The 60,778-nt window shown below is 47.2% G+C and overlaps 2 protein-coding genes across 4 annotated transcripts; both read right to left on the bottom strand.

Moving 5' to 3' along the window:
* Positions 1-6,072: 6,072 nt before the first annotated feature.
* SERPINA10 (serpin family A member 10) lies at positions 6,073-16,568 on the bottom strand. Of its 3 annotated transcripts, none has more exons than XM_090272135.1 (5): positions 16,510-16,568; positions 13,026-13,776; positions 11,266-11,497; positions 8,403-8,553; positions 6,073-6,431 (listed from the first exon to the last, which is right to left on the bottom strand). In XM_090272135.1, the coding sequence occupies exons 2-5, from the start codon at positions 13,726-13,728 to the stop codon at positions 6,240-6,242; spliced, it is 1,278 nt and encodes a 425-aa protein (XP_090128261.1). In that variant the 5' UTR covers positions 13,729-13,776; positions 16,510-16,568; the 3' UTR covers positions 6,073-6,239. The 3 variants fall into 3 exon arrangements, with proteins under 3 accessions (XP_090128261.1, XP_090128259.1, XP_090128260.1); XM_090272133.1 differs by having other exon boundaries at positions 11,266-11,539; XM_090272134.1 differs by having other exon boundaries at positions 11,266-11,539; positions 13,026-13,780.
* A 7,240-nt stretch (positions 16,569-23,808) lies between these two features.
* Positions 23,809-40,251, bottom strand: SERPINA6 (serpin family A member 6). Its single transcript, XM_090268374.1, is given in 4 exon segments — positions 23,809-24,126; positions 25,423-25,570; positions 32,255-32,525; positions 39,629-40,251. Coding segments are annotated over 4 exon segments (1,347 nt in total). The 5' UTR covers positions 40,239-40,251.
* Between the last annotated feature and the right edge of the window lie 20,527 nt (positions 40,252-60,778).

Genomic DNA, 60,778 nt, shown 5'->3' on the forward strand with positions numbered 1-60,778 from the left:
TTCTCCCTTCTCCTGCGCTTCCTTTTCATGGGCTATCAGTATCTTGTGTGAGTAGCTGAAGCCTTCTTTCTTTTAGTGTAGACTCTGAAGAGGTTAGTCCCATAAGAATCATCACGATGAGAGATCATACCATAGTTAGAATGACTCGGCCAGGCTGCCCAAACTATACGTACAGGTTTACTCTTTCGTATAGGACACCTGCATCTCCTGATTAAAACAATTTAAACAGGATTCAGATTTTCTTTTAGACATATGTCACTTAAATAATGAATATTTTCTAATAAAGTTTCTGACATGCATCTTTTAGTGGTGTCCCTCTGGGGAACTGAACCAAATTGTAACTTATTCTAAATTTTTAACTGGCCATGGGATGTACAAATATAGATGTATTTAAGATTCATTCAAAACTTAGAAACAAATTTATGGAAAGGAGCTCAAGGGGAGGGTAGGACTATATATCATAGAAAAAGTAATAGGAAATAGATGGAAATAATATTGATATTACAGATTAATAGTGTTAATACAGAGGATACTTTTATTGATAGAGAACGCTTTTTGATACAGTCGCGCTAATAATTATACTGTGGACGATCCATTTAAACGTCATGAGCGTAGAGCCAGGACAGGGTCATGGTCTATAGGGAGCACAGAGCTGGAGCCCTTTGTCCTGGCTCCGGCGGCAGCTCAGTAGCTGTGGGCGTTCCACTCAGCGCTCCGGGCCTCGCTGTCTCATCAGTAAAACGACAGGGCTGACTCCTGTCGATGCTCTGAGGCACCTTCCTGTTCTGGAATCCTGAGACCCATCCTGTCACTCTCGGCCCTCTTCCTCTCCAGTGATTGCCCTGGAATTCTTCTATTGAAGAACATACTTAATAACATCAGAATGTCATTCATTCTCCTCTCAATTTATTTTTCTAAATTCCATAGGCACTTTTTAAAAATAAAGACCATTGAAACTTCATATATTTATATCAACTCTTCTTTGTTTCAGATTACTATGTCTGTTTTCTCCTTGTTGAGCGTGTTTTTCCTATTTATAGACTGAATTTTCTCTTTCTCGATAGATATAATATATAATTATATTAATAATTGTATAATTATATTTTTCATTGATTGTTTAAAAAAATGAATCTAGAAACAAACCCTCTGCTAACAAGTCACATGGCTTGTTTCTTCTGAATATTCTGAAGGGGGAGGGATAGTGGTATAGCCGCTGCTTTTTTTAGCATGTGGCTGGGTCTCCAAGTCCACAGCTGGGTCTCCACGTACTGTGCTTCTCATCTGGGCTTCCTCGCAAATGCACACTGCACATAGCCAGAATAGGTGGTCATCGTGCTTCTGTTTCATTACTCTTCTGGGGAGTATTATCCACAGTTCGGTGCCATGCCATGTCCAAATGAAAATATATCATTTTTACTTCAAATAAGCCTAGGAAGCGATTTCAGAAAATATGATCTGTTTTTGTTGCTCAACAATGTTCTCTGCAGTACATTCTCCAACTTTTTGGTATCCTAGAGATGACACGCACATCTCGTATTTAGGAATGCTGGTGTCTTAAAGGAGGTGTGGGCATGCATCAGATCTTAAGTCTTTTAAAGCCAGACAATTGATATTTTTAAGCAGCATTAATTTGTTACGGTTGTGTACAAAGTAAAAAATGTAGGAAGAGTTGTATGAATTGAATTGAATGCCATGTTCACAGGATTTGGTAATTAAAGGTAATTCCAAGTAATATTTAATGTGTAATTTATTTTTTCACTTAATCAGAATTCTCATATGTTAGGTTTATTCAAAGTTGATTCTATCTATAGTTGTTTATTTACTTTGTAAGCATTATATGGATATAATTTTTCATGTTTTTTTCCTCTCTTCTTTCTTCTCTCTCTTTTTTCTCTTTCTTCTTCCCTCTCCCTTTCCTCTTCCCACCCTTTCCTCCCTTCCTTTCTCTCTTTCTTCCTCTCTCCCTTCCTCCTTCTCTCTCCTTCTTCCTTTTTGACAAAGAAAATCCAGAAAATCCAATCCTTAAGTCATCTGCTTGCTGAAGGAGGCAAAACAAAGACAACTGGCGATAATATAATTGGTGGACAAAAGCTAAAGCAATGGCTGGGGCTTCTTTTTTTAAATGAATGGAAAGAGATACGTTATGGCAGCTGATGTTGCTCAAAGTTCCATATTTGAAATTAGATTCCCTAGGAGGTATAATCTATATTTCTTAAATAATAATGTGGTTACAGAATTCCAATGTTATAGTGAGTGTAATGAAAAACAACTTTAGCATTGCTTTAACTACTGCTGCAGAAGAGACAAGTCTGCATTTATTTGTGCAGGATACCATCTATTTACTTGTTCTAGAGCTTCAGCATTTAAAAATTATATGAAAGTCTACATCAACTGAAATTGCCCTAGCTAGAGAATCGCTTGTTGGGGGGGGACTTGGGAGTAAGAAAGACAATGCACCTCTCAAGAATCTCCAAGCCCGATGGAAAAGTCACACCAAAAAGGGCACAAATAGCGGTCCACAGTTTTATCAGTCCGATAGTGGTGACACTATGTGGTAGGGTGTTCTGAAGTTTAAAGTTGGCAATGAAAATTCCACAAAGATTTCTGATAAATTTTAGCCACAACTACCTTAAAAATAATAGATCGATGATTTCTTTTATTTCCTAGACAAATTTATTTTATATGTACTTTGTTTACATTTTAGATTGTATTTGTCCTTAATTAAAAACAATGAATCGAGTTTGAATCAGCTCTTATTCCAAGCCATCATGCTTACGCTATGTCAACAGCATTTATTTGTACCAATGCTAATATTTCCATCAAAATTTGCCTGTGGAATATATATTAATTTTAAAATGTCAGTTCTTGAAATATACTGTATGAAGCTATTGTCAGCTTCTCTATTTCAAAATGCAATCAGCATATAACTATATTGATAATAGGAAATATTTGTTTTTAAAAATATATTGATGTATGATAAAGATGATCTAATTTGTGAATGCATATGTGTGTGTGGTTACTTTTTATAATGTAAAATAATGAATAGTGAATTTACTCCAAATAAAACATAGGTTAATGAGACACCTGTGTTTGCGAAAAAAGTTTTAAATACTTTTCTGCAGTTTTTATTCTATAAAGAGTAAGACAGTTCATTTTTAAGTAATGAGTAACAGAAGCACACTGACATCGACTATAAATTACTCAGGAACAGGAACTCAGTATGAAATTTTTATGCCGTTTCTTTTCCCCCTTTCCTCACAATTGGCCTTTTTTTCTTTTTTCTTTTGGCTATTTTTAGTGATTCTTAATATCTTTCACTTAAGGGTAGTCAGATTAATGAAACTGTTCCATTACCCACTTGTCCGCACATAAAAATTGAGTAGGTACGAGAAGCTTGACCAGATGGCTAATTGAGTGCATTCTTTGTGGGTCTCTCTTCACTATTTTAACAGTGTCTCCCAGCAGCATCACTAGCGTGGGCTTGAACACTTAGCCATCTGGGAGAGAGTATTTGTGGTGCGTACATGGGACATCAGAGTGACATCAGTTTTCCCGGCACTTTGATTCATAATCAGCATTGACTCTGCTATTTGAAGTAAAATGGAGAATTTCAGTTTTTTTGGTTCAATAACAAATTTAGCAGTGGTAGCAACTTTTACTTCCTTTATGCACGTGAGAGAAAAGGAGAGCGATGTGACAGAGAACCGTCACCACTGCTTACACAATTCAGGAACTTACTAGAAGTCAGCTGTAGTCTTACTCCAAGGCACAAAATTACCAATTAAGACCGTCAGTAAAAATTATGCTAAGAAGTTTTTTTTTTCTCTTCTTTTTTCTTTTTTGGAGAATATGATAATTTCTAAAATTGTTGAAATATTTGTTAAAATAATATATGTTCCCAAAACCAGATAGGTAAAAAGAGTAAAACATAAATCAGTGACAGTTCTGAATATCCACACCAGAAACAGTTTAACAACATATCAGATAGTCCCTCCAAACTAGCTGTATGACGAAACAAGATCTCCTCCATCTGTAATGCAGGGGAATAGGGAAGTCTCCTTCATTAGTTTGTTAATTATGGAAACCTGCATTTTTAAGGCTAGGTTCTGGAATTTCACAAGTTAGCATTACAAGCGAAAAACAGATCTGTAGAACTCAGGTTTACTGGCTGAAATGGAGAGAGCCGAAAAGGGTTTTACTTCATAGAGGTAAAATAAGGAGCATGTGGGAATTTTCTTCCACTGCCTCAGGCCTATTCGACTTCCTGAGCTCAGACACCTTCCTCGGGAAGGGACAGGTCCATTTTGCCTTGCCGGTAGTAGGCAAACAGGAGAAGTTTGGGTTGAAATGGACAGGAGTTCTACAGCGAGGATAAATGATTAGATTAATTCAATAATCTGTCCTCAGTTATTATAGCATGTGTGAGGGACAGTGTGTGTATGTGGGTGTCTGTCTGTGTAGAAACAGTTTTTAAAACCTGACACTTAAATATAGCAAACCCTTGTTATAATGTTCAGGTTTCCTCCATGAAACTTTGAATTATTTTTGTATCATTAATTACACTTTTCATTGATCTGCATTTCTTCACCATGCATATACAAGTATACTTGGAAAATATGAAACCTGGTGTCTTAAAAAGTTCTTACAGCATACATGGGGGATGTTAAATTTTTTTTTTTTTTTTAATATAGAATAGGGCCATTTTCTGCCCTAAAGAGCAATCCATGTGGTAGAACCGTGATGCTGTTACAGTGCATGTGGGGAGACGAGGGGAGAGTTTGCTTTGTATGTTATATGAATCCTTCAATAATAATGAACCTTCTCATAACTCAGTTTGGCCATGTTTATTTCAGAGGATATTTTGTTTTCATAGACTTTTTTTCCCCCTAAATTTCATCTCTTAAAAGTGGGGAATTTGATCGAACCCTCTTTTATTCTTCTCTCTGGTATGTTCCCACAAATAAACCTACTTAATGAAATACTAACAAGTCACCAAGGAGGAATGGCAGTTGGGGTTAGGCCTCCATGTTTGTGCCTCTCTAGGCCCTGGGATTGCCTCGCCCTTAGAGCTGTCGACCATCGCCCTAGGAATGAATCACTCTCCAGGTCTTAGAATGATGAAAAGCCAGTCTTTACACCGCTGCTTAGGACTATTACCTATTCACACTACTATGCCGCACATTATTCTGATTTATGTTAGTTAAGATGACTAATCAACAGACTAATTTCAGGTATAGAATTGGATATCAAACAGGTAGAAATCCTATTAGGCATTTAGTTGACACTCCCAAGATTAGTTAGCTCTATTCATGGGTCTCAGAATTTACTCCTAAGTATCTCCTTGTCTCTGTAACAGAAAGCGGCTGCTTAAGAAAGTTTCAGGGGGGCTCGCTATTTTCCTTTTAACCTTGGCACGGAGTCCGCGCTTCTGTTCTGTTTCACCACAGCGGGCAGCTGAGCGGTGAGCGTGTGCTGCCTGTTTAATTGGACCTCACCAGGTGGACTGTCATTATTATATCAATGCACTCATAAAATATAATTTTTAATATACATATATTTTTTTTTATGGAGGAAAGGTCCCAAAAGTGCCTGGGGCCCATGAAAGTCATAATGTGACCCTGTGTCTGGTTCCCCAGTTTGGTCCTTTGCAAAATGAAGGTATTGAATGAGGTGACCTGTGGCTCAGTTACCGCCTCTGTCCAATGACCGAACACACCATGGGGCAGAGTGGGCCGCATTGAGGCAGATGCTGGGATCAGCGCGGATGGCAGCCATGTTTTCCTAATATTAGTCAGCAAGAAGTGACTCTAGACTAGATTATAAGGAAGATTACTAGATTACTTATTTTGCACCGGAGGGAAGTGAAGACAGTGAAGCATGGGCCTTATGGGGAATGTGTTGGAGTCTTCCTCCCAGAGGCTTCCTCTGGAATGGTGTCCTGGTCTACCATTTTCCAAGTCTAGACACGCGAGTAACAGAGAAAGGTAAACATAGTCTCCCAGGCTCGTCCTCAGTCAACAACCAAGGCTCTTAGAACCAGGCTGAAAGTACCAAACAGATTGTACAAACATCTCCTTAAAATGAGTTGGAATTTAATACTCGGATTTATCTAAGAATGGCTCAGCCTCGCAGAGGACAGGAGTCCATCCCTTCTGCCACCCAGAGCTGGTGTCCTGCGTGGGTTCCCAGAGCTCAGATTCAGCATCTGCTGTGCACCAAGTCCTCATGCTTGTCACAGATCACAGGACAGTTGGGTTCACCACCCTGCCGAGAAACAGAAGCATTCTAGAGGTTTCTTCATAGATCATGAAGTGAAATGGCCGGTCCACTTTGATGATGGGAGGCATGGAATAAGCAATAATTTCTGACAGGGTTGCCGCCGCCGCCTCAGTTCCTTTCTCATCGACCTCAATCACCGCTCTTTGTAAAACCTAGGGAAGGAGACAGAGTGGAAGGCCATTTGGGTGCCAGTGCAGAGGAGGGAATTCACTGAGCTCCTTGACATTTTCTGCTGTGATCCTACCCACCGGGCCATGCTCCTGGGAAAGAGTGGTACAGGGCCCCTGTGCTGATAGGAGTGCTCTGTGATTACACCAGTGACTTGCCTTAACAGCCCCAAAACAATGCCAGGAGACCCCAGGAACCCGATACCGGTGTGGACCCAAGGACTCCGGCCAGTTCATTCATACAGACATCGGATCAGCAAATACTTCCTGAGCATGTACATGTACTGCGTGCTACTGATTCTTTTTTTTTTTTATTATTATTAATTATTTGTTTGTTCTTTTATTTATTTTCAGAGAGAGGGGAAAGGAGAAAGAGAGGGAGAGAAACATCACTGTGTGGTTGCCTCTCACTTGCACCCCCAACTGGGGACCTGACGTGCAACCTAGTCATGTGCGCTGACTGGGAATCGAACCAGTGACACTTGGTTCACAGCCGATGCTCAATCCACTGAGCCACAGCGGCCAGGTGTGCTACTGATTCTTGAGTGGAGCTAGTGCTCCTCCAGAAGGTTCTCAAGTGCCTGGAGCCCCTGAATACTTTGACCTTCCTTCTGGCAGACCAGGTGGGGTCAGAGGTGTGGCTAGTCTTCTATGGCAGCTTCGCAGCCCCTGGCTCTGCTCTGAGGAGTCCCTGGGGTCCCTGAAGGCTTCCTGTACTCAGGCCACCTGTCATGCATGGTTGGCAGGAACTTTTTTGTCCAGGAACCTTAGGTTATGTGGGTGGCAGAAGCATCAGAGTAATAACACCTGGAGACTCCCTCATTGCCTGGAGTGAAAATTTACTTCCCGGTGCAAACAGAGGGAGAATATTTAGCGGTTTGCAATTTAAACTATAAAACAGCACATGGCTTCCATTTTCCCCGTGTTCACAGCAGCTCTTCCAGCTGCTGGTCTGCAGGCCTGCCGTGGCTATTTGTCTCACCTTCCCTGACGTGGTAAGGCCTGACTGCAGGCCGTGGTCACCCTACTGAGTCCCACTTAGGTGGATGTCACCTTTCATCGCTCTTGGAAATAGGAAATGAAGTTCTATGGGAAAATATCAACCAAACCCCACAACTAAGAAAGAACGTGGGGAGGTGCAGCTGCCGTTTGGAAACATCGGGCCATTTTCTCAATGGTCATAATGACTGGGGGCTTGCTGCTGGCGTTAATGAGCAGCCCCAGAACGCCAAACGGTTCCCTGAGATGGCCGGAGCTGCTCTGAACAATGGACAGAGCTTCCCCTCAAAACCAAAGGGGCTTCCACTGGGACAGCAGATGAGTGGAAGGGATTCCTTGTGGAAGGTGACTGCCTTGCTCTTTGTAGCTTTAGAGGCTGAACAAGAACCAAAGAGGGTGAGTTAGGGAGGTGTTAGAGGTCAGGAAAAAAAAAAACCCAAATAAATTTTAGCCACTTATGGATTGGGTTGCTTTTGAAAGAAGTGTTGAGTTCCTTGTCGCTGGAAGCATCAAAAGAAAGGGAGGGAGCGGGGAACAAGCCAAGGAACTGGAGGGCTAGTTTGTAGGGATATTATACAGCAGATTCCAGCAAGGAAGTGGGCAGATGACTTCTGGGGGTTCCTTTCATCTTGCAAGTGGTGTAATTTCATAATTTTTAAAAATGAATCTGTGAATCAGTTCCTTTTCAGGGCTAAGTTTCTCCCTGAGCGTGTGGGCGAGAAGAGGGAGAGCCCTGTGTAACAGAAGTTAAATCAGCCGAACTAATGCTTTAATAACGTCATGCAAAACTCTCCAAACATCCAACTTGGGTGCTATTTCAAGTCTTCAGAATTTAAATCGAAATTTCTACTACACGTTGGTATTTTATCAACATTAAAATGATTGGCAAAAAGATTTGTTGGCTTTGGTCCCATTTCGTACTTAGAGTTTGGGTCCCCGTCACACACCCTGACTCACCTTAGATACTTTCAGATTTCTCACGGTAGCTGAGAGTCCACTCAGGCTGGCCCAGGGTGAGAAGATCCTTCTGATTCTCATCTGCTTAAGCAGTTCGTGCATCTCATACTTCTGATCGAACTTGAACTTCGGAAAGAACACTTCCATATTCCTGCGGTACGAGTACGTACAGTGGTGAAATGTAGCAAGGACAGTTGGCATCCATTCCCCTATGTTTTCAAAACAGCCCAAACCAAATGGCTCCTTGCAGCAACCCTGTGGCCCCTGGGGTGATGGCGGCCTGTTCAGTGCCTGAGTTCTGCAGCCCCCCCGGGGTTCCAGGAGAACCTCCGGAGTCTGGGGAGGGTGGCCAGAGGGCAGTGCCGGGAACTTTCAACCCCTTGTGTATCTGTAGCCAGAGAAATGCTGATAGCCTCTGTGCGTATACATTGGAGCTCTCTTTTGAAATTTTTACCCTGTTTGGAAAGACGAGTTCTGTGGCTCAAACATAAAGAACACGAACACTAGCGACTGACACTGCATTGGTCTGGAAGAAGTCAGTTTCCTATCCTGTGGCGTGTAGCCAGAAATCTCAGTACCGATTTCCCAGGGTCATCGGAAAAGCTGGATGCAATATAAGCGCCCGGGACAATGCCTGCTGTGTAGTAGGAACTCAGTGGCATTTCCCTTTGCTCACTTGGTCCCCCTCGTTCTCTCTCTCTCACCCACGTCCACCCTGTCACCTCGTGGCTCATCCCTGCGCTGTCGCCCCACAGCTCAGGGGGCCGCATCCTGATCCAGATTGTCACAGGAAGTCAGTGACCTCCTGACTGGTCTCCCCGTCCCCCTCCCACCTTCTGCAACAGTGTCTTTACCCAGCACAGGGGCTGAGCGGCTCCTCGAAACACAGATCAGACCATCTGCTCTTCTGCTCAGACCCCAACTGCCAGACCCCACGGCTTCCCATTTCCTTCAGGAAAAGCCCAGCTCTTTTCTGGGGCCTATAACGTATGGTCGTGGGTGACTGGGCCCCTGGTTCTTTGACCTCATCTCCTTCCTGGCTGCTGTGCCGTCTCTCAAACCCACCAGGCACTGTCCCATCCCAGAACTGTCTCACTTTTCCCCGTGACACTTGTCTCTCACCCAGACATCCACACAGTCCTGCCTCACTTCCGGGACTTGCTTCCTGCCACCACCTTAACAAGGCCTTGCCTGGCATCTCCCTGCCCCCTGCTGGTGCCCCCATCACCTGCCCCCTGCCCCCCTGCCCCCTGCTGGTGCCCCCATCACCTGCCCCCTGCCCCCCTGCCCCCTGCTGGTGCCCCCATCACCTGCCCCCTGCCCCCTGCTGGTGCCCCCATCACCTGCCCCCTGCCCCCTGCTGATGCCCCCATCACCTGCCCCCCTGCCCCTCTGCTGGTGCCCCATCACCTGCCCCCTGCCCCCTGCTAGTGCCCCCATCACCTGCTCCCTGCCCCCTGCCCCCCTGTCCCCTGCTGATGCCCCCATCACCTGCCCCCTGCCCCCTGCCCCTCTGCTGGTGCCCCATCACCTGCCCCCTGCCCCCTGCTGGTGCCCCCATCACCCGCCCCCTGCCCCCTGCTGGTGCCCCCATCACCCGCCCCCTGCCCCCTGCTGGTGCCCCCATCACCCGCCCCCTGCCCCCCTGCCCCCTGCTGGTGCCCCCATCACCCGCCCCCTGCCCCCCTGCCCCCTGCTGGTGCCCCCATCACCCGCCCCCTGCCCCCCTGCCCCTCTGCTGGTGCCCCCATCACCTGCCCCCTGCCCCCTGCTGGTGCCCCCATCACCCGCCCCCTGCCCTCTGCTGGTGCCCCCATCACCTGCTCCCTGCCCCCTGCTGGTGCCCCCATCACCCGCCCCCTGCCCTCTGCTGGTGCCCCCATCACCTGCCCCCTGCCCCCTGCTGGTGCCCCCATCACCCGCCCCCTGCCCCCCTGCCCCTCTGCTGGTGCCCCCATCACCTGCCCCCTGCCCCCTGTTGGTGCCCCCATCACCTGCCCCCTGCCCCCCTGCCCCCTGCTGGTGCCCCCATCACCTGCCCCCTGCCCCCCTGCCCCTCTGCTGGTGCCCCATCACCTGCCCCCTGCCCCCTGCTGGTGCCCCCATCACCTGCCCCCTGCCCCCTGCTGGTGCCCCCATCACCCGCCCCCTGCCCCCCTGCTGGTGCCCCCATCACCCGCCCCCTGCCCCCCTGCTGGTGCCCCCATCACCTGCCCCCTGCCCCCTGCTGGTGCCCCCATCACCTGCCCCCTGCCCCCCTGCCCCCTGCTGGTGCCCCCATCACCTGCTCCCTGCCCCCCTGCCCCTCTGCTGGTGCCCCATCACCTGCCCCCTGCCCCCTGCTGGTGCCCCCATCACCTGCCCCCTGCCCCCTGCTGGTGCCCCCATCACCCGCCCCCTGCCCCCCTGCTGGTGCCCCCATCACCTGCCCCCTGCCCCCTGCTGATGCCCCCATCACCTGCCCCCTGCCCCCCTGCCCCTCTGCTGGTGCCCCATCACCTGCCCCCTGCCCCCTGCTGGTGCCCCCATCACCTGCCCCCTGCCCCCCTGCTGGTGCCCCCATCACCTGCCCTGAACTTGGACTTATTTGTCTCCCTTCACTAGGTTAGATCCATGAGGGCTTCACTGGGCATGTCCCACAGTGTCTGGCAACAGAGAACCTGGGTGAGTGCTGGCCCAGTGACTGCAAGGGCCAGGCACTGTGAGAGGTGCCGGGGTGGAGCGGAGAACAGGACAAACGCAGCCCCGGCTCTCAGGGTGCCTGCATGTCACAAGGGAGGCGGCCTTTAGCCCACCAGACGGTAGTGCGTGCTGGCGGAGACGGGAAGGCTGCGCTGGGACAGGCTCAGGGGACTTGCTGTACCTGGTTTTCATGTTTCTCAGCCACGTGTCCACCAGGTCTGAGGTCAGGTAGTCTTCAAGGGCCAGGTGGTCGCCCACTTTCTCCATGAGGACCACCAGCATGGTGGCGTTGCCCTGGTAGGGCAGTTTGAGGACGTGGCAACGGAAGTTCTCATCAAAGGTGGAGGCGAAGTTGCCCGCCCTGTACATCATGGGCACCTTAACCGTCTTGTACTTGTTCAGGTGGAAAGTGTCTACCTCGGTGAAGACAGGGTCAAAAGGGGTCAGCCACTTCCCTGAACAGGTGAGAAGAGAACACGCTGTGGAAACCACCCTCCTGGAGAACATCGCTCTTGCTAAAGTCATAAACCAGGGGTTTTCAGCCTTCCTAGTGCCGCGACCTTTTCATACAGCTCCTCATGTTGTGGTGACCCCCAACCATAAAGTTATTTTCGTTGCTACTTCATAACTGTAATTTTACTACTGTTATGAACCGTAATGTAAATATCTGATATGCAGGATGTATTTTCATTGTTACAAATTGAACATAATCAACACATAGTGATTAATCACAAAAACATTATGTAATTATATATGTGTTTTCCAATGGTCTTAGGCGACCCCTGTGAAAGGGTCGTTCAACCCCTAAAGGGGCCACAACCCACAGGTTGAAAACCACTGTCATAGAGAGCCAGGGTCCTACCCCGCTTTCTGCCCCAGCTGGGTCAGGCAGTCCCTGATGAGGTTTGTTTTGGCCACAGCTCAGGCAGGCAAAATAAACTCCCCAAAGTTCAGCCTTTCCCGTCTCCTTCCCAGCTGGCAGAACACGGATCCCCCTGCAGGCCCTACTGGAATCGCCCAGGACAGTGGGGAGGTGTCTCCTAATCTGCTGGCTGTGCTGAGCTGCAGCCTAGAGGACTGGGCCTCTCCCGCCCGTGTCTTCGTGAAGGGCCCTCCGACTGCCCTTTGTCTAGTTAGTGTGCGCCCACGTGCAGGCAGAGTCCACGGTGACTGAGGTGATGGCATCCCCCACGCATCGCTGCTTAGGGCGGTTCTGAGAGGAGGGGTCCCTCGCCGACAAATAGTCACATGGTCTCGGGGAGGCCACCTGCCTGTGCAGCATGACTACACAGACCTCTGTCCTGGGTCTGTGGCCAGGCCAACTGGAAGCACGTTCTCCTCCCAAACTTTGCAAGTCCCTAGTGTCAGCCTTCGGTGACAGCGGTGGCCACACAAGTCCAGTGCCCTGTTAGAGGGGCCGGATGGAAAGGATCTGGCATGAGACCACCCCCCTCGTTGATTTGGCCTCTGCTGTTTATCATGTGACCCTGACCAAGCTAACCTCTCTGAGCCTCACTTTCATCTGTATAGTAGATAGGAGTGTCCCCATTTTTTACATTAAGAATTGAGGACGAGAGACTTTGTCACTCACCCCAGGTCACAAAAGGAGAGAGTGAAGGAGCAAAGATGTAACCCTAGACCTCTCCATCATTTGCCTACTTTCAATGACCCAGAAGATTCCCGGTGTTGGAATATCAGAGGCGGGGAGAGCTGCGGAGAGGTGCCTGGGAAACTAAGGACCCTGAGCACGTGGGTCACCAGGGCGGGGGCACCGAATGACCATACCCTGCTCTCGGCCTGGTACATCATACACCAGAATGCCCATTTTAATCTGTTTCCGACGCCTGAAAACTCTTCCTAGGAAATCATTTGGCATTAAGCCCACACTGTCTAGGCAGGAAAGGAAGGGACAGACTGGAGAGCAGAACATTATCGCAATACCTTTGAGCAAGATGTAATCCACAAGAATTAATTTGGTGTCGGGGTTAATCTCAGCAAAGAGTTTGGGGATCTTCCCCTGCGTCTCTTTGTTAATGTAATGATTCATGAGCCCTTGGGCCTGTGAGGCATTGTGAAAATTCAGCGTCACACACTCTGTATCGAAATACCTCTTGGAAAAATTGAGGAAGGTCTCTTTGACATCAAAATCCTCGTGGATGAAGGCCAAACTCCCCTGGGTGAGGCCCAGCTCCCGGTTGTGGGAGAGGCGCTCCCGGAGCTGCCGGAAGAGGGTGGGCAGGTCCCCGGGCCAGGTCCAGTTCTGGGTCTGCAGGAGCGCGCTCTCCAGCTGGGCTTTGGTCTGCCCCGTGGCCCCCAGCATCAGGGCGACCATGGACAAGGACAGGCCGAGCGGCGAGAAGACCACATTGCCCTCGTGCCTCATGGAAATCTTGCGCAGCAGGCTGAACCCCAAGTTGGAGGTCTCCTCACAGAGCCGGTGCCCGCTGTCCGTCTGCCAGGGCTCCTCCTCCTGCTCCCCTCCGGGGGCCCACACTCCCTGGAAGGTCTCATTCTGCTCAGTGGGGGTCTGCAGAGTCTCTGGCCCTGCCTGGGCCTCTCGGGACTGGGAACCGGGGGCCAAGCCGGGCACCAGCCACACCTCGGCCAGGAGGCAGGGGAGCAGGAAGCGCAGCGTCACCTTCATCTGGTCAGCCAGCCTGGGGCCAAGGAGCACTTCTCTTCAGCAGCAAGACTTCCTCGGGAGAAGACAGGGAAGGGATTGTTTTTAATGCCCGATGTAGCCACTCATCCCTGTGTTAGGGGACGGTCCTCCAGGGACCCCTCTTCCTGCCTTTGGGGGTGGGGTGGGCAGGGGCTGACATCCTGTTCCTACAGCCAAATCCCCTCAGGGGGACCCAGAGCAAGGAGGGGTGACAGTGGTTTATAGAACAAGACCTCCACCGGGTCCCCTTCTCTGCCAGCCCACAGGCAGCTGCTGTGCCCTCCCCCAACCTTTCCCTCTCATTCCACAACTTCCCAGAAGGGGTGGGTTAAAGAGGTCGTGGTCTGGGTCCCAGGCTTGACCAGATGTGGGTCAGAGCAGGGCTGGGGGTGGGAGGTTCACAGACCTTTCACTGGTCGGGTTGATTCATTGCCCTCGACCACTGGGCCCAGCAGCAGCCCATCAAGTTGGGTTTCAGGAACCTGGGTCTGTGGCATATTTGGCTGGGGACTTAGGGGGTCCAGGTAGCGACCAGAGCCAGGAAAAGGGAAAGTGCTGAAAGTGCCTGACGCGGTGACCAGAATTCTGGCCCCTGCACCTGCCCTGCAGCCCTGGGGCCGGGCCGCACAGCTCCCTGCAGGTCTTCCTTCCTTCACTGTTCCTGGCGTCCCCCAGGACGGAAATGACTAGCCAGCTTTTCTGCATGAGGCCTGGGCCAACCTCATCAAGTCCTCAGGGGGACAGTGACCCGTGAAGTATGTCCTCCCTCTCACTGCCCCAGGTGTGGAGCCAGCCTTCCAGCCCGGGCAGGGGGTCCCCAATCCCCTCGCTCCTCCCCGCTAGCTGACACAGCCCCTACCCCTCTCCGGCTCCCTCGCACCCTCAGCACGGAGCCTGGCTCCGGAGCCCCTGCACGGGTTCCGTCTGAGTAAACACCGGCGGGCTGGGCTGCGCTGCGTGACGGTCTCCCCACTCTGCGCCCGGCGTCCGGCTGACAGCACCAGGTCTGCACCCCAGAGGCTGGCTAAGCAGGTCACTGAGATGCATCCTCCCTCTCTCCTGGACCCGCTGCCCCAGGGGAGCCTGGCTGGGGCAGGACCAGTCAGCCCAGTGGTCATCAGGCAGGGGAGGCTGCAGGCCTCAGGGGAGTTCCCATCAATAGAGACCCGTATCCTAAACCAGGCCACCTGTAGCAACATGTGGTGACAAGGTGAAGTTCCCAGGCCCCCCATCCCTGAGGCAGGGGGCTGTGTCCTCGTCTGCGCCTGGTACAAAACACCACCAGGCCCCAGGCCCCTGTACACTACTCTCGCTTATGCTAAACAGCACAGTAGACGTCAGACAGACCGAAGTCTCCACCTTACTCTGTGAAATACTTCTGCTATGTTTCTTAAATGTTTTTAGGGAATTCTGTGCAATTCTAAATGTCAAGCCCAAGTTCAGTAGCTCACTCGGCACTGCAGATGCTGAGCTAGTACCTCCTGCAACATCCGAACGGACCCCTGGCTCATGCCCCCACTATACAGGCGCGCCTCATTCTACTGTGCTTTGCAGGTACTGCGTTCGCATCGACACCAAGGTGAGACCCTGCGCCAGCAACAGGACTGGGACTCACTGAAGGCTCCGATGTTGCTTAGCATGTCTTAGCAGTAAAGTATTTTGAAATTAAGATACATATATTATTTTTTAGACATAACATATAGTACACTTAATAGACTACCATATCCTATAAACATAACTTAAAAATTTTTTATTTTAGAGAGGGAGAGAGAGAGGGAAACATTAACATGTGAGAGAAATACTGATCAGTTTCCTCTCGCGTGCCCCCAGCTGGGGACCTGGCTCGCGACCCAGGCCTGTGCCCTGACTGGGAATCTTATTGGCGACCTTTTGGTTTGTGGGACGATGCCCAGCCCACTCAGTCACACCGGTCAGAGCTAACCATAACTTTTGTATACACTGGGAAAGCAAAGAATTCCTGCGGCTCACTTTATTATGATCTTCACTTTATTGCGACCTGGAACCTCAATACCCACAGTATCACAGGGCATGCCTGTATACACTATTCAGTGCTACTTTGTAAATTAAGAAATTATTCCTGAAGTGTGATCACTTCTCTGACAGTGCTCAGGAAGCAATCCCAGCACCCCTTCCAGTTGCTAAGTCTTACTGCGTAGCCGCTCCTTCAGTTTGGAGTGGCAGCCCAGGAATACATGGGTGACCCTGCACGCTGCTTACTCGACAGACCCACGTACCCCTAAGCTCATTGTTCATCTACTAAACAGAACAGGATGTGTATGCAGGCGCACCCCTCAAGCGCCAGGGTTCCATTAAGCATGCCGAGGACGTTTCATCCTAAACAGAACCCGAGTGGTAAGAAATCAATAGCTCACTCATCACTTCTCAGCTCTGGATGTACTTGAAGCAGCACCCCCACCCAGCCCTGGAATTGGGGGGCCACTCACCTGAGCAGGAAGAAAAAGCCAGGGCATTGAGTGTGGTTTGAACAGTGAGTGTTTTAAGAACAGACTCTCATGACCTAAAAGCCTCATCTTTCCTCCTCCCTGCAGAGGAAGGCCCCCTGTGTCTATAACACACCTCTCACCTCACCGCTGCCCTCTCTCGTGAGGGCCCGGCACGGCCCAGACTCCCACCCCCTCGCCTTAGCACGCCCCCACCCCTCCCCTGAAAGGACAAGACCATCACCTCCCATCCCTTGCTGGTTAAGCTGTGAAGGTCTCCCTTCAATTTGCTGTCTCTTACCAGTGAGTGGCCCCCGGGTGCCTGGGAAGGACCTTTATTCAGGGCAAAGACAGAAGGTTGGGGTTTGTGGCTGAAAGCCTGCAGCAAATATTTGCCCTTCCAAAGTACTCTCCCCATGGGACCATTACTGATTAACATCCTGCTCAGAGATGGTGGCGTTTCTGGAAAAGCAGAGACAGGGAGAGAGCTTTCCCATGTTCATCAGCTGCTCCTCCACCCCTGAATGTGGATGGAAATTCCTCCACGAGAGCTTCTGTTGCCCAACTCCAGGCATTGCCCTGGTTAAGATTCAGCTCCTTTTGGGGTGGATGGAGTTGTCCCAAGTGCTGAATAGCTCCTGTGAGGGGAGGTCTCCTGAGTCCCCAACCTAGGGCTGGGCGCCGTGTGAGGAGTGGAGCAGAGATGATTAAGACCTGCTACCCCCACCCCCAAGTAACTTTCAGTCGAGTGGGAGAGGCAGGCAGATAAATGGCTATGAGCAACACAAAGTCATCCCAAGGTCAACTTCCTACTGCGCCAAAGTCACGAGCCTGGAATCCTCAAGTACCTAAAGTCAAGGCTGATGGAGACCCTTTAAGGCAAAAATTCTCAGACTTATGATTCTCCTTTTTATAATATAAATATTTCACGTGCCCTTTACTACCCTGATGTGAAATTTATAGTTAATATAAGGTATCCATGAAAATGCTTTCAAAGCAAAATGCTGCTCTAACTACAATATGGAGGTGAATGTTTCTTTTAATATGTGAACGCTCTAGCATAACCACACCAGAAGACGGAATGACGCCGTCAGATGTGGGGCCGGTTTGAGAACCTCTGTGATGCACCCCGTTGTGCAGTCCGACAATCAGATTTACTACTGGCCATGTGGTTTTCTGTAATGGTGAATCATGTTTGGTAACCCCCCCCCCCCCAAAAAAATCTTCCTCTCATTTACACGGTCATTATCTTCATAGAAAATTCAGTGGAAATTAAAACCTTGGTGGAAGATAATGTTTTTCTAGGAAATAAAACACCCGTGGGACTGTGAGAGTCTAGGCTCCGATAATTTATGAACGAAAGGGTTTTCCACCCATAGTGGCTTGATGTGGGATGTCTGAGTCATTTCACTTCATTGTGATACTCAGCACGGCTGGCATCTCCTGCCCGCATTCACTAAATGCAAGTAACACTCCCCAAATGTTTGTGGGAATCAGAAGCGCTCTGACAAATTTCCGGTGTGCCTTTGGGGCAGTGTCCGCTCTCTTGCAAAACCTACCTTATGGGGTCACAGTGCAGACAGCAGGCTGGGCCTGGGGTTCTCTGCTCAGACAGCACAGGAGACAGCCTTGACCTGCCTGCCTTGTCCCCTGCAGCTGGTGGGCAGCACCTCAGCAGGGGAGGCAGGGCTAATTTCTACAGGCTTGGGGGCATGTGAGCTTTACCAAGTAAGTGTCTGAGAGGAACCAGGAGTGTGAATGCTATGAAGCATGTCAGCAGTCATTGGGGCTTCAGAAGAGGCATCAAAGTACTCGCGGTGCATTTGACCTTCTGGACGGCTCTTAAAACTGCTGCCATCCAGAAGTGGACCTTTATAAGGAAGGCAGCGAAACGTACAGGAAAGAGCGTGAGGGCTTCGGTCAGACACCCCTGGACTAGAATCCCAAATCCTCTAATTCCTAGCTGCGAGACCCGGGGCATGCAACCTAACCTGTCTGAACTTGCATTCCCCTCTGCAAAGTAGCCAGAACTGGGCCTCTGGCCTATGAAAATCTCAGCAGCACCCAGGAAGCAGGAAGGAGATGGGCAATGTTGTTTCTAAGGAGGGCCCCCACCCCCATGAGCGTGGCTCAGAAGCTCTCTGCCCTCAACGAGGAGTCCCGCCCTGCTCCCACCCAGCAAGTCAAACTCAGTCCCTGTCACTGTAGCGTAGACTCTTTCCCTAGCTGTGTGAGGCTGAACAAGCTCCTTGAGCTCCCTCTGCCTCCATTTCCTGCTCTGTAGAAAGAGGCTCCCGAGGCTGAGCAGTTCAGAACCGGTGTGAGGGTTACATGAGGTCGTGCCTGTGCAGCCAGGCACCTGGCCGGAAGGAAGTGCTAAAGAATGGTGTTTGTTGTACAATTTTAGATCCAGAATGGCCACGGATTTGGACATTACAGAGGAAATGCGGGCCCAGCCCCAGTAAGGCCTTTCTGGCCAGTGTTGGAGCCAGAACAGAGCCCGGTCACCTGACTTCCAGTTTGCTCTCGATTTCTGCTTATCACACATATTTGTGTAGAAAGATCGGGAAAGATCTGATAGGACGGGTCTCAGGTGGCCGGAGCAAACTCAGACGAGGCAGCATGGTCCTTCCCGGAATTCCTCGCAGGCAGGTGAAAGGCACTCCGAAGGGAGCGACTGAGGGGCTTCTAAAGCAAGTATGTCCTGGAACCTGCAGGGCTGAATGTCTGAAAAACAACTAAGGCCACTTATTGACATAATTAGCTTCAGAGAAAGCGAGAGGGCCGCAGTGAGTTTGCTCTGCGTGGCTCAGAGCGAGAAAAGCTCAGGCAGGGAGAAAAGAACGGGCTTCGCAAGTCCTTGCAACATACACACACGCATGCACGCATGCACATACGCACATATGCACATACGCACATACGCGCGCATGCACACCTGGTGGCAAATGCCCGGCTGTTGGCTTTGCTGAGCTCGTGTGACACCTGTCAAGATGACAGGCCGGTGCGTTCTGTCCCCAGCCCTGCGAAGCTGATGGCCCAGGCAAGTCCTTACTTCTCAGGTTGCCCCGAGAAGCCGGACCCAGGACCGTGGCCCGCGAGGTGGGGAAATTTTCAGGTTAACTAGGAGTTAGCGCCTGCGGTCCGCCCAGGCGAAATAACAACGCTTTCCTTGAGATAGGGTTTGTCGTGGGTGGAGTCAAAAGAACCTTCAACTAGGAGAGAAATGAGACGTTTTCTTTGGAGGATGTAAAGAAACAGGTGCTCGGATAGGTCAGTTAACTTGTTCAAGAGCACAGAGCAGATTTTTTTTTTTTAATGTTGGAGATGTGTTTTCAGGCTAAATTCCTCTAAGTGGGATTTCGGGATCAAAAAATAATAACCCTGTGATTTTGTTACATGTATTTGGTTGAAGAGTCATTCCCCAGAAGATATGTCGAGGTCCTAACTCCTGGTACCTGTGAATGTGACTGTATTTAGAAAAGGGTTTTTACAGGTGTGATGAAGGGGAGGATCTCAAGATAAGGTCGCCCTAGATTTAGGGGGAAGGTTTGACTCCAATGACGGGTATGTCAGGCTGCCCGTGCTCCGAGAAATCACCCAGGAAACAGTCTAGGTTTTTACACTAGGTTTACTGAGAGTAAGGAAAGGAAGGAGAGGTACGAGGAAAACTCCCAGTCCAACTTGAGAGTTCATTGGAGCAAGAGAAGGCGGAAAAGCGAAGGGAGAAAAAAAAAGAAAAAGAGGCTCTTGATTACTCATACAGGTTAATAGAAATCACCTGTTTTGTGCTTGCAGGCACCATCTCCACACCTTTCCAAACCTACACTTTGGTTAGGGTGAGTTTACCCATCAACACTTCTAGCAGGTTAGTTACATCTCCCTGCTTTTCCCCAGTCAATATGTCATGATGGGTCCATCAGCATTTCTTCTGGGAACAAGAAAGTCCATTTCTATTTCTTATGGGAGAAGCTGGGACCTGCTTACTTTGCGTGCGGTTCATTTGCATATGTCCAAAGTCGCAGTAGGTGGTCCAGCCGCTGCCCGGTTTTGACAGTGAAAGAACGGGAAGTGTAGGCAGCACAGGCGCCCCGAAGGAACTGGGCTGGAGGGAGGAGCCTTTGGGAGGAGACGAGCCACCGAGCACGGAGCTCCCACAGCCGCGGTAGGAGCCACGCTCCCTCTCGCTGGTCACCATGTTCTGACAAGGGATTCTCATGGAAGAAAAGCAGAGGGAGATTTGAGACGCAGAGACAGAAGACGACAAGGCCACGTGAAGACAGAGGCGGAGAGTGGAGCATGTAGTTACAAGCCACGGCACACCGGGGACTGCCGGTGGCCACCCAAGCCACGAGAGTCACGGGAGGGCTTCTCTCTCAGAGCTTCCGGAAGGACAAACCCTGCAGGTGATACTGGGGCTTTGACTTGTGCCCTCCAAAACTGCGGATGAATGTATTTCCGGGTTTAAAACCACCTGCTTTGTGGTAATGTGTTCCATCAGTCTTAGGAAACTAATACATGACATATTTCCAGATTCCCTTCCTTAGAGGAATTTCTGCATTCCCACTGCTGATGCATGAAAGGGACTGTTCCCACACAACCGATAGAAGTGTATTGTGAAGCTTTCAGATTTTTGTCCTCGTAGCTAGGAAATGGTATCTCAGTCTAGTTTTAATTTGCATGTTTTGTGATAAGTGAGGTTGCACATACTTTTCATATGTTTTAGCACCATATGTTAGGGATAGTCGCTCTTTATCAGTGATGTATATTGCAACTATTTCAAGTTTTCAGTTCTGTTGATTTTGCTTATCAATTTTTGACCATATAGTTAAATATATTTTTATGTAATCATGTTTGTCAATTCTTTCTTTAATTTTATCCTATCTTTGAGTCATGGTGAGAAAGCTTTTCTCTACAGCTAAATTATAGAGGAATTTATTAGCGTTTTCTTCTAGTATTTGTAGTGTTTCTTTTTTTCTTTTCTTTTCTTTTTCTGTTTAGACCTCTGATCTTAGTTCATTCTTGTTTGTAGTGTGAGGAATGGGTCTAATATTATCCCCTCCCCCAATGGCTAGTCATTTGTCCCACTGTCATTTACTTAAAAGTCCTTTTTGATCAAATATTAAATTTCCATTTGTTCTTGAGTCTCTTTTCAGAAATTCTAACTTATTGTACTAGTCTTCTTACTCATGCACAAGTTCACAGATTTAATTAAAAAATCTGTGTTATATACTTTAACATCTTTCTGGTCAGGCTAGTTGCCTATCCTTCCCCCTCCCCTCAAGCCCTTGATATCTTTTCCTTTTCAGTGTTTTCCTGGCATGTTTGTTTTTCTATATGAATTTTGTATCATCATGCCCATCTCCAGAAAAAAGATTGTTTGTATTTTTACTGGAATACCATTAAATGATCAAATTAGGGAAAACGAATATCTGGATGACGTTGAGGCATCTTATTCAGGAATATCTTTCTATTTGTTCAAGTCTAATTTTGCATCATCAAGAAGTATTTTATAATTTCTAAACATAGATTGTGTACATTTGTTGTTTATTTCCAAGTATTGTATCTTTCTGGTTGCTCTTGGGTTTTCTTTTCCATTACATGTCTTAACCGATTGCTGTTTGTGTGCATGAAGACTGTTGTTCTTTTTTTTTTTTTTTAAATTTATTTATTTGTTTATTTAGAGAGAGGGGAAAGGAGAAAGAGAGGGAGAGAAACATCACTGTGTGGTTGCCTCTCACTCACGCCCCCAACTGGGGACTTGACGTGCAACCGAGTTATGTACCCTGACTGGGAATCGAACCAGCGACACTTGGCTCGCAGGCCGACGCTCAATCCACTGAGCCACAGCAACCAGGGCTAAGACTGTTGTTCTTGCATGTGAATTCATTTTCCTGATATCAGGCTAAATTTTCTCATTGTTTGAGTTTGTTTTATCATTGATTTGCCAGGGTTAAGCAGGTATGTTACATGTCATCTGAAAATAGAGTTTTACTTCATTTTTTCCAATTCTACGCCTCTGCTTTCTCTTTCTAATTGCATCGTCTGATATCTCCAGCACAATGTAAAATGGTAGTAGATATAATGAGCAGCCTTGTCTTACTCTTGACCTCAGGTAGAATGTATTTAGTGTTTCCTTACTAAGAGGATGGCTTTAGGATTCGGGTTCATATATAGGGTATAAACAAGATATTTTACCCTGGCTGGTTTGGCTCAGTGGATTGAGCGTCGGCCTGCGAGCTAAGTGTCGCTGGTTCGATCTTCCAGTCAGGGCACATCAGAGAAGGAAAACTCTGATTCCAAAAAACCTCCGCTGCCTTGCGGCATACCTCTTCAGGGGAAAGGCTAAGGGAGTAAACCCTGACAGAAAATCCGGAGCCGGAGTCCCTAAGGCGGTTTGACGTTGTAGTCAACACCGGCAACTCCTGCGGCTCACCTGAAGCCAAGCTGTATTGACTCCGTCTTTCCCTTGGACCCTTCAGCTGCGAAGAGAGGGGGGGTCTGCTGCATGGGCGACAGCAGACCCTCCATATCACCCTGCCCAGGCTCTGTAGCTTCAGCTCCACTGGAGAGGACACTCCAGCGTCATCGCAAGATGTCGATTCAACACGGGAGGAGACAGATACCGTGTCACTCCCGAGTCGGACTGCACAGCCATTCTCGGCGGTGCAGATGGACTCTTAAGAAGCTACACCATCGTCTCTCGAGACGGACGGCTGCCGACGACGGAAACAAGATATTTAAGGAAGTATCCTTCAATTCTTATATTTCAAAATATATGCCCTATCCATCCATCCATTCATCTATTTATCTATCATAATATCTATTTATGTCTGTCTGTTCCTCAGTCAGTCAATTTGGTTTTTTATCTCATTTAATACTTTTTGCCCTTAACCAGGAGGGCAACGCCTCCTCCTTCTGCAGTGTCGCTCTAGCGCCCTCTACTGACAGTTCAGCAGCATGCACAGCAGGCAACGCAAAAATGTTTACAAGTCCTAGATTAGTTTTTGCTGAGCAGCAATGAAGGGAGGATTTGGAGTTGAGAAACAATAAATTGATAACTTTTTCTGCTTTAAGCAGTTTTTAAATCTTAAAGAAATTTTAAAATATTTTCTATTTGTCCACATATTTACCCTTTCCAGTGCTCTTCGTTCTTTCATAGAGGTCCAAGTTTCCAGCTAGAATCATCTTTTTTCTGCTTGAACTCCTACTTTAAAAATTTTTTAGTGAAAGTGATAAAGTTTCTTAGCTTTTGTTTGTCTGGAAAAGAAATGTTTCTTTTTGCCTTAGTTTCTGAAGACTTGTTCTTGGTTTCTTTTTGAAAGATATTATGACATTTTCTCCCTAGCACTTTAAAAATGTCTTCTGTTGTATTTTGGTTTACATGATTTCTTCTTGTTGAAGGTTTTGTTTAGAAATAAGTTCAAGCATACAAAAGTTTTCAAAAATAATACTGTTTTTATATACCCTTGCCCCAGCTTCCACATATTATTATATGATTATAGTACAGTGAAAAAAACCGGAAATGGCATTGGTACTATGTTAGATGGACTTTATTCAGATTTTATCAGGTGTCTCCCCTTTCTCCTTCAATGTTCTGTAATCAGTTGCAATGCAAGGTTACAGAGGAGAACCCGGAGAAGACTTGGGGGCCTCTCCCACCCCACGGATCATTTCTCTGGGATCCCTGGTACCTAAAGGCAGGCTGTGCTATGGCTCCTGGGAGTGCAGGCCCTTAAATCGGATTCACAACCTTGACCAGGAAAAGGCTGCTCCACGTGAAATGGTCGAAGACCATGACAATGAAGGGCTTGTTGAAGTGAATGGTGACGGGCTCAGACGCCATGTTTCTGGTGACTTCGGTGGGGGTAGCTGCCTTCACTCCCTGCTCGTCCAATTGCAGCATAGCCTTATGGACCACCTGTTGGGATGGATCAAAGGTGGTGGCTGAGCACCTGTTGGGTGTGGTTGGGGGCTTGTTGCTTGGGCTCCTCCCATCCTCGGCTTTATGGATGGTGGAGCTGAGGCTCAGAGGTCACTTGCTGGCGCCTCATCTAAGTGGCAGCCCCGGGGCTAGAACTGAGGACTGTCCCCCAGCAGAATGTGGGCCGCACCTAGACTTCCTCCTTAGGAAGCAGGCAGGTGGCACCCACTACATGGAGGTTTAAGATCCCGGGGCACTGACTGGTCTGACTGGGTCCTGGGCTGGTAGAGGGAGCGCTCGCTCCCTTTCCAGTCCGCTAGTTAAATACCGGGGGTCAGTTTACGCAAAGTGCTCATGCTTACTCTGTATGGAAAAGGGTCATCTCTGTTCTGTTGAAAACAAAATTAGAAAGAATTTTGAAATTGGCGAAATGCTTGAGTGGCTTGTATCAAAAGCCTCCAATGGGTAAGAACTGGCTCATTAAAGAACCACATCCTATGGAGCAGGGACTCTCGCTGACTTGCAAGGAATCGGGGGGTCTGAGCGGCTCTGTACGTAGGCGCGTGGCTAGGAAGATGCTGAACTGGGATAGGAGCCCTAGTGGTGTGTCTTGGGAAATGGAGTTTTGAGTGGAACAGATCCTGGGTCAAATGTCAGGCTGCTATTTACTAGCTCTGTGGTCTCCCTGAGCCAGAGAGTCCTCCTCTAAGAAACTGGGGTAATACCCAGGGGACAAAATCCATGTGCTTGGGTGAAGGGGCTCCTGTTCCCTCTCTTGGTTTGTCACCCATAGCACTGTAAGGTCCCGTGGGAGCAGGGCCTAGCATAGTTGGAGGCACACTGTAGATCTTCAGTAAGGATTTGCTAAGTGAATGGATGGACGAATGAACGACTAACAGAACAAAAAGCTGACGAAGATGTGAATATAATTGGGTAGAAAGTTCAGTGTAATCTCATTTGACTGTTTCCACTTTCCCGTGTCTTGTTGCAGGGGTATCTCTCAGGCCTGTCATGCTGACTTCCTTTTGCACAGCGACCCCTCTGTGTGGCCTGGCAGAATGGGTAGATGCCCAGGCTGTGGCCCTCCCTTGTCACTAGCTTCCTGTGTAGCCTTGGGGACAGCACATTTTCTTGCTGAGTCTTTACTTAGCCTGTTGTAAAACTGCGGCCTTAGACAGGACCTTGGGCTCTCAGCCTGGGGCCTAGAGGCCTTTTCATAAATGGACTCCGTGTTGCTTATAATTTGTGTTGTGCCTTTTTGGGAAAATCAAGACAGGCTCTGGAGACACTTACCTTGGACAACTTCAGCTGGGGCTCTTGGGTGATGCCTGAGAAATTGGCCTGGTCGTTGAACATGTCTGCAATGCCCATGTCCTTCAGGAGGGCCCCAAGGTCATAGGTTTCAGAGATGGAGACCTTCGGAATGTATAGGTCCACCTGGCTGCTCGGGGGAAGCAGACAGGGTGAGACTTTGCAGAGCTGGGCCTGGCCAGCCAGACTTCTGTGGTCCCTCCAGACCCTACCTCCAAGCTGGACACACTTCTTTGGGGACACAGGCCTGGACAGGGACAGGGCCAGATCTGCCTCTCCCTTTACCACATAGGCAGCTTCCTCTCTGGGCCTCTGAATTGCAAAGTCTTTTCTTCTCAGCTCTTTCTTTGAGCTGATTCCACCCGTGATACAGCTGGACCACTGGACATTGAAGAAAAGGGTCCCTAGAGATGTCCTTGTGGTCCCCCTGCCAGAAATAGAGGAGGGGAGAGGTCTGGGAGCGGGGGTCCTGGCCCCAGATGTGCCACCAGTGCTGTGTCACACAGCCAAGGCCTCCCCTCTCTGTGCCTGACCTCATCTGCACAACCAGGCAGGGACGCTGTCGCAGCCCCTCTGCACAGGAGCGCTGGGGGGGATTCCGTAAGAATTCCGTGATGTGGCCTGCAGTTCCCATTGGATAAAGCAAGTGGGGTTTCTAGAAAGGTAAATGGAATCCTCTGGGAATGGGATGCTAAAGATTTTTACCTCTCAAGACATTAATTTCATTTAACTATTTCTTCCTTTCCCAACTCTACAGAGGGAGAGAGGATGCCTGGAACCATGAGTCTGAGGGACATCAGAGAAATGACGTGGCTCCATGGCCAGCGGGGAAGGCTGGTGGCCTCAGTGCACATAGCTGGTGTGGCCCTGCGAGGCCTGGACGCTCACGCAGAGCAACAAGGAGGAACTTGAAGACATCGCCAAGGAGAACCGAGGAGGCATTGCGGGTGAGCAGGATGCTCCTCCCGACTGGGAAATGGCAGCAGGAAGTAAGGGAGACGGCCCCACGCCACGCACCTGGCAGGCCCGCTTCACCTTCTGTACCTCATCTAGTCCACACTCGCTCACACAACCCTACCAAGTCAGGGCAGTGTCTTCGATGGCCAGGCCGAGAGGCTGAAGCTCCAGCGAGGCGGAGGAATCCCCCCGAGTCCTGGCACTGGGAAGCAGCAGAAATGTGAAGAAACCAGGACCAGCTGCCTCAAAGCCCCATATCCTCGCCCCCACGAGACTGTGCAGCAGCTGGGTAAGTGGCAGCGGGACGAGGGAACAGAGAGGAAGGGGAGAGCGTGTGAGCTCTGTGAGGGGGGCACAGAGGCTTTCCGTGGGAGGTGGGTGTCAGCTGGACCTGAAGGTTACCAGCTTGGTGCTTTGGGGGTCATGGTGGTGGGGTGTTGGGAGGGGTGGGTGGAGAAAGGGGTCGCACGACATGGAGGTGAGGGACTGGGTGATCTCTGCTCTGGGACTGGGCGAGCCCCGTTCAGGTGGAGTAGGGAATTATTCATGCCCAGTTACATACGAGGTGGGACCCAAAAACAACCTGGAATTATCTTCTGGAGGGCAGGCCCCTTGTAGGACAGGCTTTCCCACTAGGGGAGTGTTCTAGGAACCCATCCGTATCAGTGCACCAGCTGGTGTTGTTGTGAGAGGCTGCGTTCGGCTTCAGTGAATTTTTTTTTGAAGACTCTTTCAATGCATTTGCCCATTTCAGGGTGGGTGGTTTATGAGTACACCGGCCCACACCACGCTGAGTGTTCAGTGATTTTTGACCAAAAATGGCATGACCCTCATGCCCCACCCTCCCTTTTTTGTTTCCTTGGATGAAAAAGGTCTTCAAAGGAAAACATTTTGCCAGTGTGGAAGAGCTGAAACAAAAAAAAGGCAGAAGCACTAAAAGGTATCAAAATCAATTAGCTCAAAAAATGTTTGAGCAGTGGAAAAAAATGTTTCAATAGGTGTAGTGCATCAAATGGAGAGTACTTTGAAGGTGACTGAAGTTTAATATGTAAGAATAAACACACAATTTTTTTGTAAGTAAATTGTGGTTTTTTTTGGGTCCCCCCTTGTATGAGGGCAAAAGGTGCAAAATTTTACTTTTCATGTTTATTTTAAAAAGTATTTAGAAGAAAATGTTATGTGCTATTGATTAATTGTAAGTTAAAGTAATTTAGCTAAGATATTATTTTGGTGTAAAGGGAAAGATTATCTACCTCATTTGCAATCATTAGGATCCAGAATTTGTCAAATTCACGGTGCATTATGAGCACCTAGTGGCAAGTTCCATCCTTTGTGGGGTGGGGGTGAGGTGGGATGGGACAGTTGAAAAAGTGAAGAGCTGACAAATTGATCCCTACCTACCATGGACACTTCTCATTCTCGTTCTCTTTATTCATTTGTGACCTACTTTATGTCCTGACTTTTTTTTCTTTACTTATTTACTGATTGACTGAAGAAGAGTTAAAGCCCGTGAGTGACTTAAGAGTCATTCATAGGCTTTCTGTCAGTTCCGTGGTGGATATTGTGGTCATTTTCTTTTTTTTTCTTACAGTAGTCCCAGTTATATCCCCTTTGCTCCCCTCTGCCCAGCAACCCCCTTCCCCCAACAATCCCACCTCCCTTAGTTCATGTCCATGGGTCATGCATATAAGTTCTTTGGCTTCACCCTTTCCTATATTATTCTTAACTTCCCCCTGTCTATTTTGTATTTACAAATTATGCTTCTTAGTCCCTGCAGCATATCCCCATTTCTCCCCCTTCCCCTCCCAGCTGATAACCCTCCAAATGCTTCCCATACCTATGATTCTGTTCCTATTCTGGTTTGCTTGGTTGGATTTTGTTTTTATTTTTTAGATTCAGTTGTTGATAGTTGTGAGTTTGCCATCACTTTAGTGTTCATAGTTTTTATCTTCTTTTTCTTAAGTAAGTCCCTTTGACATTTCATATAATAATGGCTTGGTGATGATGGACTCCTTCAGCTTTACCTTGTCTGGGAAGCACGTCACCTGCCCTTCCATTCTAAATGATAGCTTTGCTGGATAGAGTGATCTTGGTTGTAAGTCCTTGCTTTTTATCACTTCGAATACTTCTTGCCAGTCCCTTCTCACCTGAGAAATCAGCTGATAGTCTCATAGGCACCCCTTTGTAGGGAACTCTCTGCGTTTCTCTTGCTGCTTTTAAGATTCTCTCTTTATCTTTAACCTTTGGAATTTTAATTATGATGTGTCTTGGTGTAGTTCTCTTTGGGTCTAGCTTGTTTGTGACTCTTTGTGCTTCCTGGACTTGTATGTCTATTTCCTTCACCAAATTTGGGAAGTTTTCCTTCATTATTTTTTCACATAAGCTTTCAATTTCTTGCTCTTCTTCTTCTCCTTCTGGCATTCCTATGATTCAGATGTTGTCACATTTAAAGTTGTCCCAGAAGTTCCTAAGTCTCTCCTCATTTTTTTTCAATTCTTGTTTCCTCATTCTGTACTGGTGGACTGTTTTTTTTTTTTTTCCTTATGTTCCAAACCATTGATTTGAACCCTGGTTTCCTTCCCTTCACCATTGGTTTTGTGTGGAGTTTCCTTCATTTCACTTAGCATAGCCTTCACTTCTTCCCTTATGTGTTTGTCGTACTCAAGCACATATGTCAAGTCTGTGAGTATCTTTATCACCAGTGTTTTGAAATCTGCATCTGCTAGGTTGGCTATCTCCTCATCTGTTAGGTTGGCTATCTCCTTGTCGCTTAGTTCTCCCACTGGAACCTTGAGCCATTCCCCCTTTTGGGCCATACTTCTCTGTCTCCTTATCTTGACAGGCTCCTGTGTTTGTTTGCCTCTGTGTCTTAGGTAGAGCTGTCACACCTGTTACCTGGTCATTTTCATTGTAACTTTAAATGGAGTCTCTCGGGTGTCTTTAGCAGTGTTTGGTGTCAGGTAAGTGAGATAGTAAAGGGGGTGAGTGGGAGGCTGGGTGATTGGTGAACTTATTTTAAGAAAATGATGCGGACTTCTGGCCAAGATGGAGGTGTAGACAGACACGCTGCATCTCCCTCCACAACTAAGAAACAACCTCAAAACTAGAGACAACCAGAAGTTCCAGAGAATCAAGCTGCATGGAAGTCCAGCAAACAAAGATATAAAGAAGAAATACTCACTCAGACAGGTAGGAAGGGTGGAGCCAGGGTACAGAGGACGTGGTGTGGTGGCAGCGGGCCAGCAGAAAGCGCAGTAACACATTTTAAAAAGTCAGGAGGGACACCTGGGGAGCGTTCCCAGCTTCTCACCAGACCACGCAGCTCACAGTCCCAGCACCAGGGAAAATCAAGCCTCAGTGCTTCTGACTGTGCAAACCAGTGCAGGTTGGGTGGAGGCTGAAACTGCCGGTCTCTCAGCAGAGTCCACTTGATTAAAGAGGCCCCACAGACCGAGAACATCCGCAGACCCACCCACTCTGGGAACAATGGCCAGGGCAGCAGCTAAAGGAGTGCTAGTCTGGTGTGGAAGTGGGAGAAGTGCCTGGAAAAGGGGCAAGTGCTGGGCAGGCGACATTGTTCCTTCTCAGACCCCTCCCCCACATAGAGCGCCACAATGTGGTGAAACAGTTTGCCTGTTACTGATGAATCCCTAAGGCGCCACGTCTTACAATGTAAAAGGAGAGACAGCTCTGCCTGGGACACGGAAGCAAACAAACACAGGAGACTTCCAGCCAGGACAGAAGCCTAGACTGACACGTTCCATCTCCCTCCACAACTAAGAAGGAATACAACTACTGCAAACCCAGAAATAACCAGAAGTTCCAGAAAATAAATAGAAGTCCAGCGTATAAAGTTATAAAGAAGTGGTGCTCGTCTGGACAGGTAGGAGGGGTGAAGCCAGGGTGGAAAGGTCAAGCTGTGCTAGCAGTGGCAGCAGTGGTGACGGAGGCAGAACAGTGGTAAGCACAGACACCCATATTTAAGGAGAGGCGAGAAGCGCCTGGGGAGCACCCCCAGATGTAGACCAGACCCGTCAGCTTGCAATTCCAAAGCCAGGGAAGGCAGACCCCCATTGCCTTTGACTGTGAGGCCTGGTGGGGGTGGGGATGGAGGAGGAGGCTCCCAGTCTCTCAGCGGAGAGTGAATGGCAGGAATCCATCTTGGACCCCCACCCCTGCAGAAAACACCACAGTGTGATGAGAAGGGTCACTTCATAGTGACAAGTGCATGGGACTCCACCCCCTATAGTGTAGGAGGTGTGACAGCCCTGCCCAGGAAGCAAAGGTAAACACAAAATGGTCAGGATGGCACAGATCATGATGGAGACCCTAGTGACGCAGTTGACCAGACAGCAAATATCTAATCTAATGAAGCAGCAGATAGGAAATCTTTCTGAGGCTCAGTTCAGAGCTTTGGTTATAAAAATACTTACAGACCTAACAGCAGATCTTAAACAAGACAGGGAAGCAATGAAGGCTAGTCCTGCTGAAATGAACAAAAACACATACGAAACTAGGGGTGAGGGCAAGAAAACCAGGGATCAAATCAACAAATCGGAACATAGGGAAGGAAAAAACAGTCAACCAGTGCAGAAAGAGGAAATGAGGAGTGAGGAAAATGAGAAGGGGTTCAGAAACTTATTGGACAGCTATAAGCAGACCAACATCTGAATCAAAGGGTTGCCAGAAGGTGAAGAAGAACTAGAAATTGAAAAATTATGTGAAAAAATAATGAAGCAGAACTTCCCTAACTTGGGGAAGGAAATAGACTTACAGGTTCAGGAAGGACAGAGAGTTCCAAAAAGACTGGACCCAGGGAGAACCATACCAAGACACATTATAATCAAATGTCAAAAATTAAGGTTAAAGAGAGAATCTTAAAAGCAGCAAGAGAGAAGAAGAGAATTACATACAAAGGGGTCCCAATAAGACTCTCAGCTGATTTCTCAAAAGAAACTCTGCAGGCAAGAAGGGACTGGCAAGAAATATTCAAAGGAATGAAAAGCAAAAACCTACAACCATGATTACTCTATCCAGGGAAGCTGTCGTTCAGAATAGAAGGGCAGAGAAAATGTTTCCAGGGCAAAGTAAAAATGAAGGAGTTCATCAGCTCCAAACCACTGTTATATGAAATGTTAAAGAAACTTGTTTAGGAGAAAGAGGATCAAAACTATGAACATTAAAATGAAAACTGTATCACAACAACCAACAACAGAAGCTAGGGAACTGAAACAAAGGCAAACTAAGTAGGCAACAAGAGTGGGAAAAGAATTATAGGTATGGGGAACATTTGGGGGGGAGGTCAGCAGGAGGAGGAAGGGGGGAAGGGAGGGAGGTGGTACAGGAATTAAGAAGCACAGTAGGAGGGAGTGGAGTAGACAGGAGGAGGTTGAGAAGAACTATATGCACAACCAATGGGCATGGACTAAGGCAGGCGGGGGGGACAACTGGAGGGAGGGATGTCACTGGGTGGAGGGGAACAAAGGGAAAAGAAATTGGGACAACTGTAACAGCATAATCAATAAAGCATATTAAAAAAATAACAAGAAAAATAAAAATAAAATAAAATAAAAAGAAAATGATGCAAAAAATGTTATAACACAGAGGGCAGCTATTAACTTCCCAGGGACCTCCCTTTTTGGAATGCCCCAAAGTAACTCAGTGTCAGTTGGCAGATAAATAAATAAGTGTGACTTCTAGGTCAGAGAACCTCATGGCCTTTGGGGACCAGCAGACATGAAAACAGTGAGCCCTGGAGGGTGAGTCTGGGGCAGGGGGCCACCTAGGTGCCCCCCTTTCCCACCTGCCCCACTCTCTGGGAACTTCAGAAGTGCACACGGCCGACTGGAGCGCTTACCCGCTGGTCAGGGTGTCGGACCACCTCTGAATGGTGTCCCGGCTCAGGGCACTGATGACGGTGTCTATCTCCCCCTTGTCCGGAAGGATGAAGAACACAGTCCCGTTGCCCATGTACTCCAGCTGCACCAGCTGGCAGGGGAGCACCGAGTCATTGAGGTACTTGATCTCACGCGACTGGAACATCATGGGCACCTTCACCACGGTTGTCTCGTTCACGTAGAAGTTCTCTTCCCTCGTCCTTTCCAGGTTGAAGGAGTGCGCCCACGTGCCTGGGGAGAGGAGGGCAAGGGAGGGCAGGAGACAGGCAGTGAGGGCAGGAGCCAAGCCAGTTACAGAGCGGCCTCCCCGGGAGCTTCCCACCAGTCCGCTCAAGTTTCCTGGTAAGATGGGAAATCCCCAGAGGTTTAAGGCCTCTCCCATCTGCCACCCCTGCGATGAATTCAGAATTAACCCTGTTTCTGAGGCTGGCCCCGAAACACAGAAGGAGGGTGTGAACAAGAGAATGCTGGCCCTAGGGTTCGGGGTTTCAGGAAACCTGACTCTGCCTCGTTGCCCCCGCCTGGAGTGGGGCCTGGAGTGGGGGGCTGTGGAAGAGCTCCTGGACCTCAGGCTGAAACTTCAAGGTCGGGGTGGGGCGCGGTTTAGAGGAGTGGACCCCCCGTTTCATCTCTCCCCCCTGACATCCTGGCCACAGAAGCCCAGCAGGCAACCTGGCTGCCGAGCAGATTGCCCCCACTCTTCTGCAGGAGGCTCCTGACCTCCCTTGTGGTGCTGAGGGCTACACTGTGTTTCCTGGAGGCAGAATCAAGGTGAGAAAATTCCTTCAAGGTCACAGGGTCCCACCAAGAGCTGGGCTCAAATCACTTCCACTGCGTTCCACGAAGTCATCACATAGCCAGTTTGCTTGCCTTGTGCCGGGGACTTGCTGGCTTCACAGATGGGACTTTCTTCTACTGGTCAGCTCTGATGGGGAGAGAACGGCTCCTTAGACCCAAAGCCTGCCTGATTGTCATGCCTGCCTGCTGAGCCTCTGTAGCCCTTCTGAGTGTGTTCCAGCCACTGAGTCTTCTCGCAGGTGACAGACCTTTGGATATTTAAAGACATGGGCTGAGTGTCACAAGGGCTCCAGGCTAAGTCTCCCTGGGTCTGGAGATGCCTGAAGACCCTGAGTCCAGCCGGTCCTTAGTCAACAGGGAGAGGCTGGCGGTCGCAAGGATGAGAGCTATGGACACAGAGTCATTGGATTTAAGCCCAGAAGCCCTTGTGAGGTCACTGTTGCCCAGTGAGGTCGCCTGAAGGTGACCAGAGCAGAACTCCAGGAAGATCCTTCTCTGTCCCCTGTCCCCTTGCCTGTGGGAATCTGTGGATCGACGAGGCCAAAACTCTTGGTTCTGAACCAGCCTCAACCCCTCTGCAAGGGCTGCTGACGGAGCCAACAGGGAGACGCTGGAGTCTGCATGGGAGAGAGCTACCTATCTGGAGCCTGCAGACCCTGGAGCTATTCTGGGTCCATCCCTCACAACCGAGTGTGAGTTCACGGTCTGACTGCCTCACAGCAAGCGAGATACTTTGACAGTTCTCAAAACATCCACCAAAGGAAGTCTGGGGTCCTCAGAACTGAAGGGGCTGGTGTTTTGTGGCTAACTTGTCCAATTTACAGCAAAAAGAATGCATTAAATATTTTTTAGTGCTAGGTTTCCATCCCTGAAAGTTTACTATTTGCTTTTTACTGTACATTTCTTTTATAGAAGCAAGCATAACATATCCAGTTTGGCACAAAACAACACAGAATGGGTTCTAAGCTCCACTTCAAGGGATTTCTTCTTGGAAATTTTTAGGCCAGCAGAACTCATGGTAGGTAGAGCAACTTAAGAACTTATCGGGGGAAGCTGGAGAGGGCAAGTATGAGACCCCCGGAAAATCTTTTAACAATATTTTAATTGTTCTCCTGAAAAGAGCTTTCAAGACAGTAAGGAATGCTCCAGGGACACTATACATGTCCTAAGATTAGTGATGACAACTCCACCTCTCTTCATGTCTACTATTCGGGCTAGCTGGAAACATTTCAGGGTCCCCTGCAGCTTAAAGAGGGGCTTACCAGGTAGTTCTGCCGCATCACAGAAAATTTGTGTGCAGCGAGGCAGCCCACACCCTTGTCAGGGCCCTGTCCTGCATTTAGATGTTCAAAGCCTCCCTGATTTTTATTAATAGGAACTGTTGTTTCCCATCATCTCAGCCCCCTGGTGGTTGTGAGCATGTGGAGAAACTGCGAGAGAGAAGCCCCTGCCAAATGGGCTGTGCCGTGTCAGCACCTGGCCCAGCGGCCCCTCTCAGGCTCCTCCCAGGCTCAGGGGGGCCCTCCCTGTACTTGGGTTTGCTTTGCTTCTCTCCCAGCGCTGTGCTGCCAGAACCTCAATGCAGTCACTGGTGGGCCCTTTCCACGTGCCACACATTATGCAAACGCCCTGGGGCCACCAGACGGGTGCGGACGCCATGCACCAGAGTGCAAGTCTGGTGGGGGCGATGCCTGTGGAATGTGTGGGGGCACCAGTAGCCTTTCCAGACAGGCGTTTCCAGACTCTGTAGGCCTCCCACTGTCAGCTGTGAAGAATGCTGCCTTTTTTGTGGGACCACAAAGACCCTAAGGAGTCGAAGCAATTGTTTTGATTTTTTTTAAAGATTTTATTTATTTATTTTTAGAGAGAGGGAAAGGGAGAGAGAAACAGGGAGAGAAACCTCAATTGATTGCCTTTTGTATGCACCCTGGCCAGGAACTAAACCCACAACCCAGGCATGTGCCCTGACCGGAAATCAAACCCATGACCTTGGGCTTTGCGGGACAGTGTCCAACCAACTGAGCCACACTGGTCAGTGCAGCCAAATCAATCTTGAGAAAGAAGAACAAAGTTGGATGCAAAGCACTTCCTGATTTTGAACTATATTATAAAGCTATAGTAATCAAAACACTGTGGTACTGGCATAAGAACAGACTAGACCAATGGAACAGCACTGAAAGCCCAGAAATAAACCCTAACATATATGGTCAACTAATATTTGACAAGGGAGCCAAGAACACTCAAAAAAGAAAATCTCTTCAATAAATGGTGCTGGGAAAACTGACATTCACCTGCCAAAAAATGAAACTCGACACCTGTTTTATACACTCACAAAAATTAACTCAAACTCGATTAAAAACTTAAAAACAAGACCTGAAACCATAAAACTGCTAGAAGAAAACATAGGAAAACATAAGTTTCTTGACATTGGTCTTTGTGATGATTTTTAAAACTATGATACCAAAAGCAAAAACAAGAAAAGAAAAGAGAGAAGTGGAACCACATCAAACTGAAAAGCTTCTGCACAGCAAAAGGTATGATCAACAAAATGAAAAGGCAGCCTATAGAACGGAAGAAAATATTTGCAAACAATGTGCTGGATAAGGGGTTGGTATGCAAATTATATGAGGAATTCATGCTATGCAATAGCAAAGAAAAAAAAAAAAACAACCCTCAAATAATCCATTTAAAATGGGCAGGGAACTTGAGTAGACATTTTTCCAAAGAAAATATAAAAAACATCCAACAGGTACTTGAAAAGGCATTCAATGTTACTAATCATTAGGTGAATGGAAGTCAAAATCACAAGGTATCACCTCACAGTGTTGGATCAGCCCTTATAAAAACACGAGATAAGACCTGGCGTGAGCATGAAGAAAAGGCAAGCACTGTGCACTGTCGGTGGGAATGTAAGTTAGCACAGCCATTGTGGAAAACAGTATGGAGAGTCCTCAAAACTGAACTAGAACTGCCACAGGATCCCGCAATCCTACCTCTGGGCATATATCTGAAGATGATAAGATCGCTGTCTCCGAGAGATGTCTGGACTCTCACATTCATCGCAGTGTTATTCCCAGGAGCCGAGACGTGGAAACGGCCTGAGGGTTTACCAACAGATGCCTGGATACAGAAACTGTGGTGTGTATACACATGGACTATTACCCAGCCATAAAAAGGACAATATGGACGACACGTGAGGGCATTATGTTAAGTGAACTAAGTCAGACAGAAAAAGACAAATACTGTATGATCTCGCTTATACGGATGTGGAATCTAAAAATACAGAACTCATAGGAACAGCAAGTAGAATGGTTTCCAGGGCAGCGGTTTGGGAGAAATGGGTGGAGATGGTCAACAGGAATAAACGTCCAGTTATAAGATGAATAAGCTCTGGGAAGCTAAGGTTCAGCATGGTGACTTACAGTTACCGTCGTCGTCGGCAGCCGTCCGTCTCGAGAGACGATGGTGTAGCTTCTTAAGAGTCTATCTGCACTGCCGAGAATGGCTGTGCAGTCCGACTCGGGAGTGACACGGTATCTGTCTCCTCCCGTGTTGAATCGACATCTTGTGATGACGCTGGAGTGTCCTCTCCAGTGAAGCTGAAGCTACAGAGCCTGGGCAGGGTGATATGGAGGGTCTGCTGTTGCCCATGCAGCAGACCCCCCATCTCTTCGCAGCTGAAGGGTCCAAGGGAAAGACGGAGTCAATACAGCTTGGCTTCAGGTGCGCCGCAGGAGTTGCCGGTGTTGACTACAACGTCAAACCGCCTTAGGGACTCCGGCTCCGCATTTTCTGTCGGGGTTTACTCCCTTAGCCTTTCCCCTGAAGAGGTATGCCGCAAGGCAGCGGAGGTTTTTTGGAGTCAGAGTTTTCCTTCTCTGATGTGCCCTGACTGGAAGATCGAACCAGCGACACTTAGCTCGCAGGCCGATGCTCAATCCACTGAGCCAAACCAGCCAGGGCTCTTTACAGTTACCAATACTATAATATATTTGAAAGTTGCTAGGAAAGAAGGTCTTAAAAATTCTCAGCACGCAACACGCACAAAGGTAATATGAGGTGATGGATGTGTTAAATAACCCTATTTTGGTCATCATTTCACAGTCTATACATGTATCAAGTTATCACATTGTACATCTTAAACTTACATGATGTTGTAAGTCAACTGTATCTCAGTAAAGCTAAGGACAGAAAGAATGCTGCCTTTGCCGGTCAGTGCGTCACCCTCGTCATCCTCCAAGGAGGGAGGCCTCTGCCAGGTGGGTTCCCAGACTGGTGCTGGAGAATGGGCAGCGAGCCCAGAGGAGGAGGGGGGCTGACAGCTCGGGGAGGGCCAGGGAGGCAAGGGGGCCACTGGGAGGCCCTGAGTGAAAGCTGGGGAGGAGGAGAAGGGCGCATGAGGAGACCACGGGGGATCATGGTTTGGATGATCTTTAAAGTGGTTGATAGACACATGTTAAGTATTGTAATTACTTATTTTTTTCGTGTCTCATCAGTACCTCTTTGAATATGACTGCTTAATGGAAACTGAACCACTTGAGTCCAGGGTTACAAGTTCTAACACGAGGGTTGTTAAAATTTGAGGTGTATGAAAACATCAGAGGGTTTGCATGAGGAGCCAGGTTTTGCCTGAGGGAATCAGGGGAAGTTTCATGGAAGAAGTGACTTTTGAGCCAAGACTTGGAAGGCAGAAAGAAGTTGCAGGCAGTTGGACAATTTGAGGGAGGGATCAGGGGAACCAAAAGGACATGGGCTTGTGGCAGGAAGAATGATCCCCAAAGATGTCCGTGTTCTAATCCCTGGAACCTGTGGGTAAGTTATGTTGTATAACAGGAGGAAATTAAGGTTGCTAATAAGCTAAACTTGAGATGAGGAGAGTATTCTGGATTATCCAGGTGTGCCCAATGTAATCACAAGTGTCCTTAAAAATTGAAGAGGAAGGCAGGAAGGTCAGAGTCAGAACGGAGATATGATGGCAGAAACAGATGCAGGAGCGATGGGTTGGCCTTGAAAAGGGAAGGGGTGACTTCTAGAAGCTAGAAAAGGCAAGGGACAAATTCTTCCTGAGAGCCTTAGACCTTCAGAAGGGACATGCCTTCCTAACATATGGACTTCAACCCATGTGACTCATTTTGGACTTTGACCTTCGGAACTGTAATATGATAAATTTGCATGGTTTTAAGCTACCAAAATTGCAATAATTTGTTACAGCAGCAGTAGGAAACTCATACAGGCTTCTGTGGGGACAGCCATGCTCAAGGACATGAAAGGAATTTGGTGTGGTTGGATATTCTGTGTGTGTGTGAGTGTGTGTGTGTAGGGAAAATGTTGACACAAGGCTACAGAGGACACAGAAGCAGATGACTCTGGGCCAGAGCTTCTCAACCTTACCACTATAGCCACTTGGGGGCAGATATCATTATGGGGGCTGGCTTGTGCATTTTAGGGTGATTAGCAGCATCTCTGGCTTCTCCCCAATAGGTTCCACTCCAGTAGATACCAGTAGCATACCCCAAACTTTACACCACATCCCACCCCTAGTTGTGATAGCTGCAAATATTTCTAGACATTGCCAAATATCCCTGAGGGTGGATGGGGGTTGAGAACCAAGGAGTTTAGATTTTATTCTCAATGACAATATATTCCCAAATTGCCTGATTGTTAAAAATGATTAGGGGAGGGTGCCCTGTGGAAGATACAAATTCTAGGGCTTTCCTGTGGAGGTTTTGCTTTAGTAGGCCTGATGTGGGATCTGGAATCTGTACTTTTAACAAGTCTCCCTGGTGGTTTTAATGAATAGGCACCTTGGAAACCCCGTTCCAAATGGGCGGACTGAAGTTTGGCAACGGTGGGACCCGGTCAGAGCTGGCGGTGAGCGCTTGGGAACTGTGTATATGACAGCTTAGGGACATCTGAGAATTTCTGAGGTCTGTCTGGTTCTAGGCTGTATTTCCGGTTCCTGGCCCAGTGCCTGACTCACAGCCAGGACTCAGTCAATGTTTATAGACGATGAGGCAGCCAGACTGTTCATGGTTACATGTTTGGGCCTCAGACCAACCTGTAAGAGCTTGGGCAAGCCACTCGACTCTTCTGGTTGTCATTTTGATCTTTTGTAAGTTTATATACAGTAGGACCTCTCTATATCGTGGTTCACTTATTGCGGCCTCTCTGTATCACGGGGTTTTTAAAAATATTATATTTAATTATTTACCGCTGATTTTTCACTATATCGCGGGATTTTGCGGTCCTGTATATGTATGTTGTTAAAGTTATGTAGGTTTAGGAGTGTAGAATAAATCTAAGGTTCCTACTTCGTGGGGGGTCGGGGACGTCTAGAACGTAATACCCACAATAAGTGAGGGAGTACTGTAACTCTACCTTCCTAATAAGCTTATGGTGAAGGTGGCGACTCACAGACTGCATGTACTTTGTGAAGAAAAAGGCTTTACCAGAGAGTGTGCTCTGGGTTTTGATAGCTGTTACTACTCCTGGCAATAGTAGGTAAAGTCTTGTCAGAATGGGATGTGGAGGGTTACCTTTGAGGAAGATGTAGTTGACCAGAATAAGCATGGCTGGGCTATCCAACTCCAAGAACAAGTCCATGATTTTCCCTTGCGTCTCATTCTTGATATACTCGTTAATTTGCTTACTGGCTCTGGCCCCGTCTTGGAAATCTACAGCCAAGGACTCCAACTCATAGTAACGACTGGCGTCTGCTGAGAATGACTCTAGAAGCTGTAGGTTCTGGTTGAGGAACATGGCATTGCCCATAGTCACTTCCAAGGTGGAGTCTGACTCCCTGAGCAGGTGATGGAGGTACCGAAAGCTGTGGTGGATCTCAGCCTCAGATATCTCAGTGACATTGAAACCCAGGTCCTGGAGAAGCTGGGCCCGTGTGGAGCCGCGGGCACCGAGAGAGAGCATAGCCAAGGCCATGGAAATGCTCACGGGAGAGATGAAGACGTTCTTGCCAGGAGCTGAGGCCACTAGGTGCTTATAGAGGCCAAAGGCGAAATCAGCATTGTTTGAAGCCAGGTTCCGGTGGTGGTTTCTCATGCTCACGTCGGTGTCAGGGTCCTTAGCCTGGATAGTCCAGAGGCCAGTGGATGAGAGCCACAGGAGACAAGTGCACAGGGAGAGCAGCATTGTTCAGGATGGCTCGACCCTATAAAATTAGAAATGTGTATTAGGTGCTGTGGGACATCCAAGGCATTGGGGCGCGGTGGAACAGCAGGCAGAAGACCCCATGCAAGCCCCACCTTCTTCTTCTTCTTCTTGGCTGGTATGACCTGGGGCCAGTGAGGACTCTGGTCCTCAATTTTCTCATCTGAAGGTATAAATTAGACCTGCTATGATTTATTAAGTATCTACCAGGTGCCCAACACTGCCCTAAGTGTTTTGCCTATATTTACTCATCAACCCTCCTCCCCAAACAATTTAATAAAGTAGATAATTATTATGATTGTACGTAGGCAGAAACAGAGGCTGAGAAAGCTTAAATGGCAACCCAATCAATATATTCAAAGTATTGGGGGGGAAAAAACACTGTCAACTAAGAATTCTACATCTGGCAAAACTGTCCTTCGGAAACGAGGGAGAAAATATAGAAGATGGCAGCATGGGGCAGCGGACATGGCTCACCTCTTTGCATGGCCACGTCAGAATTGCAACTGAAGTGTGGAGCGGACATCGACCCGTCACTGGGGGTCAAGTTGAGTGAAAGTCTGACAACTGTATGGCTGGAGAGGCCACATCCATCGAGACAGGTAATTGGGGTGCAGATGTGGAATGGGCTGGTCTCTCACCCAGCCCATGTGGTAGATAAAAGTTGGGGGGGTGTGCTATCTCAGGACCAGGGAGTCCCACACCAGGCCCCCCAACCCAGGGTTCCTGTGCTAGGAAGATAAGTCCCCACAACTTCTGGCTGCAAAATCCATCAGGGATTGAGTTGTTGAAAGAAACTGATGGAGCCCTAAGCAGTTCCTCTTAAAGACCCACACAGGGACTCATCAAGTCAGACTCACTCCCTCTGAGCTCCAGCACTGGGGTAGCAGCTTGAAAGGCACCAGTGGCATCAAGTGTCTGGCATCAAGGTGAGCAGAGGCCATTATCTCTTCTCTAAACCCGCCCCACAACAGAACCAGTGGGCTGGTGCCATGTCTGGGGCTCCATCGGCCTGGCTGACTCACCTTGAAGATCCCCAGAGACTCTTCCCAACCCAACTTTTGGTCTTTATTCATGCTTCACAACTTCCTAAGTTCGATCAAACAAGCAACAGGTGAGCTGCAGGCCCTGCACTACCAGCAGCCAGCATCAGATTCATAGGTTGGCTTCTTGCCTGGGAATCTCCAGGTTCAGCATGGGTGGCATCTCGGTTGCTTTGTAACTTGGTCAGGGTGCCCCAGGCAGGACACAGGTGGGAGCGGGTCTTGGCCTGTGCCACCGGGAGACCCTGGGGACAGCTCACCCAGTGGACAGCTGAGGACCACATCAGAGCACTGCCACTGTGCCCCTGTGTAGCTGGTCATCCACAGAGGGCAGAGGTTGGTTGTCAGTGGTCACAGCTGGACCTTCCAGCTGACTGCCCTGGGTGGATCCCTTCCATTGGTCTGCCAACAGCAACCAAGGCTCAGCTACGAGAGAAGGGTGTGCTTAGCCCATGCGAGGGGCATGCCTCGAGTGTCCAGCTTGGGTGGTGCAGTAGGCTGTGACATTGGATCCTGCAGGACATGTCCTGCATTGGGCCATGCTACCAAGACATGGAGTCAAAAGGGCTCTACCCAATATACAGAAACAAACACAGGGAGGTTTCCAAACTGAGGAGGCAAAGAAATATGGCCCAAATGAAAGAACAGAACAAAACCCTAGAAAAAGAACTAAATTAAACAGATGGCCAACCTATCAGATGCAGAGTTCAAAACACTGGTGATAAGGTTGTTCAGAGAAATAATTGACTACGGCCACAAAATAAAGGAAGATGTGAAGGTTTTACAAAGTGAAGTAAAAATATACAGGGAACCAACAGTGATGGGAAGAAAGCCAGGATTCAAATCAACGATTTGGAACAAAAGAAGAAGTAAACCTTCACCTGGAACAGAAAGAAGAAACAAGAAGTGTTAAAAATGAGGAGAAGATTAAGAACTTCTGGGACAACTCTAAATGTACAAAGATCTGAATCATAGGGTGCCAGAAGAGGAAGAGCAAGAAACTGAAAAGTTATTTGAAAAAATAATGAAAGGAAACTTCCCTAATTTAGTGAAGGAAATAGACATACAAGTCCAGGAAGCACAGAGAGTCCCAAACGAGTTGGACCCAAAGAAGAACACACCAAGACACATCAGAATTAAAATACCAAAGGTTAAAGATAAAGAGAGACTCTTAAAAGCAGCAAGAGAATAGCAGGGCGTTACCTACAAAGGCATTCCCATAAGACTATCAGCTGATTTCTCAAAAGAAACTTGGCAGGCAAGAACTATTAGAAGTGATGAAAAGCAAGGGCCTACAACCAAGACTACACTATGCAGCAAAGCTATCATTTAGAATGGAAGAGCAAATAAAGTGCTTCCTAGACAAGGTAAAGCTAAAGGAGTTCATCGTCACCATTACTACATGAAATGTTAAAGGGACTTATTTAAGAAAAAGAAGAAGATCAAAACTATGAACACTAAAATGACAACAGACTCACAACTATTAAGAACTGAATCTAAAAAATAACAACAAAAACAAAGCAAACCAGAATAGGAACAGAATCATAGGTATGGGGATCAGTGTGAGGGTTGCCAGCTGGGAGGGGGAAGAGGGAGAATGGGGGAAATAGTGCAGGGATTGAGAAGTGTATTTGGTAGGGCCAAAACAAACAGGGGGACGTTAAGAATAGTATAGGGAAGGTGAAGCCAAAGAACTGACATGCATGACCCATGGACATGAACTAAGCAGGGGGGATTGCTGTAGGGAAGGGGGTGCTGGGTAGAGAGGGGCAAAGGGGAAAAATTGGGACAACTAACAGCATAAGCGATAAAATGTACTTAAAAAATAAAACATATAAACAAGTTTTTTTAAAGAGGGAAAAATTAAAGACATTTCAGATAAAGAAAAGCTGAGGGAGTGTATTACCACTGGACCTCCCCTGCAAGAAATGCTAAAGGGAGTCCTTCTCATTGAAGTGAAAGAACACTAGAGAGGGAACAGAATCTTTATAAAGAAATAAATATCTCCGGCAAAGGTAAATGAATGAGCAATTATAAAAAGTATTATTGTAATTTTGATTTGTAAGTCCACTTTTTATTTTCTATATGCTTTTAAAGACCGAAGCTTATAACGCAATTATTATGTTTTTGGAAGTACAATGAATAAAGATGAATAATTTGTGACTTAAGTAACTGAAATGATGTAGGGGATGAAGCTATGTAGGAACAGAGTTTTTGTATGAGAATGTTATAACTTCAGGATGTTAAATGTAATTTTTCTGGTAACCATGAAGAAAATAGCTATCGAATATACACAAAAGGAAGTGAGAAGGGAATGAAAATATTTCACTACAAAAAAATCAACTAACATGAAATAAGACAGCAACACAGGAAATGAGAGGGGAAGTATAAGGCATATAGAAGACAAATAGGAAAATGGCAAAAGTATGTTTTTCCTTATTAGTAATTACTTTTACTGTAAATGGAGAAAATTCTCCAATGAAAAGATAAGTTAGCAGAATGGATTCAGAAAGGATGATCCAACTATGTGCTAACCACAAGAAACTAATTTTTTATCCAAAGACAAAATATTAAAATGAAACAGTAAACAAAAGTATCCCATGCAAATAGTCACCAAAAGAAAGTGGTGATAAGGTAGTAGAAGGAAGGAAACAATAAATATTAGAACACAGATAAGTAAAATAGAGAATAGAAAAACTAGAGAAAAATCAATGAAACCAAAAATATATCTCATCAGTATAGCTAATATAGTAATACATAATAATTTCAAAAAGTTTAACAAAATTGACAACTTTCAGCTAGACTTGAGTAAGAAAAAAAGAGGGATGTCCCAGTTACTAAAATCAGAATTGAAAGTAGGGACAATACTATCAATTCTATAGAAATAAAAAGTATGGTAAAAGATTTTGGAAAAATTACTCATCAAAAAATTGGATAACCTAGATGAAATGGAAACATTTCTAGAAACACAAAACCTACCAAGACTGAACCACAACTAAATAGAAAACCCAAATAGACCTAAAGAAGTTAGAAAATGGAACCAGTAATTTAAAACCTCACAGCAAAGAAAAGCCCAGGACCACATAGCATCACTGTTGAATTCTACCAAACATTTAAAGAATCCATGCAAATTCTCTTCAAATTCTACTTTAAAAATTCAAAGAGGTGGGAACACTTTCCAACTAATCTGTCGCCCTGATATCAAAGCCAGAAAAGAAGACTACAAAATCCTCAACAACATACTAGCAAATAGAATTCAGCAGCATAGTAAAAGCATTACACACTATGACTATGTTGTGTGTAATCCTGGAATGCAATGATGGTTTCACATACAAAAGCCAGTGTAATGTAATTACAGTCTCAGAATGAAGAAAAAAAAAAAAAAAAACCACATGATAAAAACACTCAACAAACTAGGAATAGAAGGAAACTACCTCAGCATAATCAAGGCCATCTATGAATAGCCCACATCTAACATTATGCTCAGTGGTGAAAGATTGAAAACTTTTCATCTAAGCTTTGGAATAAGACAGGATGTCTGCTTTTGCCTCTTCTGTCTAACATGGTACTGGAAGTTCTAGTCAGAGTACTTAAGCAAGCAAAAGAAAGAAAAGGCATTCAAATTGGAATGGGAGAAGTTGGTAATCTTATATGCAGAAAACCCTGAAGATTCCACAAAGCACCCATTAGAATAAATAAAGAAATTCAGCAAATTAGCAGGATACAAAATCAACCGTCAAGATCAGTTCTGTTCCTATATACTGACAATGAACAATCTTAAAAGGAAATTAAGAAAATTTCATTCATAATAATGTCAAAAAGAATGAAATACTTACGAATTAACATAACTAAGGAGGTGAAAGACTAATACAATGAAAACTAAAGAAAAATTGCTGAAAGAAGTTAAAGAAGATACAAATAAATGGAAAGACCTCCTGTGTTCATGGATTGGAGGACTTATTATCTTTAAGATGTCAATACTACCTGAAGAGATTTACAGATTCAATGCACTCCTTATCAAAATTCCAATGAGGCATTTTGCAGAAACAGAAAAATCCATCCTAAAATTTCTATAGTGTCTCAAGGGACTTTGAATAACCAAAATAGTCTAGAAAGAAGAACAAAGTTAGAGGTTTCATACTTCCTGATTTCTGAACTTACAATAATCAAAACAGTGTAATACTGGCATAAAGCAGACATACAGAGATGAATAAAATAGAATAGAATAGCGAGGGGTAAACTCTTGCATGTATGTCCAAATGGTTTTTGACAAAGGTACCAAGACTATTCAATGGGGAAAGGACTTTTAAACAAATGACATTGGAAATCTACATGCAAAAGAATGAAGTTGGACCCTTAGACTTTATACCATAATAAAAACCCAAAATGAATCAAAGACTTAAATGTAAGAGTTAAATAAAACCCAGAAGAAAACCTAGAGGAAAAGCTTCATGACATTGGATTTGGCAATGATACCAAAGGTACAGGCAAAAAAGAAAAATTGAATAACGAACTTCACCAAGAAAAAAAAATTTCTTGTTCATTAAAGGATACTATCAAAAGAGTAAAAGGACAATCCATAGACTGGGAGAAAATAGTTACAAGTTACATATCTGATAAAGGGTTAATATCCAGAATATATAAAGAACTAAAAAGTACAAAAATACAAGAAAAACCCAACTCAATTCAGAAAATGGGCAAAGGACTTGGGTAGATATTTCTTTACAGACGATATACAAATGTCCAATAAGCACATGAAAAGTTGCTCAACACCAGTAATCATTAGGAAAATGCCAATCAAAACCACAATGAGATACCATTCATACCTATTAAGATGGCCATTATAAAGAGCAGAAAACAACCAGAGGAAACAGTGTTGGCGCGGACGTGGAGAAATTGAAAACCTCATGCACTGCTGTCGGGGAGGTTGGATGGTGCAGTCACGAGGAAAAGAATATGGCAGTTCCTCACATAATCGGACATAGAATTAGGTGACCCAACAATTTTACTTCTGAGGATAATGCACAAGAGAACTGGAAGCAGGGACTCAAACAGATATTTGTAGGCACCCATGTTCACAGCAGCCTTACTCATAATAGCCAAAAAATGAAAACAACCCCAAACCCATGAATGGGTGAATAAACACAATGTGGCTGTCTAAGGAAAACACTTCTGTGTTTTTCCTTTACTCTCACGCTACTACCGCACTTCACTTCTGACTCCTGATGTGTGGGGTTTCCACACATCAGCCAGCTCTCTGACACCAGCTAGGTGCACGGCTGTATAACTCAGTTGTGACCCTGTCTACCTGGAGATAGGGTCAGATCCCACCAGTTAAGGGATCAGTCCCACAAGACTGCAATCTCAAGTCCCAGGCTGCCACCTGTACCTCTGACTGGCTATAAATCAGAGCTCCCATGACCCCTCGTTGGGTTCAGTAATTTTCTAGAGTGGCTCACAAAACACAGGGAAACACTTGCTTATGTCTATCAGTTTATTATAAAGGATATAATACAAATACAAAAAAAAAAAAAAAAGTCACGTGAAGAGATTAAGGATAGGGCGACGCAGAAGAGACCCAAGCACAGGAGTTCCTATGCTTGGAGTCGAGATGCACCACCCTCCCAGCGTGGATGTGTGTTTACCAGACTAGAAGTTATCTGAACCCCTTGCTTGAGGGGTTTGTATGGAGGCTTCATCACATAAGCAGGATCGATGATTAGCCCAACCGCCAGCTCAAGAGAATGAAGGCTGGGGCTGAGAGTTCTAAGCTTCTCAGCATGGACTGATCTTTCTGGTGACGAGCCCCCACCCTGAAGTCACCCAGGAGCCCACCAGAAGTTACCACATTCGAACATAAATTCCAAGGGGTTTAGGAGCTCTGGTCAAAGATCAAATATTAGCACCAAAGACGCTCTGAGTGCTCATATCACCTGGGCCATTACAGCGTTTCCGGAGCTCTGTGTGGGGAGCTGGAGGCAGAGACCAATATGTATTTTTCTGTTATTTCACAGTGTATACATATTTCACATGTATATGGTGTTATTCAGCCTTAAGGAAGAGGTAAACTCTGGCACACTACAACGTGGATGAACCTTCAAGACATTCGGCTAAGTGAAATAACCCAGTTCCAAGAAGAACTGGGTCATTTCACTTCTATGAGGGGCCTAGCACAGTCAAATTCATAGAAACAACAAGTAGAATAGTGGTTAACAGGCTGGGGTGGGGGAGGGGAAGTTACTGTTTAATGGAGACAGTTTCAGTTTGGGAAGCTGAAAAAGTTCTGGAGCCGGTCCTGGTGATGGTTGCACAACAGCGTGAAGGCTCTTAATGACTCTGGATTGTATGCCCAAAAGTGGTTTAGATGATCAGTTGTTTGTCTACCTTACCACAATTAAAAAAAAAAAAAAAAGCAGGAAAAAATTAAAATGTTTGGTAAGAGCAGTTGAAGAAAAAATGCAGCCAAAGTTGGTGGTGGTCCCAAGCCCTGCGCTTTATGGAGCCACCTACAACCCCATAAAGGAGGGATGCTCTTAGGGGACGCAGGTCCCCCTGCACTGCCCCACCTATTGCATCAGCCATTTGAGGAGGGGCTGGGAGCCCGCGGTGAAATCGGTGCCCCCAGGAGAATGTGGTGGAATAGAGCGGGGAACCACGGGTGTGCTCCGGAACCCCCTGAAGCCCCTTCCCTGGCGCGAGAGGGATGCAGACATCCCTCTGAGCTGCCTGAGTTCTCTCCCAACCTTTTCCCATATGTCTCCCTCCATCTGGTGGAAAAAAGAACTCCTGGCGAAATTCCCAGCCACTTCTCTGCTTCATTGATGACCCTGCTGCCCTGTCCCCTCCTCCCCCACCTCACCTCTCCCGTTATGCAGCTGCCTGGCTTTATAGATGACTCTAAATTTCTGGGGTTTCTTGGCAGATCAAGGTGGATTAGGATCCCAGTATTACTAGTTATGAACTACGTGCCATGGGTGGACTATTTAAACTGTCTCAGTTTCCTCAATATAAACTAGATAGTAATACCTACCCCAGGCCTTGCTCATTTGACCTTCTAATTTTTGGGTGTTTGTCTCGTCTCCTCCAAACTTAGTACACAGCCCAGACTTGGGACTCATCATCTTTCCCAGGACTAGCAGTCACCCCCTACGGGGGCTCCCTGCCTCCTGCTCAGCTCCCTCCAACCCTTTCTTGCCCCTGAAGCCAGAGGCATCTTCTAAAACTCAAGCTGATTGGCAGTCTCCTGCTGAAAAGCTCCACTGCTCCTGGGCAGGGTTGATCTTCCCTAAGGGGGCCCAGTGGTGGACCTCATGACCTCCTCCCTGGTGACAGCTCCCAGCCTCAAATGTGGCCCCTGAAGTCTCAACCACAGCACGCTGGCTGGCTACCTCAGAGGTTTCTTCCTGGAACACACCAGACTTTCAGCACTCTGCCAGGGTCAGGGCAGGAAAGGTCATTTCGGTTCCCCAATATTTGTGGAGCCAGCTCTGGCCTGGGAGCTGTCCCCTCTTGCCCCATGTGTCTCCACTCTGTAGGTCCATATTCTCCCTGCCTTGTCTGGCTTCCTCTTGCCCTTTGGTACGCCGGTCCTAGGTCACCTCTTCCAGGAAGCCCTTCATCTGTGCTTCTCTCTGTCACTGCCCCTGTCACACTGCAGTGAGATCTTTGCTTTCGCCCTGGTCACCTTCATACCTGTCTTTGAGCCCCTCTTGGGCGAGGACCCTCTTCAGTGGGTGGGCTTTCCCCAGGTACAACCTCTCACTTCCCTTCTTGCTCTCTCAAATTTCCCACTTTATCCCCTTCTGTTACTCCTCCAAGACGGGATAAAACACCACCAGGTGGTTGTGAATATCAGTCACAGCTGTTGTCAGTGTTTCCTCATGTGACCTCACTTAAGGTGTCATCCTGGCCCGTTGTACAGATGAGGGAATAGGCCCAGGGAGCTAGAGCTGAAATTCTAGGCTGTGTGGTCTGACCTCAGAGCCTGTGATAGGCCACTGTGCCTTTCTCTATAGAAAGCAAAGTGGGGAGTGAAACAGCTCTCCAAAAATGCTGAGTATCAGTATTATTCATGAATTTCATTTCAAGTATGTCCTCGTTCCTCATTCCTGAAGTGACCTACAGAGTTAACACCCACGGCGCTCTTTGCTTTCACAAGTGCCCTGTGGGCCAGGTTCTGTCCTGAGCACTGCGCTGAAACCTCATAGCAGGAGGTGTAGGGCAGAGAGTTCTGTTTCATCTGCTGTGTCCCTGCCCCAGGTCACCGAGCCAGGAGGTGTGTGCGACTCTGTGCCAGCCAGGCACCCTCCGCCCCGCCCCCTGCAGGGCACTGCCCATGCCAGCTCTTAGACTCTGTCTCTGGGGTGGTTGGGCTCTTCGGCTTAGGGAGCATCAGTCATGAGACGGATGGGGATGGCTCTTGGCTCAGTGTCAACCCAGCAAGGCAGGAGGCCAGGGGAAATCAAACCTCCTGTGTGGGCAGACGGGCAGACTCTGGGAAGCCTGCCCCCAGGTTGCCTCCTATTCCTGCTGGCTGTTCAATACCCTAATTAAAAAATCAAATAAGCAAGTTGCAGTCATTGTGTTCGGCAGAGCATGGAATGCCCTCAGGTGGTACTCACGGTCTGCGAGAGCTCAGGCTGCAGCTGCCGGCTGGGTCCCACTGTCCTCGTGTGTGTACAGTAATCCAGCAGGGCAGCTGCTGCTAAATCTTGTTTGCCAGCTTCCTGGCTGGTTAATGGTTAGAGCGGGGGCAGTGGCCTTCATCACTAGTGGTGGTGTCCCCTCCCCCCAGCCATTAACCAATAGGAGGCTTTTCCAGGAATTTTGAGTAAGCACAGTAATGCCCCAAATTAACTTTAAGTTCGATTCCCTAAAGTTTTATTTTTTAAATACCAAAATGTACCTAGTGTTGCATCAGTGTTTGTGCAGCTGACATAGAAACCACAGGTGCCCTGAATTAGTATGATGCAGAACACCTGTGAAGAAGCAGGTGCTAAGCCCAGGCTGGGGATGGGTCTGGCATGGTCTTGCTTTCTAGGAGACCTCAGTCTGATAAGAGACAAATATGGACTAAAAGCTGCCAGGTGCTTCCCATGGCTCATCTCATTTCATTTGCACAATGACTCTATGAGTAGATACTGTTATCACTTTTCTTTAGATGAGGAAACTGAGGCACATGTCGGTTATGTGAGCTGCCCTTGAGATTCAAAAACAAGACCTTGCAACTCTAAAATCAGTACCATCCCTCTTCCCCACATTTTAATTCATTGATTCTCTTTTGATTGCAGTGACAGAGACCAAACACAAACTGCTTTAAAGCAAAAAAAGAATACAGAGTCTTTTGTATGAGAGTTCTGAAAAGTGGAGAGGGCTTCAGGCCTGGTTGGATCCAGCAGTCCCAAGTTGATCATCAGATCTCTCTGTCTCTCTTTTAAAAAATACTTTTTTGTCTGTACTTCCTTCTGCTTTCCTGTCTCTCTGTGGTGGGGACAAATGTGGCTACTTCAGCTCCAGGTTAGTTAGTTCTAACTAGTTATTTGATATCAGAAGGAAAGACATTCACCTTTTCTCATTTTCATATCAGTCCACAAAAGGACTTTGAGGATGGTTTTCCATCCTTAGACTGATCACAGGTGCAGAATAGGGTATTTGAAAATGCCCAGCCAGGGTCCAGTGCCCTCTGCCAGGTTGAGTGTCATTTCCTTCCCTCCAAGGGAAAGGGAAGCTATTTCTGTGAGGAAAGAAGACAGTCTCAGGCCCACAGCTCGGGCTAGAGTTTGGAGGGGATTTCAGAGTTATTAGTACTTACTGGTCTTTTCAAATTTTTTATTCCTTAAGCCATTTTTGGAATCTATAGCTAGGAATTTATTATTTTAAACTCGTATCAGTAAGTATTTTTAATTTTTTCTACATTTTATTTGTGTACTTCTTTTCTCTTGATGGGTCTTTTTACGGAGATTTATCTAGCTGATTAATCTTTTCAAAGGACCAACTTTTAGTTTTGTTAATACTTATTGTTTTTAAAAAACCTGTATTGATTTCTGATTACTTGAAAATTCTATGAGTTTTCCTCTGTTTCCATTTTTTTAAAAAATTTTCTTGAGTTAAATGCTCTGTTTTCTTACTCTTACATTTTCAGTCTCTGTATAAGTGTTGAAAGTTAAAAAATTTTAAGTATATTTTATTGATTATGCTATTACATTTGTCCCAATTTTTCCCCCTTTGCTCCCCTCCGCCTGGTACACTCCCTTCCCTCCAGCAATGGCTCCCTTAGTTCACATCCATGGGTTGTGCATATAAGTTCTTTGGCTTCTCCATTTCCTATATTATTCTTAACTCCCCTGTCTCTTTTGTATTTAGCAATTATGCTTCTTAGTCCCTGCACCTTTACCCCTATCCTCCCCCTTCCCCTTCCCTGCTGATAACCCTCCATGTGATCTCCATATCTATGATTCTGTTCCTGTTCTGGTTGTTTGCTTACTTTGTTTTTCTTTAAATCTTTTAGATTCAGGTATTCATATCTGTGAGTTTGTTGTCATTTTGTGTTCATAGTTTTGATCTTCTTTTTCTTAAATAAATCCCTTAAACATTTCACGTAATAATGGCTTGGTGATGATGAACTCCTTTAGTTTTAACTTGTCTGGGAAGCACTTTATTTGCCCTTCCATTCAAAATCATAGCTTTGCTGGATAGAGTAATCTAGGGTTTAGGCCCTTGCTTTTCATCACTTTGAATACTTCTTGCCTGCAAAATTCCTTTTGAGAAATCAGCTGATAATCTTAAAGGAATTCCTTGGTAGGTAACTCTCTGCTTTCCTCTTGCTGCTTTTAAGATTTTCTCTTTATCTTGAACCTTTGGCATTTTAATTATGATGTGTCTTGGTGTGGTCCTCTTTGGGTCCAACTTATTTGGGACTCTCTGTGCTTCCTGGACTTGTATGTCTATTTTCTTTGCCAAATTATGGAAGTTTTCTTTCATTATTTTTTCAAGTAAGTTTTCAGTTTCTTGCTCTTCTTCTTCTCCTTCTGGCACCTCTATGATATGGATGTTGGCACTTTTGGAGATGTCCCAGAGTCTTCTTATACTTTCCTTGTTTTTGTGAATTCTTGTTTCTTCTTTCTGTTCTGATTGAATGTTTATTTCTTCCTTATGTTACAAATCATTGATCTGAATCCTGGCTTCCTTCCCTTCATTGTTGGTTCACAGTGGATTTTCCTTTATTTACTTAGTGTAACCTTCATTTCTTCCTTTATGTTTTTGCTACACTCAGTGAGGTCTCTGAGCATCCTGATCACCAGTGTTTTGAACTCTGCATCTGATAGTTTGGCTGTCTCCATTTCACTCAGTTCTTTTTGGAGGGTTTTGTTCTGTTCTTTTATTGGGGTCCTATTTCTTTGTCTCCTCAATTTGGCAGCCTCCCTGTGTTTGTTTCTGTGTATTAGGTTGAGCTGCTTTGACTCCCTGCCTTAGCACACCTGTTAAGTTGTATGGGGCAGAGCCTTAGGTATTTGTCAGGGCAGGGCAACCCCCTTCACCATTTTGTGGCTCTGTATGGGGGAAGGTTTAGAGAGGGGACAATGCTGCTGCCTGGCTTCTGGAGGTTTTCCCAGCACTTGTCCCATTTTTAGTCACTTCACCTACTTTCCATATGCAACTGACGTCCTTCCAGATGTTACCATGGTGGTGAATGCCAGAGTGGGTGGGTTTGCATACGTTCTAGGTCCGTGATGGTCCTTTACACAGACTTACTGAGTAACTGGCACTTCCTTCTACCACCCCAGTCCCCTCTGGTTTTTATAGCTGGACATTATGGAGCTCGATCTTCCTGGCGCTGGAACCCTGGGCTGCGTGGTCTGACCTGGGGCTGGGATCTCTCGCTCCTGAGCTGTCCCTCCTGATTTTTATCTGCCACACGTGAATGTGGGGACTGCCTGTACTGCACCCCATCTCCACCCCTCCTACCTGTCTGGATGAATGTGGCTTTAAATTCTTGGTTGTTGGACTTCCACAAGTTTGATTTTCTGGCAGTTCTGGGTGTTATTTGTTTTGAGGTTAGTTGTAATTCTTGTGGTTGTGGGCCTCCATCTTTACCAGAACTCTAAAATTAAAAGTTTTTATCTAAATACTGAGTTGGCTATGTTCCACAATTATTTATACTATTCCCATTGCCATTTTCTCAAAGTATTTCTTAATTGTTTTAATTTTTACCCAAGGGTAAGTTAGTAATATGTCATTCAGTTTATTTAGAATTTTAGGCTACTCTTTTATTTAACTTTTATTTCATGATGGGCAAAGAATAGCATCTATATGATAGTGAACATTTTGCACTTATTGAGGCTTTTTTAAAATCATATGTGGTCTTATGTTTTTTAAAAAACATATGTTAATGTCTTACATTTTTTAAAAAATGGGTATTATCTTTTAATATGCTGGATATGTATACATATATGTGTATGTATAACAACGAGCTTATTATTTTATTCAAGTTTTCAATATCGATGCTGACTATTTATTTGAGCTCTTCAGTGGCTTAATAGGGAATGCGAACATCTTCAGTCACAGTCATTCACTCATTCATCTTTGTCAGCTGTTGGCTGATTTGCTCTGATAGTGAAAGCATGTGTGCTTTTGATAATTATGTCCTGTTGCTCTATTGTTTGTTTTTCTTTGCTTCATATGACATGTTTTGGTCTTAAGTTCTGCGTTAGCTAATAAGATTGCTTTCCTAACTTTCTTTTAGTTCATACTTGCCTGATGTAGCCCATTCTTTTATATCTAAACTACATGTGCCTTCTTGTTTTAAGAGTATCTTATGTATACAACATTTTGGTGGGTTTATTCTTATTATTCACACAAGAAGGTCTCTGTCTTTTTATTGGCAAAATTAACCTATTTACATTTATTCTAATTACTGTTATATTAGGATTGAGATACTATTATTCCATATTTTTCATTTTCTATATATTCTTTTTGTGCCTTTTACTTCTTTATTTGAAAAGATTGAATTTTATCCTGTTAGTTTAAAAGATATTTATTCTCTTTTTGATATTATGGTGGTTCCCTTTTGCTAAAAACATGACACACCTCCAGCTGGGTTCCTGGCCTTTGTATAGCTGAGACAGACCATTCCTCCTGTGTCTTGTCTGAGTTCCTATCCACAGAGCCCAAGATTATAATAAACAGTTCTTTTAAGTTACTACATTTTTGGATAACTTATTAGACCATAGGCCTTACAGCAGAGTTTGTTACCTGGAAGTGGAGTGCTGTGTAACAAAAGCCTAAAAACGTGGCAGTGGTTCTGGGGCCAGTTGGCAGGTGGGAGTTGGCAAGGCCTTCAGAGGCTGCAGATGGCTGCCAGATGGCCCCCGAGGAGGCCGTGGAGGGGCGCTCGAGGGGAAGGGGTTATGGGAAGCTGGGGAAGGAGCACCCTTATCCCGTGTGCTGCAAAGTTCAGCAACAGTGTCACTTGTGGTGACACGAAAATAGAAAATATAATAATAGCTGATGAGATTTCCAGGCAAACTGTTGAAGATATGGTCTGGCTCCTTCTTGTTACTTGTAGTAAAATGTGGGAGAAGATAGCTAAGTTTAAGTTTTTCATTAAATATAAAAGAGGACTTTCTGGGTAAAAAAAATAATCATATAGTTTCTCCTCCTTAGGCAGGGGTATTATCTTTTGAGAAGTACCTGTTTAGTGAGATAACTTGTCATGTTATCTTCTCCTTATGGATTGAGAGATCCATGGGGATGTTGGGTCAGGGTGTGGAGAGGTGATGCATATGTCCCCTGCTGGCCCAGGTGTGGCCTGTGAATTCGCACGTTGTCGGTAGCCTGAAAAAGTCCTAGAAACATCCAGGCATCCATCAGTCTTAAGGTAGCAGAAGTAAGAGCATGTCTGCGTCCTGGTAGAAAGAGTCGAGTAGGTAGGGAAGATTTGTCATAGACAAGAGAGAGGGTAGGATGATGTCCCTGAGTGGGGGAGGAAAAACCAACCAGGGCACAGGTGAAGGGGTGGCTCAGCTGAGGGCACGTCCAGGCGCTCCGTGGGGACGGGAGGGAAGGTGGGGATGCGAGCCCGGCTGCCTGCTGGGGGGCAGATGACCACCTGCATTTTGGCGGTGACAAAGGAAGACAGGTGACAGCTGAGAGCATTTGGGGCAGCAGGCATTGGAGATGTGCTGAGAAGTTAAGGTATGAAGTCTTTACTTAAGACAGTGGGAGCACGAAAGGCCAAAGCAGAGGGCGATTACTCCCCAGGGTCGAGGGTCTCTTGAGGTTTAGTAATCACCAATTTACAAGGAAATCAGTCTGTGTTATGTGCTTTTCTCTAGCTACTACGTTCAGCATTTCGAGTGCAGGCATGAAAAGGGGGAAGTACTGGAGGGCTTTGCCGAGGGGCAATGGTAACAGCAGAGAAGGGCACGGGAGCGAGGGGCAGACTGGCTGTGGGATTCCCACTGGGCAAGGGGGAAGCAGGGCCCCGAGGAGGAGAGGGAGGCGGGAACTGCAGACTCACAGGCCAGGCGTCCCAGGGGGCCTGAAGGATGGCTGGCGTTCGGTATCGGAAGGAGTGAGCTGGACAGAACGGAGGTGGCCGTCCGATGAGTGGATGGGGCAGCCACTCCAGTGACAGCGTCCGGGGAAGGACAGAGCAGTCCGAGGTCTCCCGATTCCAGACCTGGCAGCTGTTCTTTGGCACCAGGGTGATGCTAGGCTCTCCCTCTCCCAGGGCTCAGGCTCTGTCAGTACTGGACTGCTCGCCCATGCAGTAAACTTCCACCTGTCACGACTCCCAAGGAGAGAGAGCATGGCCCTGGCTGAATGTGCCCCCACCCCGCTCGTGGTTGCGATCCAGCAGCGCACTGTGCACACCTCCATGCTGAGCTCTCGGAGGCAGGGACTGTCTCCTCTGTGTCCTCTCAGCCAGGGGACGGTGCCTCGCACACATCCGGGACGCAGTGGCGCTTACACAGGACTGAATGTTCATCAGAGGCTTGTAGAGATCCCAGTCCCTGCTCTGCAAGCCTCTTTGGGAGCAGCATTTCTCTCATGGCAAGTTTCAGGGACGCGGGTCTGGGAGCATTTGCGCTGGGTCGTCCTCCGCAGGGACATGGCTGAGGCACGCAAATGCTCCCAAACACAGAGGAGTATTAAGTGGCCCCTTTCATTAGCGTGACCCTGAGAAGATCCCTGGATGCTCCTTTCTCAGACATTTGTGCCGGGGACCTGAGGCCCATGGGGCACCTTGTAACCCTCCGAACCTGTTGGATGCCAGCAGGCAGCAATGGTAGGACAACCCTACCCTCCATGTCACAAAACCCCTGCCAGGAGGACTGCCTATCCAGTGGCACCAAAACGCCCCAGGTAAGGTTGCTATTTGCTGCGTTACTGAGCTCATTCTAAAGGCACACAGCTGTGCTGCAGTCTAGGCGCATGGGTACGAGAAAACTGGAAGCAGAGGGGTAGTCCAGGGACCAGCAGAGACAGGACGCTGGTGGGAGGTCAGGAGGGTGACTTAGGTCTGTAGATTCTCCCAGGAAGGCTGGGACCGGGGCAGTACATTTGGTTTTGCAGTTGCGCAACTGTTCTGGACCTTGGTTTACTAATCTGTGTAACCAGAATAACTCAGAGGGGTTATTCTGACCCCTCAAAGACCAGGAGATAGACCCATAGCTGTGAGCTTGTGCCAGGGAGCACCTTGTAGCATTAGGGGGAAGGGGTGTGGGGTGGAGGGAGGCGGGCCCTCACCTGCCTATGTCTTGGCTGTGAGAGTCATCACTTCCCATGAAAGGAAGGCTGCAGCTCCCTTCCTGAAAAATTAATAGCAGGGGGGGTCTGTTGAAATGAAAAGTGAGAGAGGTGGGACATGGGAGGGGACTGGGAGCCCACTGTATCTGTCAAATCCTCCTCTTCTGCTCCTTCCTCATCCTCAGTCAGCTCTGCCCTGTGCTGGGCCTGCGAGGGATCAAGGTTCACGGTGCTGATCCCCGCGGAAGCGGCCCCTCCTCCGGGGGCCCCATGCAGCCCTTTGGCTGGGCTCAGGAGAGCGAGGCGAGGTGCGGGGGGGGGGGGGGGGACCCTGTTCTGTGGTACAGAAAGCACTGCCCGGGCCCAGGGGACCCAGAATCGAGTTGTGGTTCTGTCTTGACTAGATGCACAACCTGGTGTGTCCTGTCCCCTGGTGGAGACTCAGTTTCTTCATCCACAGGGGTCAAGGGTGCTGCCTTTCCCCATCAGCCTCTGCCCCTTCACTAGTTTCCCCTCATTCCGCACAGGAAGGGCAGCCTCCATCTCTGCCCCATCCCTCCTCTACGGCAGGGTCCCCTCTGCTCCCTGAGACCCACCCCTGTGCTCATGTGACGCCTGCGGCTTGTGCCACTTTGCCCACCCCAACCCCCAACCCCGGTCTCCCAGACCGTGTTTATCCACTTCTCACTCCCAGGCCAGCCCCGTGAGTCCTGCATGTCCACCTCCCACATGCCTCCACTGTCTAACCCCCTATGCCGTCCCCATTGCCTCTCTCTGGGTGTCACCTACTGTCTCGTCACCTGCTGCTCTTCGACTCTCAAGGCTCTGCTGCCACCTCCTTTCCATGGGACAGTGGCCCGATCTCCGGGAAGCTCCGACCTAGCCCCACCCTTGCTGAAAGCCCCTGGTGCTACCCGCTGCCCCCGCCCCAGCCCACAGTGACTCTTGGAGAGCACCTTCGCCTGGCAGACCAGGCCCTTGGGCAGCTGGGTCCCGCCCACCGCAGACAGAGCGCACTCACCAGCCTCTCCATCCCCTCGTCCCCCTCCCTCCAACTTGCCTTTTCCAAGAGCTGGTTGGTATTTCTGGGCGCTTCCTCTTTCTGTGCCCCCGAGATTCCACATTGCTGTTAAGACTTCAGGACTCAATCTAGAGGACCTCCCGACCCGTTCCTGTGTAACTGCCCCCTCCTTGTGTAACCATGCAGGTACTTCCCCACCCTCAGGAGGGGTCAGTGGTGCAGAATTGTCCTGCTCGGTGCTCTCCGTAGCTGCTAACCTCCTCTCCAGAGCGGGGTGCTTGCCTTAGCGTCGAGCTTGGGAAAGGGGCAATGGCCCCTGCCAGTCCTGCGTCATTGCTGGGTGTTGTAATTCACCTTTTCCACCCTTGATTTTTGCCCCCTATGGGGAGCCCTTCATGGCGGGACCCTGTGCACCCCAGGTCCCAGCGTGGCTGGGGCCCCCTTGGTGAGAGTTGATGAATGAGGAAGAGAGAAGATATGTGCACTGTTATAAACGGCCCAGACAGCGGGCGCCTTTATCTTACCCTGGAGAGCTTCATGGGAGTGGTTTGCAGAGACACTCCGCGACTCCTACAAACTTCTATTCCTACAAACTCTGGGCAGAAATGTCTCCTCTTCCCCATTCTTTTTGACATTGAATATTGGCATTGTTTTATTTTTGACTGTCTGATAAGTGGAAATAGCCTTTCATTGTACTCTTTTGTTGTGGTCTTCACCCCCTACCCGCCCTTGATTGGGTTGTAGGTCATTCTTACATACATGATGGATAGTTAAACTTTGTCATAGATGTTGCAACTATTTTCTCTTGTGAGTCTGTCATTTGTCTTTTAACTTGAGTATCTTGTCTTTCATCGTAAAGAAGTTTTGACGTTGAATGTATTCCAACCTGACCATCGTGTTCTGAGGATGAAAGCTTCCTCTATCCCAAGATTCTAAAAAAGCCACAGGCACACATTTCTTTGTTTAGTATTTTTGTATTTTACGTTAGGCTTAGCTTTTTAATTTACTGGGAACTTAATGTGCATTCCATCCCCCAGATGGACAGTGGATTGAATTGATAGCAGGTATCGATTAGACCCAAGCCACAATTGTCATAGATAAAAATCCACTCATCACAGTTTTCTGGACATTTTATATTGTTGCCTATTTTTCTTCCAGTACCATACCGTTTTAATTGTTGTAGCTTTTATAATACATTAGATATTTTGCAAGACAAATAATCGTTTTTATTTTTCAAAAAACCATCAAGTATTTTTTGTGGATGTATTCCACCAGATGAATTTTAGAATCAATTTGCGTAACTGAAAAAATTCAAATGGATTTCAATTTGAATTATTAATTTCAAAAGTAGTTCTTTTTTCCCTTTTCCTATTACACTGGCTGGTTTGGCTCAGTGGATTGAGCGTCGGCCTGCGAGCTAAGTGTCGCTGGTTCGATCTTCCAGTCAGGGTACATCAGAGAAGGAAAACTCTGACTCCAAAAAACCTCCGCTGCCTTGCGGCATACCTCTTCAGGGGAAAGGCTAAGGGAGTAAACCCCGACAGAAAATCCGGAACCGGAGTCCCTAAGGCGGTTCGACGTTGTAGTCAACACCGGCAACTCCTGCGGTGCACCTGAAGCCAAGCTGTATTGACTTTGTCTTTCCCTTGGATCCTTCAGCTGCGAAGAGAGGGGGGGTCTGCTGCATGGGCAACAGCAGACCGTCCATATCACCCTGCCCAGGCTCTGTAGCTTCAACACGGGAGGAGACAGATACCATGTCACTCCCGAGTCGGACTGCACAGCCATTCTCGGCGGTGCAGATAGACTCTTAAGAAGCTACGCCATCGTCTCTCGAGACGGACGGCTGCCGACAAAATTACACTTACATTCCGTATTGTATACCATCTTTGTATGCTTTGTTTATTTATTTTTTGGCTGCTGTAAATTAACTTTTATAGCATGAGCTCAGCACCTCCAGCCATGTTGACTGGTCTAGGGTGGGCAACGAATCCAGGACAGCTGGACTTTCCTTCAGAACTTGTACTTGGGATCGAGTGGGTCTGTGTCAGCTCTATGGCCGACTTCGCTGTCCTGTGAGCAAGGGAAACAGTGGTGTTTGTTGTCACTGAGTGGGAGAAGCTGGCAGGCTGGTCTAGAGAGAAGGGGGTGGGGACGGGTTAGGCAGGCTCCTGGGGAGGTGGCGAGAGAAAACTCCTGGGTTTCCCATGGCATTCCAGACCTCCTGCTGGGGCTCAGGGCACCCCGCCACTCCGTCGGGCTGTCCCTCCACTGTTCTCTGCTGTGGCCACCAGTCTCCCTGTCTCTGGAGCCCCTGCCCACAGAGCTTTATGATTTGGTAAAATACACACTTTCATTCTAAGCAAGTTACTAAGGGAACCTTGGGGGTAGGGTCAGGGGTGGGGGTCACTTACGCCCTTTTTCTTAAAAATGTCCAAAGTCTGAATTTGCCTTCTTGATCAGTGGGAAGTGCCATTAAACCAATAATGTAACTTATATTGCAGTAAGTGCTTATGTGGTCAGGGCTAAACTCTTTAGGAGTCAGAATTAAGTGAAATCGTGTATGTGCCCAAGGCACATAGTAACACTCAACCAAACTTGGCTATTACTATTATTATTAGTGATATGTTTTCTGCAGGCTCTTCTTTGCCAGCCCTCTGCCCAAATAACATTTTCTGCCCTTTTTGTCAATGTTTTGTGTCCTGAGA

Source organism: Furipterus horrens, unplaced genomic scaffold (genome assembly GCF_987537825.1).
Source record: "Furipterus horrens unplaced genomic scaffold, mFurHor1.1.pri manual_scaffold_3, whole genome shotgun sequence".
Classification (NCBI taxonomy): Eukaryota; Metazoa; Chordata; class Mammalia; order Chiroptera; family Furipteridae; genus Furipterus; species Furipterus horrens.

Coding starts and splice junctions, on each gene's coding strand:
- SERPINA10 (XM_090272133.1), bottom strand. CDS start 13,728: ATGAAGGTGACGCTGCGCTTCCTGCTCCCCTGCCTCCTGGCCGAGGTG. Junction 11,540..13,025: donor GGATTACATCTTGCTCAAAG/GTATTGCGATAA, acceptor TCACCTGTTCAG/GGAAGTGGCTGACCCCTTTT. Junction 6,432..8,402: donor GAAATCTGAAAGTATCTAAG/GTGAGTCAGGGT, acceptor CTCCTTCCCTAG/GTTTTACAAAGAGCGGTGAT.